We start from the raw sequence: 72,089 nt of genomic DNA on the forward strand, positions 1-72,089 counted from the left end.
TAAAACTTCATTTATGTACACTGACATTTGAATTTTGTATAATTTTCACATTACAAAATATTCTTTTTTTGATCTTTTCAACCATTTAAAAAGGTAAAACCTATTCTTAGTTGGCAGGCCATATAAAACCAGATGGTGGGCCAGATTTGGCCTGTGGGCTGTTGTTTGCCAACCCCTCATGATAATATAACAGGCAAATTGAGGACTTTTGAAATATGAATGAGCTTGTAATATGTTAATTTTAGTAAATTAAAATCAGCAAATGTATTATTTGAACACATTTCATTTTCTTAAAACTTTCTCTTGCAATAGTGTTTGCATTCTTCATTAACTTGATAATGATATCTACTACTTATGGCTTATTTACAGTAAGCTTAATAATAAACTTACAATAAGTTTAATACAAGAAGCATTATGTTCCAGTTATAATCATCAATGTTTTACAGATTCTTACGATTATTTTCTGAGCAATATTTGCATTTTATATGTGAAAAAATAAAGTGATCAAATAAATAATTAATATTTCCAGTATTTCATATCTAGACTGTCAAAAGCCTGTTCTGTTAACCATTCTACTACACAGATGCAGATATCATTTTTTCCTTTAAAAACAAACAGGAAAACTTTGTTCATATTCACATTAGCTGAAATTCTGAGTTGATAATGAGACCTAATGTTGTATTTAATTGTCAATATTTTTGTTTTCAGGAAATGTTTTTCTAGTATTTATATGCCAATATAAAAATCATGAAAAGAAAAACTACACACTTAAAATAGAAGTAAAGGCTGGGCGCGGTGGCTCACGCCTGTAATCCCAGTATTTCAGGAGGCCAAGGCGAGTGGATCATGAGGTCAGGAGATCGAGACTATCCTGGCTAACACGGTGAAACCCCATCTCTACTAAAATACAAAAAAAAAAAAGTAAATTCTGAGGCATTTTAAGGCCATAATGAAGTACAAAATCATTTTATGAATATTTCCAGGGTCAACCTTTTTTAACAATCACATCTCTATTTAATTCAATCATAATATTTTGAAGAATCTTAGTAAATTTAACAAAAAATTAATAGTTGATTTATCTACTCGTTCAATTAGCAAATTTATTAAACATTTGCATATGCCAACCAGTATACTCTGCTTGGAAATATAACGTTGAGAAAGAGAGATCCTTTCTGTCTTCAACCTAGTGGAGCACAAAAGATACTTATTAAAATAGCCACATTTTGTGCATACTGTAAAGAAAAGATAAAGGATGTCGTGGGTCTGTTACATAAAGCATCTGTTGTAGGATGAGGTTCAGGAAAGACTTTTGAGCTGAGATCTAGCAAGGCAAACATACTAGCACATGGGGCAGAGGCCAGAGCTCGGTGCAGCACTAAGGCTGGAGACCACATAGTACTATTTTTAAGCCCCTAATGCCAGATTGCCTGAAAGGAGAGAGCGAGATGGATAGTGGCCCAACCTCAGGCCATGGTGATAGGCAAGGTGAGATCAAGCAAATGTAAAGGGCTAGTGGAAGATTTAACCTTTCTCCTAGAAGTCATGGAAGAGTTTTAAGCAGAAAAATTAGATTATCTGATTTTCCTTTTAATCATATGGATCCTAGGATATAATGGAAACAGAAATGATCTGGGGAGCTCAGGAAAAAGGCCATTGTAATGATCCATGTGAGTGCTGTTAGACAGTGTTTTAAACTAGGTTGTGTTGAGGAGACAAAAAATAGTAGACAGATTCATGAAATATGTTGAAAGCAAATACATTTGGACAGTTGATTTCTTTACATTCTTTGGATCTCAGTTTAAATAATATGTAAAAAGGCCATTTCTGACTATTCTATCCTATTCATGTTCTCTAAGACATTCTTCTTTTATATTACATGTCATAAAAATTTGATTATTTCTTTATTAGCTCATTCACTTCTGAAAGCCCTATTAGAGATGAGACTATGTCATTTTTGCTCACTACTGTTTCTATCACAGTACTGTGCTTGATATGGAGCAGCACTCTATATATATTTGTGAGACAGTGAAAAAATAAACTGAGTTTTATGAGCAACTACATTGAAACATATGGCCTTAAACTGTGTTTGGAGAAATAAAAAGCAGGGGCACTATTTGGATAGTGGTTTGATGACATGTATCCATTACTCTTTGCCATGAAATACAAGTAAAATCATCATAAATGTATATTTTTATATTTTTAAAATTAAACAAATAAATAAACTGTGTTTATCCATACTGTGTTTTACTAATCGGTTATGAAGTACTTTAGTATTTATACTAAATATAATGAAATACTTATGAAATATTTATGTAATAAAATGAAATACTTAGATAATAAAATGAAATACTTAAATACTTATATAATATGAAATACTTATGTGACAAAATGAAATATTTAAATATAAAATGAAATGCTAAAGAATTTCACTAAAGTATTTCATTTTATACTTAAGTATTTCATTTTATTACGGATTAGTATAACATGGTATGGATAAACATAGGTTATTTAACCATTTATCAATTGAAAGACATCTGCGTTATTTTAAGTTTTTGGCTATTACTAAAAAAAGCTTATATAAATATTCACATACAAGTTATTATATGAACATAAGTCTTCGTTTCTCTGAAATAAATATTTCTAGGAGTTTCTGAAATTGCTGAGTGACATGTTAGTTACATGTTAGTTTGTTTTTTAAAAATTGCCAAAGTCTTCTTCAGAGAGCCTTTACCATTTACATTCCAATCAAAAATAAATGAATGACCTAGTTTCTCTCTATTCTCACCCAACATTTTCTTTTGTCACTTTGTTTTTAAACAATTTTTTAGACATTCTAATAGGTGTGTAGTTATATCTCATTGTGGCTTCAATTTACAATTATCTAATAAGTAATGTAGTTGAAAATCTTTTCGTGTGCTTATGTACTTATTCACTATACCTTCTACAGTGAAATATCTGTTCATGTCTTTTGCCTGTATTCTAAAAGGTTTATTTTGTTTTTTTGTTTGTTTTTTTACCGTTGAGTTTTGAGACTTCTTTATATATTTTGATCTAAGACTTTTTTCAGATACACCATATGCGAATATTTTCTTCCAGTCAGTGTTTGTCTTTTTTTCGCATAACAAATTTATAAATTTAAAAGTCTGATATGAGTTCCGTGTGTCCCCACCCAAATCTCATCTTGAATTCCCACGTGTTATGAGAGGGACCCGGTAGGAGGTAATTGAATCAAGGGGGCAAGTCTTTCCTGTCCTGTTCTCATGATAGTCAATGAATCTGATGAGGTCTAATGGTTATAAAAAGGGGAGTTTCCATCCACAAGGGCTCCTCTCTTTGCCTGCCGCCATCCACATAAGATGAGACTTGCTCCTCGTCTTCCGCCATGATTGTGAGGCTTCCCTAGCCACATGGAACTATAAGTCCTATGAAGTATCTTTCCTTTGTAAATCACCCAGTCTCACAAATGTCTTTACCAGCAGCATGAAAACGGACTAACACAAAGTCAAATTTATTATTTTTTTCTTTTTATCAATCATGCTTTTCATGTGAGCTCTAAGAACTGTGATCCAAAAGATTTATCCTATTTTTTTCTAAAAGTTTTAGTTTATCTTTTGCATATAATCCATAATCCATTTTGAGTTAACTGTTAAATAAAGTGAGGTTTAAGTTTATTTTCTATTTAATTTTTTGGCTCTATGAATGTCTAATTGCTCCAGCATCATTTGCAGAAAGGCTATTGTTTTTTCTTTATATTGCTTTTAGACATTTATCAAAAAATCAGTTGGACATGTGTGTGTGGACCTATTTATGGGTTCTCTATTTTGTTCTACTGATCTACATGCCTATGCCTTCACCAGTACTACATAGTCTTGATTACTGTAGCTTTATAATAAGTTTTAAAAGAGAGTAGGCTAATTCCTCCCACATTTTTCTTCTTTTTCAAAATTGTTTTTGATATTCTAATTACTTTGCCTTTCTGTATACATTCTAGAATAACCCTATATATGCAAAAGCTTGTTGAGATTTCATAAGAATCGCATTAATCTTGTGTATTGATTTGGAAAGATTTGACATCTATGTTCTAATCCATGAAGATAGTATGTATCTCTATTTATTTACATCTTCTTTGATTTTTTACCAGTACTTCATAATTTTCAGCATTAAAGTCCTACATACTTTTTAGATTTAAAATATCTTTTGAGTTTATTTCCTCAATTGCAAATGGTTTTGTATTTTTACTTATAGTGTTATTAAATTCATTTTCCAGTATGCAGAAATAAAATTGATTTTTGTATGTTTACTTTGTATTCTGTGGCATTTCTAAACTCATTTAATAGTTCTAAATGTTTTTTGCAAATTTATTGGGATTATCTATGCAGACAACCATGCCATCTATACACAAGGGCACTTTTATTTCTTCCTATATAATTAATAAGCCTTGTATTAACCGCATTGTCTTAACTGCATTGGATAGCATTTTTGGTGCTAGTAATATATTGTGTAAGAGTGGTTGGTGTTGATATTTTTGCCTTGTTTCCAACAATAGAAAAATGCATTTAGTGTCTCTTCATTCAGTACAATGTTAGCTGTAGGGTTTTTTGTTTTTTGTTTTTTTTGTAGATGTTCTTTATCAGGTTAATTTCCCTTTATTCCTATTTTTAAGAACATTTTTATCTTTAATGTGTATACAATTTTGTCAAATGATTTTCTGCACCACTTTTTTTTTCTTAAACTGTTAGTATGGTAGATTACGTTGACTGATTCTGGATATTAAATCATCCTTGCGACCCTGGAATAAACTCCATTTGGTCATCATGTATAATTTCTTTTTTATATTGCTTAATTATATTTGCTAATATTCTGTTAAGGATTTTGCAACTATATGAGGAATATTCATCTGTAGTTTTATTTTCTTGTACTGTGTTTGCAAAACTTCCTCTTCTCTTCTATTTTATAAAATAAATTGTTTAGAATCAGTGTAAATTATTATTTAAACGTTTGGTAGAATTCTCCATTGGAACCATGTGGTCCTGGAGATTTAATTTTTGGGGAGTTTTAAAATTATGAATTTAATTTGCTTAATGGTTATAGAGCTATTCAAAATTATCAATTTCATATAGTATTAGTTGTGTAAGTTTGTAGTTTTCAAGATATCGGTCCCTTTCATCTAAGTTATCAAATTTGGATGTATAGATTTGTTGGTAGCACTCCCTTAGCTGTTTGTTGTTTGCAGGATTTGTAATGATATCTTGTTTCATTCCTGATATTGGTAATTTGTATCTTCTCTACTTTTTCTTTGTCAGGCTTGCTAAAAGATTGATAATTCTATTTATTTTGTCAATGAACCAACTTGGTTTTCATCAAATTTCTCTGTTGTTTTGGTGTGTCAATTTCACTGCATTCTGCTCTTACCTTTACTATTTGTTCCTTCTGTTTATTTTGCATTTATTTTGCTCTCCCTTTTACAAGTTTTGAAAGAAGAACTTAAGGAAGCTTATATTATTATTATTTATTATTATTATTATACTTTAAGTTTTAGGGTACATGTGCACAACGTGCAGGTTAGTTACATATGTATACATGTGCCATGTTGGTGTGCTGCACCCACTAACTCATCATTTAACATTAGGTATATCTCCTAATGCTATCCCTCCCCCCTCCCCCCACCCCACAACAGGCCCCAGTCTGTGATGTTCCCCTTCTTGTGTCCATGTGTTCTCAATGTTCAATTCCCACCTATGAGTGAGAACATGTGGTGTTTGGTTTTTTGTCCTTGGGATAGTTTGCTGAGAATGATGGTTTCCAGCGTCATCCATGTCCCTAAAAAGGACATGAACTCATCCTTTTTTATGGCTGTATAGTATTCCATGGTGTATATGTGCCACATTTTCTTAATCCAGTCTACCATTGTTGGACATTTAGCTTGGTTCCAAGTCTTTGCTATTGTGAATAGTGCCGTAATAAACATAAGTGTACATGTGTCTTTATAGCAGCATGATTTATAATCCTTTGGGTATATACCCAGTAATGGGATGGCTGGGTCAAATGGTATTTCTAGTTCTAGATCCCTGAGGAATCGACACACTGACTTCCACAATGGTTGAACTAGTTTACAACAGGTGCTGGAGAGGATGTGGAGAAATAGGAAGCTTATATTATTAATCTGAAAAATGTTTCTGTTTTCTAATATAAGTAACGTTACATATTTTCCTCTCAGTGCTGCGTAAGATGTGTTTTAGATTTTTTTAAATGAGGCAATTATTAACTCAGCATCTTTTATTCTAATGCTTCCTGTTGGCAGTCACCACCTATCCTGCAATTCTGTCCAGATTTCTTTGCACTGAAGTTGTTAGTTTGTAGCCCTTGTCTTGGTCCTCTTCCACTATTTTCAGCGCTTCCAGAACAAGGACCCAGCATGCCATACTCTTGGATCCTTGGTTGAAGTGTCTGGGCCTGAAGCCATTTCTCAAGATGCCCCATAGATTTTGGTCATGGAGCCAACCCCAGCTCCACCTGGGAGGTACAGATATTGTGCTATGGAAGCTATGTCTACACATATTGGTATGTGTAGAATCAGCTGTCATTATAGGGAGCAAGGTCTTTACGCTTGGCCAGCTTGAATATATCTTGGGACTTTCAACTTCCAGACTTTTGGGGAAGGCTGCCAGAGGTCTGAAGAACTCCTGCCAGTTCACATCTTTTACAGTAACTCCAGGTATGGTGTGGCCTCCACACTACCAACCAAAGGAAAAACTGTGTTTCAGAAATTTTGATATGTTGCTTTTTTTAAATTCAGTTAAATATATTTTTTATTTCCCTGATACATTCTCCTTTATCCATGGATTATTTAGAAGCATGCTGCCTAATTTCCAAGTGTTTGAAATAGTCCACTTATCTTTTAGTTATTAATTTCTATTTAATTCCATTGTAGTCAGAAAACACACTCTGTGTGATTTCTATTTGTTTAACTTTTTTGAAGTTTATTTTGTGGTCCAAGATATGATCCATCTTGTTATATGTTCTGCAGGCACTTAAAGGAATGTATATTCTGCTATTGTTGAATAGAGTAGTCTATACATGTCCGTTAGATTCTATTGTTGAGGATATTGCATTATTCTCTGTTCTTTCCAATTTTCTACCTGCCAGATCTAGCAATTATTGCCAACATGGTATTCAGTTTCCCAAGTATAATTCTGGGTTCTTAATTTCTCCTTTCAGTGCTATCCATTTTTGTTTAACATATTTTGTATTTCTGTAGTTTGGTGTATGCATGTTTAGCATTGTCATGTCTTCTTGTTGGATTTACCCTTTTATTATTATGTAATATATCTCTCTGTTTCTGGATTTGCTGTGCAAATACAAAATATTATGTATTTGCTCTGTAATATACTTTAATATGTAATATAGTCACTTTTTGTTTCTTTTGATTAATGTTTGCATGATCTATCTTTTTCATCCTTTTATTTTTAATCTGCCTTTATCTTTATATTTGAAGTTTTTTGTAGATAGCCTAAAATTAAGTCATTTAAAATAGGAATTTAATAAATTTTTGTATTGTAGAGTTATCTTAAATTTACAGATTTATCATGAAGACAGAAAAGGAGGTTGATCTATAACCCACCCTCGGTTTTCCCTGCTATTAAAGTCTTATATTGGTATTGCACGTTTGTCACAATTAATGAATCATGATTGATACAGTATTATTAACCAAAGTCCATACGTCATTTAGATTTCCTTTATTTTTCGCTAAGGTCTTCTTTTTCTTCTAAGATTGCATCCAGGAAACCGCATTGAATTTAATAGTCATGTCTCCTTAGGCTCCTCTTGTGAGAGTTTCTCAGACTTTCCTTGTTTTTGATGAACTTGACAATTTTAAGGAGTAATGGTCATGTATTTTGTAAACTGTTCCTTAATGGAATGTGACTGTTTTCTTCATGATTAGGTTGAGTAATATGTTTTTGGGAGGACCACTATAGATGTAATGTGTCATTTTCACCAGATCACACTAAGGCTCCATGCTATTGACATGATTTGTGATTGTCGATATTAACTTTGATTACCTGACTGAAACAGTGTTTGTGAAGGTTCCCCATTGTAAATTTAGTATTTCTCTCATTTTCATACTGTACCCTTGGGAAGAAACTCACTATTTGCAATCCACAAATAAAAAGTGGGAAGTTATATTCTACTTGCTGAAGAAGAAAGTATCTACTTTAATTATTTAGAATTTTTTGGATGGGAGATTTGTCTATTCTCTTACATTAATTTACTTATTAAATCATTAAGTTATATCAGTATGGACTCATGATTATTTATTTTGTACTTTGGAGTATGAATCAACACTACTGTATTTTTGTTCAAAATATTCCAGTTTTTGGCCATTTGAAGCTCTTTCAGATGGTACTCATATCCCTTTGATAGTTTCCTGTCGTTATCTGCAGTTTATTTATTTACTTATTCATTCTTTAAAAATGTCCTTTAATTTTTAGGGGGTTGTTTAAAGTAGACATTTTTTATGTGAGCAGTTTTAGGTTCATAGCAAAAATGAGTAGAAGGTATGAAGAATTCTCACATACCTCCTGACTCTATACTTGAATAGCCTCTTACACTATCAACATCCACCACCAGAGTAGTACATTTGTTATAATTGGTAAGCCTACATTGACACATCATTATCACCCAGAGTCTATATAGTTTACATTAGGGTTCACTCCTTTTGTACATTCCATTTCATATTGGCCAAATATATCCACTGTTATGCTATCATACAGAGTGTTTTGTCACTGCCTAACCGTCTGTGTTCTGCCTATTCATCCCTCTCTCTCCTCTGACCCTGGACTATGACTCCAGTTTTGCTTTTTACAGAATGTCATGTAATTGGAATCATGCAGTATGTAGCCTTTTCAAATTGGCTTCTTTCATTAATATGCAGTTAAGTTTCCTCCGTGTTTCTTTGTGGTTTGATAGTTCATTTCTTTTTAGCATTGAATAATATTCCATTTTCTGAATTTGGCAGTTTCTTTATCTATTCACCTACTGAAGGTCATCTTGGTTGCCTCCATGAGCAATTATAAGTAAAGTTGCCATAAACATCTCTGTACACGTTTTTGCACAGTAGTTTCTTTTTAAAAAACACATTTATTTTCTGGCACTATAGGTCATGCATTTTAATCTACTTTGCCAATCCCTGTTTCTCGGTTCATAAATTTAGACCATTTATATTTAATTTCATTATTGATATGTTATACTTAAATATGCCATTTTTTTCTGTTTTTCTCTCTTGTTTGTTTCTATTTTCTTTTTCCTGCCTGTAGGTATGACATTATATATCTATAAGTAATTACAATCTAGTAATATGACATTTTACTATTTCAAGTGAAATATAGAGATCTTATCTCCCTTTATGTTCTGTCACCCTCTCCCATTTATAATCTAATTATATTAAATATTTTCTGTATGTCCATTTATAATTAGATTAAACATTATGATTTTTGCTTCTATTATAAACTATAATTTAGAAAACTCAAGGAGACCAGAATCTACAAAGAACTTAAACAAATTTACAAGGAAAAAACAACCCCATCAAAAAGTGGGCAAAAGATATGAACAGACAATTCTAAAAAGAAGACATTTATGAGGCCAACAAACATATGAAAAAAAGCTCATCATCACTGGTCATTAGAGAAATGCAAATCGAAACCACAATGAGATACCATCTCATGCCAGTTAGAATGGCGATCATTAAAAAGTCAGGAAACAACAGATGCTGGAGAGGATGTGGAGAAATAGGAAGGCTTTTACACTGTTGGTGGGAGTGTAAATTAGTTCAACCATTTTGGAAGACAGTGTGGCGATTCCTCAAGGATCTAGAAGCAGAAATACCATTTGACCCAGCAATCCCATTACTGGGTATATACCCAAAGGATTATAAATCATTCTACTATAAAGACATATGCACACCTATGTTTATTGCAGCACTGTTCACAATAGCAAAAACTTGGAACCAACCCAAATGCCCATCAATGATAGACTCGATAAAGAAAATGTGGCACTTATACACCATGGAATACTATGCCACCATAAAAAAGGATGAGTTCATGTCTTTTGCAGGGACATGGATGAAGCTGGAAGCCATCATTCTCAGGAAACTAACACAAGAACAGAAAACCAAACACCACATGTTCTCACTCATAAGTGGGAGTTGAACAATGAGAACACCTGGACACAGGGTGGGGAACTTCACACACTGGGGCCTGTTGGGGGGTGGGAGGGCTTGGGGAGGGATAGCATTAGGAGAAATACCTAATGTAGATGACAGGTTGATGGGTGCAGCAAACCACCATGGCATGTGTATACCTATGTAACAAACCTGCACGTTCTGCACATGTATCCCAGAACTTAAAGTATAATGAAATAAATAAATAACTGAAAGAAAGCATTCACAATGCAAGAACAGGAGGACATTTTTAACAATATAAATTATAATGAATTTTAAGAAAAAAATCAAAGCACCATCAACAGAAGAATCATCAGAGTAAAATAAGAAAAACATGGAAATTAAAAATCTTCGAATTCAAAAATTTGGAAGTTAAAAGTTGATGAAGTCTCTCAATAAGCAGACAAAATAACAAAGAGATAAAATTTAGAAACATTAAGAAGTTAAATTATTCATCTAGAAGGTCCAACATTCACTTAACTGGAGTCCTAGTAAATGAGAACAAAGGAAACAGGGAAAAGGCGGTTATCAAAGACATAGGTACATTTTTTTTCAAATGGAAAAATATATGTTTTCATTTTTAAAGCACCTGACTACTCAGTAAAATTAATTGATAAAAATTAAATGGGTATCGCTGATAAATTCGAGAATGTCAGGGGAAAAGAGAAAATTTTTTATTCATAGAAACAGAATTAGAATGGGAAAAGATTTCTAAAATATGTTTAGTATGGAATTCAATCTTAATATCTCCAGTGAGATGGCAAGATAATATATGATTTATGATTTCAAATACCCACAGTCAACTTGAATTATAATCCTTGGTTACTGAAATTATGTGCAGGTATAATTAATGGAAATTTTAGTAATTTTTGGAAGTCAGATATCCCAAAGGAACAAAAGTCTGAGGCTCTGAGTTTTCATGCAGCTAGTTTTTTGGGGAGTTCTCTGATGAGCAACACCAATGAAGAGTGAAGAAAGCAGGATTAAACACAGGAGAAACTGAACTGTAATCATGCAGTTCTAACAGAGGTCTCACAACTCTCAGCGGCAACAGTGGTTGGGATGGCTATTCAGAGATTTCTCAATTGTGGCAACAATGTGGGGCTTTTTTTAACTCTCCCTGTCCCCAACAACTAATTATTATATGACAGCTTTCATCAGGGAATGGAGTTTAACTTTTGGGATAGGATGATTTCCTTGGCTGAAAAAATTGCTTGGAGACTGACTCAGCTGGGAGCAATCAGCAACCAACAGTCTCGAACCTGGGGAAATGAGTGCCTTAGTCACAAAGGACATCTGTGTCACAAAACACAGCATCCACTACAGTTCACCCCAGCACTGCTCAGATCTATTTGTTCCATATAATAAGTTCACTCCAATTGGAAAAAGCTTCTCCATGATTCTTGTTAGTCTCTTTTTCTAGAAATTATAAAAGAGAAAAGGTAGTAAAACAAATGGCAGTCCCTACTACAATAGTTGGTCTCAGATTATCATAGGTGCTCATCATCTTCCTCCTCTAGTACCCACTTGAAGTTGCCCACATCCTCAGTTAGTAACTGAACTGGTATTACTGGTTTATCAAGTCAGGTTAACACACTTTTATCTGTGAGGGTTCTGAGCCTCTGGTTACCATGTTCTTCTCACACTGCTGTGGCTGTTATTGTCCATGTATTGTCATGATTGAGTGAGAGAGTAGTAAGAGACACTGCGGTTGTCAACTGTTTTCTACCTTGCCTTCATTGTGTAACCACAGTCCTACCTCTTACCACTCCCAGTATGATAACTCTGCTTTTGACTGCTAGGGTATAATGTGACTTGACCTTATTTATTGGGTCTCATGGGCAGGGTGAGAAATAAAATGCTCAGGAGAAAACATGTTGTCTGGCATTTAAAAGTTAGGAGCCAATATTTTAATTCTCCCCATTAAAATCAATTAATTCAGTGCAGTTACAAACAAGAGCCCTGAAGGCTTTTGCTTTTGTTTTTGATGAAATTTAACAAACTGATCCAGAAATTTATGTATAAGAACAAGGGGAAGGTCAAGTAATTTGTAAGATGAAAATTTTCAAGGTGAATAATACAGGCTGGGTTCTTCCCTCCTAGATATTAAGACTTCCTGTAATCCCAGCACTTTGGGAGGCAGAGGTGGGTGGATCATGAGGTCAGGAGATCGAGACCATCCTGGCTAACATGGTGAAACGCCATCTCTACTAAAAATACGAAAAATCAGCTGGGCATGGTGGCAAGCGCCTGCAGTCCCAGCTCCTCAGGAGGCTGAGGCGGGAGAATGGCATGAACCCGGGAGGCGGAGCTTGCAGTGAGCCGAGATCGCGTCACTGCACGCCAGCCTGGGCGATACAGCGAGACTCCGTCTCAAAAAATATATATTTTTTTTTCTGTATTTTAAAAATTATTTTGTAGTGAAAAAGGGAAAATGTACCTAAGGAAAACAAAAATCAGATGATAAATAAAGATCAGAAGAGGGAAGATCCATCATTGCTGTGATTATATGAAATCTGAAGCTGCATTATTATAAAAATAGATGAATCCAATAAAATACCTTCACAGCATTTTCAGTCATAGCATAATCTGTGGTATTATGTTTAGTTATTAATTCTATATTTTAAAAGATATTCTGAAATTCTGAAGATTATGTAAACTCAAATGACCAGTGAGTGATATGAAAATCACACTTAAAACAGCAATAGCTGAGAAAAATGTGGACATTTAGCTTGGACAAAAAAGGACTTTTCAGGAATGGTTTGAGTCACGTATTTTAAGGGTTGTCATGTGGAAGATGATGTTTATGTTCTTTAAGTCTCTAAAATGTTGAGTTAGAAAAAAGACGGATGGGAATTTGGACATAATAGATTTGAGCTCTATATTAGAAGAGTGGAGAGAAAAGGATCTGGGATTCAGAACTGTACACACAATGAAACAGTCTGCATTACAAAGAGTATTAGCTTTTCATCACTGCAAGTGTTAGTTACAGAAGTTTGCAAAGAGCATTCCTATACGATTGGAGACTGCCACAACCTGAATAGCAACTAAGGTTTTTTTCTAGCTGAGGACTCTATTATTTATATACTAGGACTCAATTATTCATATTAAATTGAAGTAAAAAATAAATACTGTTTTCCAAGTCTCACAGTATCTCTTTGAAAGAGGAAATCTGGGTAATCTACTTGCCTTCAGGGCACCAATTCTTAATAGCATTTCCAAATATTCCAGCAGGGGCAGCAGGCATCTTTAAATGCCAGAGATTCTTGGGACCCCAAGCAACCCTGGACACCCATTGATAAAAGCAAATTCAATACTTGATCAAAGTCTTGGTCCTGGGCTGTTTGGTTTGATATGAGATACATGGCAACCCTAGTAAAACTTCAAAGCTATTAATTTATCACAAACCTATAAATCAAAAATTTATATAGAGAGATTGTAATGAAGGCCATTTTTCTAATTCTGCCAATTACCTGAAACAAAGAGCCCATTTCTCTGGGAATCTCAGGTACAGTTTGATGCTGCCGTCAGTCACCAATGATCTGTTTGTTTGCAGGTGGTGACTGCTGCCTTCACATTTTCCTGTGAGGGGTTAGGAAAAGATTTCCAAAATGCTCTTTGCTTCACCACCATTTTAAAAACAATTACAGTGAGGGCGCCTGGGATGGAGTTTCCAGGACACCATTTCACGGATCGTTGCTCCAGTCCACTTATTCGTACAAGAGCAGTATTCTTGTTTTCCATCTCTCCTCACTGTGGGATTCCAGCTTTTGTGCCAAATATGAACCATTCTTGCTCTGAGCACCAGAAATACCCAGGATGTTCCAATTTACTGTGGTTGCTGGCCTCTGCAAGATAGTAAACCACACTTGAATTGTTAAGATCATTATACTGAATATCTTCTTCCTTTTTTAGTCCCATTAAAAAAAAAATGAGCGAGGGAGAAAGAAACACAGAAGGCAAAGAATTGTAGAATGCTTTTCAAAGCCAATAACTTTTCACCATGCTTCTGTATTTCTGTTAGCATGGAACCAAGTTTCTTTCACAATTACTTTGTTATTGTCCTGTCTAATATGGTAGCCACTAACTAACAGGTATGGTTATTGAGTACATGCAATGTTGCTATTGTGATTGAAGAACTGAATTTTTAATTAAATGAGATGTGCTAAAAGTGTAAAATACAGTGAATCTCAAAAACTAAGAAAAAATGTAATACTTCTCAAATATTTAAATATATAAATATATTAAAAGTATATTCAGATAAATTTTGATAAACAAAATATATTATTAAAATAATCTCATCTTTTTCTTTTTACTTTTTAGTGTGGCTAGTAGAAAATTTAAAATTACTTATGTGTCTCATTTTGATTGGACAGTGCTGCCTATAAATTGAGTCTCTCTCTCTTGCTTTCTGTCTCTTTCCCTGGATTTGTGATAGTCCTGTAACTAATTCTCTTAGTGGTTAAGATGGTGGGAGATCGGCAATAGGACCAAGTGCATAGTATGCAGGCCTTAGTGCAGAATGAAAATGTGGAGCCCTTGATAAAAATTTAGAATTTTAATAAGGCTATAGAGGAACATTAAAACAAGTGTGGGGCTGTTATATATGTGAAGCCCTATGAGATTGCACAGATCTAACACCCATAAAGTTGGAGCTGATTGGTAACTGCCAATTTGAGAACTACTGAGCCAGAACATGAGAGTCACTAAGGGCTATTACTCCAGGGACCTTCTAAAAAGAAAATGAAAAGTTTGAAATATTTGTTACTTTACCTGTCATTTCCCAGTTCTCAATTTAGACCACAAAACTCAGATTCATCTCAAGTCAGCAAGTAAAACAGCAATAATAGATGGCTAGAAATAAAGCTTCAAAAATTACTCTGAAACTCTTGATAATATTTATGCTTTAAAATTGCAATTTTAAGTTCTCTTGCAGATATTTTATTATATAGAGCATCAGAGACTTGGTTGTCAGCTTATATTAAGTGCTTTTGAATGGCAGAATTCAAACAAGAAAATAACTTTAAAAAGCCTGTCTATACGAGGTAGTTAAGAAGAAGATAATAATTATCTGTAATGCTGAGGAAGTATTTGTTTAACACAAATGATAAAAGGGCTTGGGTCCTGAAATCTGTAGACCAGCTAAGTTTACCTTATATTTGTGAAAATGCCTTGGTGGTTGTGTTTTAAATCAAAGAGACAACTGTTGCACAGTGTTGGTGACAAGGGATGTTGTCTGAGCTTTACTACAGCAACATAACATCCAGGGCTTCCTTCAGTTTGAACTTTTACTGACTCTGTGAACTTAAAAGAAGTCATATTGTGCCCCTCTCTTAAGATTAATTTATTCAGTGATAAGGTGAGTGATGGTAAGCCAGGTACCTATCCGATCACAGTAAATACTAAGTTCCAGTACAAACTGAGCAACAGATCATATTTCAGAGTGCTGGAGCTGGAACACAGGAATATTGCTATAGAGAGGGAAAATTCCCAAATGTAAATCTTTGTGTGATGTGACTAAAAATATGGAGAGAATATGTATTAAATATATGAATAAATTAATAAAATGAAATTGATTAAAGAAGAATAAAGGCAGTTATTTTTTCCAGAAACCCTACATCTGGTGTGATTAGACCGTAGTGAGTTCTTCAGAGCTCAAAGCTTCCACCTATGAATATTTTCTTCAATAAACATTTTTTCCTTTGCCTCACTGGTTGCCAATAGAAACATCGGCCTGGAGGACTCAGTTTAGCCAAGTCTCTCTCGTTTTTTTTTTTTCTTTACAAGTCTTGAAAGAATATTTTGGCCTTCTTTCCTCTGATTAGTTTCCAAAATAGCAGTGGGAATTTAAATTATAATCAACTTTTATCCAGTTCCTGCTAAATTCATCAAGAAAAGACTTAGAATATGAATCAGGTACAATTGTTGGGTTTCCTTGAACTTCACTAACCATCCATTCATTCCTCAAGGAAGACAAAAGCTCATTTCTCTAAAAAATGAGTGTTGAATTGAATTCTATTTTTTTGTCCAGAATTTTTTTTCCTTTATCAGTCTCACTTGTCTGGACTGTGCTTAACTAAATAAAACAATACATCTTTACACCAAATTCCACAATGTGGTTTGCTAAAGTATGTCTTTTCCTCCTCCACCACCCTGCCTCTTACTTAAACTTCATTTACTTTGACCCCAAAGTGTCTAGAATCAATATATATGTACACAGTTAGCTGGTTTTGGGGATGATTCTCTATCTTGCCATTTTTACATGAGAGCAAGTTAGCTTAAAAACGTGGAGGCAAACCAACAGATGATATCAACAATTTCCTCCTGCTGCTACAAATAGGATGTTAAGCTATTTTTAAAATAGATTTATTTTTAAAATTTTGTTTTCAAAATAGATTTATTTTAAAAATTTTATTTTCATAATAGTTGAACATCATCCTATTTAGTAGTTTAAAATCTTAAAATGTTTTGTTTTTTTTTCTATTTTCCTACAATGAATAAAAATTACACATAAAGTTTAGCTAGAGAAATAACTCATCCAATGACTACAAGAGGCCCACGTTGCCTTTATTCTGAAGCTACTGATACTGGGAATTTGTAGAGTTTTGCCTAGAACATTCTGACTTCCCAAGCCACATCACAGAGATATCAGGCAACGGAGAGCAGTGCCATCTGTCAGTCCCTGGAGCCATCATCAAATAGGAGCTATGCAAGCCCAAGAGTTTTTGGCTGGAATAGGGGAAGTTCACAGAAACAGATTTTTCTTCATTTTTGTTCTCATGTTTTCGAACTCAGGAATCTTCAAAGGAAATGGAAGAAAGCATGAAACCGTGCACAATGAAATGATGAAAAATTCTGGCCAGCACACAGAAATCAAGTTATCACATGGATGGGAAAGTTTTCTAATATGAGCACTATCTTCTGTTTTGTTTCTTTCCCCAACATTTCCTGCTGCCTTCAGTTGACAACCCTATTTACATCGCTTCTGAGAAGCTCAAGCTCTAAAAGACTGTGTTATGGAGACTTAGAGATTATGGTAAGGTTCTGGTGCCTTTACAAGGCCCTTTAGAGAATCATGGGCAAAAGCAGTAACAGAATAAGAATTAAAGCACCACTTTATTAATATCTGTATTAGAACTCAAAACCACTTACATAGGCCTGCTTGGTATAAGTTGGTTTATAGCAAAGACTTTGAGTTTGAGAACAAATTGTGATTTCATTCCCTTCCTTTCCTACCAACATACTTTCTATTCCTCAAATCTAAATCCTGAGAAGAGGGGTCAGGTTTTAGAGAAAGTTATGACACAAATTATGAATAATATCAGTAAAGTAGATTTGGGAAAAAGAACACATAAGCTTGACCCGGTAGATCTGTTTATTCTATTGACTTAGAAAATGGAAATCTCATGAGACAGGATGGATGGGACCTAGATTTAGATTCTTCCAGAAACTTTACCATGCCCACATGATTGGTAGCCAAACTCAATAGGAACCATAACAATAGCAACCCACCTTTCCAGGGTGGGTGGGAAAACTAGATAAATAGGTGAGCATATGAGTAACTAGCTGGCAAGGGGCAAGAACATTCATTATTTAACATATGCCACTCTATACTTTAAAGATTGGCAAGATGTGGTGGTAGAATGGCTAATCTCCAAAAACTAACCAGCAAGATGCCAAATGCACCCTGACAGATATATTCTGACAAATAAGATATCTCAATATGAAGTATTTGTGGTTTCAGCTTTCTTTTGAAGAGAGATCTGCAAAGGAATCACTATGCTCCAAAAGCATTAATTACCTATGAGAAAAACTGATTGCAAAAATGGTTAAATACTCCTCCTACATATAGGAGGAGTACTAGATACTAGATACTGCATAGGAGTACTAGATACTAGATACTAGACAGGAGTACTAGATACTCCTCCTAGATACAGGAGGAGTAGAGAATTTAATCATTTGGGCTAGCCATGTGTCATACATTGGCCAATAGGAAGAAGAAGAAGACACGGCGTGTCAGTTTCAGCTTGCCCTCAATAGGCCTTTTACGTCCCCATTCATTCTATTAGAACTCTGCCACCCTCACGAAAACAAACCCATGCTAGCCTGGTGGAGTATGAGGAACTATGAAAAGAGCTGAGTCATTCCAAGTAAAGCCTTATATATTATGCCAGCCAGTCCATAGCTGGCCCAGAGTAGACCAGTGATAAACGAGCAAGCCCAGCTGAAATCAGCAAAGCCAAGCCCTGGATGATGTAGATGATCCATAGACTTTACAACAAAAATAAATGTTTATTGTTCTATGTCATGGGTATGTGGTTATTATTTAGGCATCATTATTATGGCAAAAGATGACTGAGATAACCAGCCAGAACATTGTTATCACCTAGACAGAGTAAACTAGGATTATATTTAAGATATGTTAAGCCAAGAGCATAGCCCAGACCTTTGGAAAATGATCAAATCTAGAAATTTTATAGATCAGACTACATATATATTGCCATTTCACACATCTTTGACTTTAGCAATGTATATCTCTAGAGACGGGCAGGGATGCTATCCTTCTGTTTATAATATCCTTCTCATTTTTCTTTACATGCATAACTCATTCTTTAAGATTCAGGGCAAGATGTTAGCTCCTCCAGGAAATGGATGCTGAACTTACACTGAGTTTCCTGGGCATATCTTTATTTTAGCTCTCAAAAGTGTACCGTAAGTAGAATCAATGTATTCACTTCTTTATCTCCTCTTCTTCTTCAGCCCACTTCAATCTGGCTTCAATCAACAGTCTTTGGAATTAGCTCTCAAAAGAAACTGTAATTATGAACAGCACCCATTCAAGGAACATTTATAAGTCCTTATCTCACTTGACTGCCTTGCACACTTAGAAACAACTGAACAATCTTCTTGAAGCATTTTTTTTGTGTGTGGTAGTCATATACAATTATAACTTGGCTTTACTTCTGTGAATTTTTAAAATCTCTGTCTTTCCCTATGTCCTACTAAAGTGTAAAGTCAATGAGGGCAGAGATCTTGTCTTCTTTTTTTTATGAGGGCATACTCAGGGCCTAATACAGTGAGTGCCTGGCACAGAGTAGGCGCTCAATAAATACCTCTGCATGAGTGAATGCAAGTATCACTTACCTTATTACATAAAAATCATTTTCCTACATTGATCTTACCCCCACATGGTAAGCTTCCAGATGGCAAGGAAAAGGAATTATTTTGTATTTAGAGTGCCTAGCCCAGGGATTCAATTTTTGTAAGAATAAAAGCTAAAACATATCATTTTCCATAAATGTTTGCGTCATTTTAAGACCCTTACATGTGTGATTTAATCTTTCAATGATCTGTGAGATTTAGAATTTCCCCCTATTTTACAGATAAGGAAAATGAGGCACTAGAAACTTCACAAGTATTTGTTAAACTGAACCATATGCTCTAACGGCAGACATACAGAAAAATGAAGAGGAATAGCTACTAATACTGGGCTGGAAATACCTCAAAGAGGTGGCAAACCCCAACTCTGTCCATGTCTAGGGATACAGTGTGCTAAGTGTGTATTCCCTCCATTTAACTAGTACAGGTCTGTAGGAAACTGTTCTGTGTTCCTGGGCCCTCTACCTGTCTCACAAGAATGTCTATCTACCCTCTACCTGGTCTCACGAGAATGTCTATCTACCCTTTGCTTCCTCATCATAGTTGTCTACGTGGAAATACCCCCTTTGTTCAGCCAGCCCACTGTTCTGATTTATTTCTTCTGCTCCATTACTTTAAGGTCTGCTCATCGCATTAACCTAAACCCCTGATGCAAGTCCTGACACACAAAAATATTCATTCGTTAATGAACACATCACCTCTTAATTTCCTAGACAAAGACTTTCTTGACTATCAAAAAAAAGTAACTTGTCCTTCATATGTTTCATGCTATATTTTGCTCTTTGCTACATGTAAAAGTAAAAATAACAATCTAAACTACAGCATGAATGTGCAATTACATGCTGTTTTTCACAGTTTTAATGTTTGTAGTCATGGAATTTGATTTTTGGCCTTAAAACTTCAGAGAACAGAGGTTAAATATAGTTAACCAACTTAAAACCATAGCCTGTGCTTCAAAATGGGCAAAATAAGAAGTGTATTGGTCACTTATTTGACCTGGATGATGATGATGAAAAAATAATAGCTTAGTAAATTGTCCTGCTTGGGAATTACCACAAGATAGAAGAGGGAGACTATCAAATGTGAATCCAGAAATTATAGAGTTGGAAATACACCAAGACATTTTGAAAATAATCCTTACTTTTACAGAATGTGCTGTTTGTAGAAAGTTCCTTGATCAGTATGATTTTTTGCTCTATTCTCTGTCTATCAATTCAATATGGGAGTCCATTTAAATTTCCCTTCATCACGTTAAGATCATAGAGGAAATTGCGTACCTCAGGAACCAATTAAAGCTTAACTCACCTCCTTCTGACCGTCCCTCAGCAGCTGTTCCCAGAGAAAGTTGGAGAGAGCTCAAAGAAAAGCTGCCTTGGAACAGACTCACCTGGAACTCATAGACTCCATCCGAGTCTGCGCTGCCAGGGGCCTTGGCGTCTGTCTCTGAGTTGTGATTTCATTTAGCCTGAGTGTGGTGTTCTGTACTGGGTGCTAAGGGGAATTTAGGGCATAGATTAGACATAGTATTTACCCTCAGGAATCTCACAATTTAATGGAGGAAATAAGATAAACACACAGTGAATTAAGAGAAAGTAGATACATATGTACACATAAAAATATTGATTTAAGTTTGGGAAAGAAGAGGACATAGAGGCAAAGGGTTTAGATGCTAATTAGAAAAGTCTTGCTGATCAGCCTTCACGTGAGTCTAAGTGGAAGGAAATTTCTCTGTGTGCTGAAAGAAAAGGGACAGCTGTTCCAGAGAGGGATTTCTTTCTTTTCCCCCACCCCCACAGGGCCTGGATCAGGAGAAGCAACTCTGTACTCACGGACTATAAATCACATCCACATGACTGACCACTTGGGTCAACGGATGATGCCAAGGAGATACTTTCCCTTGGCCTTCTAGTAATCTTGGATTAGCCTGGTTAGCATGTATTATTTTCTCTGTTCCTAGCTCTTCACCTGTCAAGTGAGTTAATGTAAAATAGTTTATCTCTTTCATTAAAAACATGATGCTGGTCTGTTTGACAAAAATGCTTATATTACCCATTTTTGAGGAGGAATATGTAATTTATATAGGATGAATCTAATATAATATTTGCTCTCCTAAGGCCTGTATTTTTCCCGAGCTGATGGCCAGGACCATGCTTGACTTTTGGCTTAGGATGGCACGCATAGGAAGTGGGCACTTAGGCTTTGCAGGAACGCTGCTACCCTGGGGAATTCCAGACAACATCACCCAAAGAGGTCTGCACAGTTCTGTGTCACATTGCTGCATTCTTATACTCCTCACATTCTGTTGGAATAACATTATCCCATTGAACAAACAAAACAAAACAAAATAATTTTTTAAATTTCCAACATTTATGGAGTTAAAATGCTCTCTCTCTCTCCTTTTTTCAATTTAATCAGAGGCTGTTTTTTCTTCCCCCCTTGGTGGGGGGAGCTGGGGGAAAAGAGACAGATGGTATCGTTTGCAAAAGGAAAGCTGAGAAATTACTCATATATCTTTCAGCTTTGTGGCAAATGTGATGCCAAGATTCTTGCTTGGAGTGTATACTGCAATACAGGCACAGAGGCGTACCAGAAAGGGTGAGGCCAGCACATGGAGGGCAGTGCAATAAATTGCTGTGGGCTGATCCAACACCAGAACATGTGAGCTATTAAACTTTGGCAGCTATTTTATTTTTCCCTTATGGAGTTTCAGACCTGTCTTGTACACTGAGATAGGTTTCATCTGGTTAAAACTTGTGTCATATTTAAACTTCCTTCAGATCCATGGAGTTGGAGGGGAAAAAAAATAAAAATAAACCTAGCATATCCCATAACACACTGAAATGATGTTGGGGGTGGGAGAGGGGCAGTAATTGTGCCCAGATAATGTTGTCATACTTTGTAAAGCCTTTAATGCTGGAATTTATTTATTAATGATGCATGGGTTATTACCCACCATCTGTCTTGTGTTAGCAGTGGGCTGTTTCAGATTATGGTAATGTGTTTCTGATTTGAGTTGTGTTGAAAGCCAGAACAAGGCATCTCATGTGCAGTCCTCTTTGAGGCCTGCTGTTTTCAATTCCTCTTCACATAAAGGGCTTTTATTTGATTTGTTATGGGGATTTTTTCTTCTGTTGCCAAAACAGCTGCAAGCCTGGAAGGGAATAAGACACAGAGCCACATCAAACTTGTTAGCTTGTAAAAAAAAACAGAATGTTCCAGGAACCAGAAAAAAATAGAAGGATGTGGGAGAGTGTATGGAAAGGAGAGAAGGAGAGAGGGAGAAAGAAACTTTAGTAGCCTATTTGGCTTTCATATTTTAAAATGTATACAGATATATTTTGTTACTTAAGTATCATGGGTTAAATTGCATTGTATTTAATTTATTATGCCCATTCACACCAAACAGAATAGCTTTCTTTTCAATTGTTTTAGTAGTCTGTTTGCTAGCACAAAAGCAATAAATAAAAGTCCCCAATGAGCTAGCTGCCCTTCCTTAGGCATCAAAGCAAACACCCAGTTGTTTAAGCTTGATTTTTTAAAATGTACTGAACACATTCATATTTGTGCACAAATAAAAAAAGGAATAAGTAACAGACATCCTGATCAGAGTTCTTTGTCTCTGTTTCTCCCTCTCGCATGGCTATGGGTCAGCAAACTTCTAGATCACTGCTACCCAGGAGCAACGTTTATGGAAATGCCCTATGTCTTCTTTCTTCAATATGATAGCCACAAGCTAATTAAGGCTACTGAGCACTTGACATGTGGCCAGAGTAACTACCTACATTTTTAATTCTATATAATTTTAATTAATTTTAATTAAATACTTACATGTGGCTAATTGTCATTGTCCTAGAGAGTGTAGTTCTAGAATTAACTAAATAAGAGGCTATTTCTTCCCTCTGATATAAAGTAAAAGTCATCGCATATTAGTTATGGCTACAGCTTACTTTTAACCTAAAGAATTTGTTTGAAAGCTTTTTCCCTGATGTATTATTCAAAGTTGCTAGTGCCAAGGCTGTCTCTCCGAAGGCCACTGGCAAGTTCTTTCTTGAACCAAGTGCATAAGTACTCTATTGAAATATGGATTTAGGCGAAAACTTAATGTTTCTCGTGACAAATAAACAGCCATAAAGAACTGTAACCAGAGCTTTCAAATAATATCAAATCTTCTAATGCTAAGTATATTCAAGAACTTATTTTAAATTTATTGGCTACAATTCTCTCTATTCATATTGAACAATGACTAATTGTTTTTGGAACATATGGCGTGTTCACAGATATGCTCAAAACCATTTGAAACTGACTTTGTGCACACTGTCCAGATTTTTGTTCATCAATTTTTTAGAAATTATATTTATTAAAACGTATAAGCATAATTTGGAGTATCTTTTGTTGTAGATCTTCTTTTTTACAACTTTCCTGCTGGTGGAGAAGAGGCTGTAGAGAGATAAGCAGATAAAGAGATATAGCAATCATAAGATATGTGTTTACCATTATCCAGTGCCTTTGCCTCCTAGACACACTAGACTGCATTTCCCAACCACCCTTGAAGGGACCATGCAACTGAGTTCTAGCCAATGGAATATGAGTGGAAATAATGTATTCCATGTCAAGACCTGACATTAATGTACTTTCTGCATAACCCTCCTCTTCTTTTATCCGATGCAGAAAATCCAGCAAATAACCCAAATTTCTAGAAGATAGCCATTAGAGGAAGTGAACCTAGATCCCTGAGTAACAGAGTGAAGCAGAGTCATCTTTCCCAATGATACAAAATTAGACTGTGATAGAAAGAAAGAAATGCATCTTTGTTTTGTTTAAAGTCATTGTGATTTGGAGCTTTTTTTTTTTTTTTGTAATTTTACCCCTGGCTGATGGAAAATGACATCTTGGAAGAGTAGTCGCAACAGGGAGAACCTCCTGCAGTGTGATTTCTACTAACGCTCTGTCCCTTGGCTTTGTTATTTAAAACCCTACTTCTAAGGGTATACCTAGAATTGTTCGTATTCAAGGAGCTGAACTTACATTATCCAAGTAAGAAAGATACTACATGTAAAAAATGCAAGGTCAATTTATTTAATATGTTTATTTAAAATATAGAATTGACACATAGATCAAATTTTAACTAAAACATTCTTTTCATGTAGCAAAGTCAAAGTTGCAAGCCAAATATATGGCTAAGTCAGATGGGCCCTCTCATAGCATCTTCTGCATTGCCATAAAAATGACCGTGGCTTTGTTCATAAGGCTTTGGAGAATTTTTCCTGGTTCCTGGTACCATCCTTCTTCTGGATACTTTTACTCTTGGCAGTTCTGCCCCTATAACCTCTCTCCTGCCTGGGCTTACTTTCTCAGACCATCCAACTCAGATTGATGACTCAACTGGGTGGCCTGCTTGGCTTGTTATTTTGAATTCTCCATAATGTCCTGTCCTACTTCTGTATATTGAGGCTGTGGGCTTTTCCTGCCTTGTCCTCCACTGTTCTGAACTCCTAATACATTACAGTCTCAGATCAAAGCCTGTATTTGTGATTCCTTCTCATCTGGACAAGGGTTCAACCTAAATAATAATCAGAAGGTGACTGAGCAGGTATAATGAACTGGCTATTTGTGTCCTTCCAAAATGTATATATTGAGGCAATAATATCCAATGCCATGGGACTTGCAGATGGAGATTTTGAGAGATCATTACAACTACATGAGGTCTGAGCAAAGGGAGGGAGAACATCAGGGTAAAGAGCTAATAATGCATGTGGGGCTTAATACCTAGGCGATGGGTTGATAGGTGCAGCAAACCACCATGACATACGTTTACCATGTAATAAACTTATAATTCCTGCACACGTATCTCAGAACTTAAATCAAATTAAAAAAAAAAAGCTACATGAGGTCCTAAGGTGGTGGGGCCCTCATGATGGGATTAGTGCCCTTATGAGAAGAGTTACCAGAAAGCTTGTTCTCACGCTCTCTCCATGCCACACTCCCAAAGAGATTACGTGAGGACACAGTGAGATGGCAGTCACCTACAAGCCAAGATAACAGGCCTCAGAATAAAACCTATCTTGCCAGCACCTTGATCTTGGTCTTTCAGCCTCCAGAACTGTGACAAATTTTTATGGTTTAAGCTACCCAGTCTATGGTATTTTGTTATTGCAAAATGTAAGCTGAGAAATTACATATATATCTTTCATCTTTGTTGCAAATTTGATGCCAAGCAGACTAATGCAGTAGGTGATTAAAGCAAGGAATGATTGTTGGATCTTGCTGGTGAATATTAATAAATTAAATATGTACCACAAGCCAACTAGGATGGAGAGGTTCTGTTAGTCATCACTGACTTCTCATTTTACAATATTGTGGACACATTTAATTTGGTTTCAGGATGTCCCCTTTTTTCTGGAAATAATATTAACCACTCCTTTTGTATTAATATTGTTTAAATTTTTACAATCTAAAAATTTAACTTTAAATTTTAGCTTGTAGAATACAGTCTATCCTATCCCGATATCAGTGAAAGAGGACCTAGATTAGGGTTAAATATATTTCAGTTGTTTTGTTTCCAAGATATTGTGGGTAGACCTTATCATCATATCCATGTATTGACTAGGAGAGGCTGTAAAATATATCTTAACTTCAAAGTTTCATTGTAAGTCATAAAATAGATCCCAAGGTTATTTGAGTTCTCAAAGCCAACTGTTACAGTCAAAATATAAGGTGATATATCGGTTTATACTGAATCAGTAAGTCACGGATACCCAAGGATAATTCTCCAGATACAGTATAAGAAATATTACATTATATTAACCAATGAAATGATTGGGAAAAATTTAGAGGGGAGCAATTTGTTATACTAATATGCAATGGTACCAAAATATGTTATGATCACGAAAGAGCAGTTTGTTGGAATAAAAGCTAAATTTAAAGATCAAACATTTAAAGTCTAGAAAGACCAACTAGTTAAAATTTTTAAACCTTATTTCTGTGTATCAAATGATAATACTCACTGAACAGATGGAGGCAGGAAACTTTAGATCTGTGCTCACATCTATAGAAAACCAATATAAAGCAGGAGACTCGAGTCAAGTGATTGCTTAAAGGATATTGGCATATAAGTAGCACAAAAACATACATTATGCTTCCAATTTAGTGACATTTTTACATTTACAGAATAAATTACTGAAAAGCACCTTATATTACTTTGATAATCAAATTATTATAGAATACATATTTAGACATTTGTTATCATTTTAAAACTCCCTTTTTTAATATTATCAAAATGCTAAAAAGCTTGCAAAATCCCACAATTAACTAAATATAGAAAGGAGACAGAAATACACTTCATGAATTTTAAGTTAAAAAATGTCAAAATATAAACTCCAAAGTAAATGTTCCCATAAGGACAGTTTTATCTGCATCAGAATCATTTGTTTCACTTATTTAAATGATGAATATAGAGTTGAAGAAAAGAACTCAGGCCAATTAATGTTGCACAGCCTCAATATGTACAGAAATTGGGTAAAATCTGTGGCGTTTTCAGGTTGTGGTTAGCCATGCTGAACTCTGGACTGTATGCCCTTTCTTTACCCTTGCCTCTCTGTTTCATAGGCATGTTAGTTACTGCAGGCTGCGTATCCTGGGCCCTACTAATCCTGGATTCCACCTGGGTTCAACCAATGGGTGACCCCCAGGGAAGCCTGGAGAACGTATGCGGGAAATGAGACATTCTGTCTCTCCCTCAAGGCTGCCTCTGGCAGCTGTGTGTTCTCCATATTTCATCACCCACATGGCAAAACCTGCCACAATTCCATATTATTCCTGGAATCCTTGGACCCAAGGCAGCCCCTATTTAGCTTATCTCTTCTCTTTGCCCTTCCAATGAGGAGTGGTATCAGCTTCCTATTTGTTTAATCTCTGGGTTTTCTTGCCATCTCCTATATAACTCCAAGTTCTGTCACCATTTACCTGAATTAAATTCCTCTTGCTTTAAATTATTACAAGGTGTGATTAGACTCTGATTGATGGGTTAACTATGTTTTCTCTAAGATGTAGAAGCTTTCTACTGCTTGTTGGCTACTCTACAGAGACAGGTAGAATCAGGTCCATACAGTGGATGTGAAAGGAGCACAGTAAAACAAAAACTATTTCTTCAGGATTAAAGAGCTCAAACAGTCAATTCAATAAGTTAAACATCTACATTACATGTAGATGATATTTAATATTCCTTAATATAATACAATTCACTGGAAAATGGATAGATCCATTCTTAATTTGGTCCAAGGGCGCTAAAAATTCCAAAAACTTAAAAGGATTGTTATAATATCTATACACCTAAAGCTACCCTGTGTTGACAAGACAGTTTAGGCCATTGCTTGGCACAAATTTTGAAGGTTAGACATCTCTATAAAATAGCCTTTCCTTTCTAACCACCAGAGAATAAAAGTGAAGATAAGTGAGTCACTTTATTCCTAAATATATTGCTACCAAAACAAGCTAAGTCATAGAAAATAAAATACAATTAAATAATAGGCTGATATATTGTCTTGGATGTGATGTAGTGGATGAGAGCTTTTTTAAAATACCATAACAACTTTATCCTCATGTAAAATCCCACGGAATGATATTGTGGCATCATCAGAAGAAAAGCTGGCCAAACATGAATGAGCCTCTATCTATAATCCTCTACTATGAAGGCTTTGATAAAGCCCAAGTATATATGTTTCATATGATAACCTCTAATATTGTTAGCAACAGCATCTTCTTTGATAATTATGTCCAACCTCCAACATGCCACCTGTTTGCTTATCACCTCCAATACTGTTAATATAAATATATGTATACAAATATATAATTATTATTTACATATATTTCTAAGTAATATAAATTATTTTGCCAAACAAATAGCCTAATCATTCCCATGATTAATACCATTACCTGTCTTAAAGTCTGCAATAACTGTTGCTAATAAAATGAAACATAAAACGTCATCAGTGAAGAAGCACCAGAAACTCTCATTCACTGCTGGTGGTGATGTAAAATGGTATAGCCACTTAGGAAGACAATTTGACAACTGTTTAAAAACCTAAAACATATTCTTAACTATATGATCCGGAAATCGGGCTCCTTTCCATTTGCCAAAATGAGTTCAAAACTATGTCTGCACAAAAAACTGCACATGGATGTTCATAGCAGCTTTATTCATAATTGCTAAAACTTGAAAGCCACCAAGTGGCCCATCAGTAGATGGATAGACAAGTAAACTGTGGTACATCCAGACAACAGGATATTATTCGACACTAAAAAGAAATGAGCTACCAAGCTACAAAAAGACATGGAGGAAGCTTAAATGCATACTACCAAATGAAAAAAAAAAAGTCACTCTGAAAAGGCTACATACTGTATGATTTCAATTACATAACTTTCTGGAAAAGGCAAAACTATGGAAATAGTCAATCAGAGGTTGCCAAGGGCTTGGGGGCAGGGTGGAATGAATAAGTGGAGCATAGGAGATTTTAGGGCAGCAAAACTGTTCTATATAATACTGTGTGGGTACATGTCATTATACATTTGCCAAAAACTTCAGAATATACAACACCAACAGTGAATGCTAATGTAACCTATGGGCTGGGAGTGATAATGATGTGTCAGCATCCATTCAACAATTATAATAAATGTACCAGTCAGGCCAGATCTGAGTTGACTACCTTATTTAGTTACCTAAAGCCTACCAGTCTCTCTCACACTACATTCCCTGTTATCAACACTGGGCCATGCAGGCAGGAATAAAAAAATTCTTACTACTGATTTGCCCAATTTATAAAGTAAGCCCTTAGAACTACCTAGTTAATATTCATGGGTTTGATAACTTGCAAGCAGTCCAACCCAGAAGGCCTATACCTGTAGTGATTTAGAATGACTGAAGTCAAGATTTGCATTAGACAGCAGAGCTGCTGGGCTGTGGTAAGACAGAACTCCCCTAATAATCAAGCACAGCCTACAGTCCCAAACCTCCAGCTCCAAGCAGTTTTTACCTTCTGTTCTTTATCACCTAAGCTCTCTACTGCTATTCACAGATTTGGTTATTTGAAATTGAACACAGCCTTGGCTAAAATCAAAATGGTGTCTGCCACACAGTAGATGCTGAATAAATCTTTTTTGGATTGATAGTTTCCATCTCCATCTATCATTTTCCTTATCTCACAACTTTTCTTTTTTGTTGTTGTTGCTTTTTGTTTTTTGAGATGGAGTCTTACTCTCTTGCCCAGGCTGGAGTACAGTGGCGTGATCTCAGCTCACTGCAACATCTGCTTCCCAGGTTTAAGTGATTCTCCTGCTTCAGCCTCCCAAGTGGCTGAGATTACAGGTGCTTGCCACCATGTCTGGCTAATTTTTATATTTTTAGTAGAGGCAGGATTTCACCATGTTGGCCAGGCTGGTCTCGAACTCCTGACCTCAGGTGATCCACCTGCCTTGGCCTCCCAAAGTGCTGGGATTGCAGGCATGAGCCACCACACCCGAGCCTCTCACAACTTTTCTACGCTTCTCTTATATTTTTCTCTTGTACAATTTTCACTCTGATGTGTCACACAGCATAATTATTTATGTTAGTATATCCTAACAAATCAATACCCTCTCTCAATAAATACATAGACCAAGTGGTCTTCTTAAATTTTCTTTGAAATTTCACAATAAATTAAATATACACCACAAAGTAATAAAATCAATGGGATTTTAAAGAAAAAATTTTAATTTGAAAGACAAAACTTTTATTTTTCCGCTTTGTTCACATAGTGTGAGTATCAATTTTAATTGTCCAAAGATTTTCTCCTCTAGGTTGTATAAAACATAGAACAAACTGGCACGTAAACCAAATATGCTTTGGTTTTATTTTAGAGTCAGAAATAGAGTAAAACCAAATACTGCACATATTATGTTATATTATAGATCACAGACTATATTAACATGTTGAAAACTTTTTTAATTTTACATGACTCCCTACCCCCTAAATTCTGCTATGCCCATCAGGGCCATGCCCTCTTTTCAACACATTGAGAAGCAAGGTCTTGTGCAGACTACTTGACAATCTTGTGTCTGTCCAAAGGTGCTGTCTTAATTCAATTATCAATAGTCTATATATGTCATTTCTGATAACTGTCCAAATTCCTATAACAACATGTAGATAAAGGTTCAGTAATAAGAAACAGAAGAAATGTCTTTTCTGGTTTGGTAAAAAAGAAGAATATGCAACCTCTGGCTTGTATTTGTATTGTTTTGTTTTCCAGAATTTTTTACTTAGTCGTTTTTAAAAGCTGAGGTTTTAAGACACATTTTGGCTTTAATTGTCTTTAAAACTAATACCAAGATTCTGGAAGAATGCCCTTTCTAAAGTTTTTGCTCAATTGTAAACAGAGCCTTTAAGTCTGGTACAATCAGAATTGAGTCTATCATGCAGTTTATTTTTTGTGTGTCATGTTAATCAAACATAAATTCTAAGATTATGAATTCTAAATGAATGCTTCAGCTTGGAAGAGATTCAAAAAATGATCTAGTATAAACTGACATGGGAAAAGAGGGATATAAAATGCAGATAAACTGGGAACTTTTTTTGTAAGTTAGCTTCAACATGGAAGAGTTGAGAAAAAATCTGGTTAACACAGTGCTGGCTTGATAGCGGTACTAAGTGAAGAAAAGGATAATGAAGAGAAAGTAGATGAAGAGAGTTAGCAGAAATGGTGGTTCATCTCATGGACCAAACCCTAATAGGGATACAGAAGCCAGACCCTCTTGAGGAGTGAGTTAAATATCCATCAGAAACGTGGTAGGTTATCAGAGAATGCAGAAGCCATTTCCAATCACAAATATGTATGTCAGTATGTCAGGAATCAGTACAAGAAAAGAGGAAACTCATAACACAAGAGAAAGAGCTTCTGGGAGCAATGGCAAGCTCTTCACTGCAGCTAAGCATGTGAATAACCTTGTGCATTTTTGCCAACAAGAGAATTTCTATCTTAGAACCCACCCCCACTCTCTTAATTTTATTTCTTCTTCCGATTTAAAACAATATTCTATTCATAAGTATATTCTAAGAACGTTCTTTTTTAATTCATTTGTCACATTTTATTGAGCATCTGTTATTTGCCCAGCACCATTCTGGGAGTCAGGGTTATATTAGTGAACCACTCAGAAAAAAATCTTGCTAACATAGCATACTTCATTTTGAGAGACAGTGAATAAACATATATTTCTTTATAAATGTATATAATATATATTTGTGTGTATGTAGGTATATGTGCGTATATATGTAAATGTGTGTGTGTGTGTGTGTGTGTGTGTGTATCAGATTCAAATAAAGGCCAAGGAGGATAATACAGCATGGTAAAGTGGGTCAAAAGTATTGGAGTGGGAGAACTGCTATTTAAAGAGAGAAATCATGGATGACCTCACTGAAAGTTCTATGTAAGCTGAAACCTAAAGGAAGAGAGGGAGCAAGTCATGAGCGCATTGGAAGAAAAGCATTAGAGCATTCCAAGCAGAGTGAACAGAAAAAGCAAAAGTGTCAGGAGCCTTTGTGGAGCCTCAAGGAAGTAAGGATGACAAGAAAAGGATCCCCGAAGGAGAGAGAAATACAAAATTAGGTCGGAGAGGTAGTACATGTTGTGTCTGTGTGAGGGCTTGGAGGCTTTGTTTTTTGCTCTGAAGCTACTGGAGAGATTTAGCGAGAAGACATATGCTCAGTGGGAGATTTCTAGGCTATCGCTCTGGCTGCAACATTGAAGATCAACTGAAAGGCACCAAGGGCAGAAGGAGGCAGAGAATGAGGAGGCTATTGAAATGAACCAAGTAAGAGATGACTGTAGCTTAAACCAAGGTGCTGGAGGGAGCAATGGGGATAAATGGCTGGACACCAGACACATTTAAGGTAAAGTCATCAAAATTTGCTGATGGGTTTGGATATAAGGAGAGAGAGAGAGAGAAAGAGAGAGAGAGAGAGAGAGAAAGAAGAGAAGAGTAAGAACGATGCCAATGTTTCTGGCCTAAGGATATAGAACAGGGCCTGTGATGGTTATTACTAAGTGTCAACTTGATTGGATTGAAGGATGCAAAGTATTGTTCTTGGGTGTGTCTGTGAGGTTGTTGCCAAAGGAGATTAACATTTGAGTCAGTGGACTTGGGAGAGGCAGACCCACCCGCAATCTGAGTGGGCACCATCTAATCAGCTGCCAGCATGGCTAGGATAAAAGCAGGCAGAGGAACATGGAAGGACTAGACTGGCTGAGTCTTCTGGCCTCCATCTTTCTCCTGTGCTGGATGCTTCCTAACCTCAAACATCAGACTCCAAGTTCTTCAGCTTTTGGACTCTTGCACCTACACCAGTGGTTTGCCAGGGGCTCTTGGGCCTTCAGCCACAGACTGAAGGCTGCACTGTCGGCTTCTCTGCTTTTGAGGTTTTGGGACTCAGGCTGGCTTCCCTGCTCCTCAGCTTGCAGATGGCCTATTGTGGGACTTCACCTTGTAATTGTGTGAGTCGATACTCCTTAATAAACTCCTTTTCACATATACATCTATCCTATTAGTCCTGTCCCTTTAGATAACCCTGACTAATACAGAGTCCATGTACTAACATTGGGAGTTCTAGAGGAGAAGCAGGTTTGAGGGTGGAAATGGTCTCTGATTCAAAAATGTTAACTTTGAAATGTCTATTTTAACTCCAAAAGAAAATCTAGGGTAGGCCAGGTACCGTAACTCATGCCTGCAATCTCACCACTTTAGAAGGCTGAGCTAGAAGGATCACTTGAGGCCAGGAATTTGAGACCAGCCAGGGCAACACAGCAGGATACATTTGCTACAAAAAAAAAAAAAAATAGCCAGGTATGGTGGCATGCACTCATAGTCCCAGCTACTTGGGAGGCTGAGGCAGGAAGATTGCTTGAGCCCAAGAGTTTCAGGCTGCAGTGAGAAATGGTCACACATCCCTAAAAACTAAAATAAGGTCGGGCACGGTGGCTCACGCCTGTAATCCCAGCACTTTGAGAGGCCGAGGTGGGCGGATCACAAGGTCAGGAGATCGAAACCATCCTGGCCTACACGGTGAAACCCCACCTCTACAAAAAATACAAAAAATTAGCCAGGCATGGTGACACGTGCCTGTAGTCCCAGCTACTCGGGAGGCCGAGGCAGGAGAATAGCTTGAACCCAGGAGGCGGAGGTTGCAGTGAGCTGAGATCACGCCACTGCACTCTAGTCTGAGCGACAGAGTGAAACTCCATCTCAAAAAATAATAAATAAATAAAATTTGGTGTAGACAAGCATGTATGCAATTTTCAAGAGAGGTCTGAACTAGGAATATATATTTGGAAAAATCTAAGACTGTAAATATTATTTAAAATGAGGTTGGATAACATTTCCAAGGAAAATTGTAAACATAAAGGAGAAAAGAAGTCTAAGGACTGCCTTTAGTTTTATCTAAATTCATTGGTCAGAGAGATGAAAGAAGAGCAAAAAGGCTTAAGAAGGACTGGGTTGGGACATATAGTATGTGTCCTTCCTATTGTGAAGTCCCACTGTAGGTCATCTGCAAGCTGATGAGCAGGGAAGCCAGCCTGAGGAGGCAGAAGAAGCCAACAAGAAGGTTGGTGTCCCAGAAACCAAGTGAAACAAGTGTGTAAGAAAGAGAGCTATCACCTATGTCAGTTGCTGTTGATTGGTCTAGAAAGGTCACTGGATTTGGCAACATGGATTTTTTTTTTCCAGACATGGGGTTTTGCTCTGTCATGCAGGCTGGAGTGCAGTGGCACAGTTATACCTCATGGCAGCCTTCAAATACTGGGCTTAAGGGACACCTCTCCCTCCCCACAACTCAAATCAGCCTGCCCAGTAGCTGGGACTACAGGCAGGTACCACCACATCTAGCTACTTTTTAGATTTTTTTTAACGATAGGGTCTTGCTTTGTTGCCCAGGCTGGTCTCAAATTCCTGGACTCAAAGGCTTCTCCCAAGTAGTTGGGATTACAGGCATCAGCCACCATGCCCACCTCATTAAGGATATAAGCAAAAGATATTTTGGTTACATGGAAAGAATTGAAGCCTAATTTGAAAAAGTTTGCTAGATTTTATTTCATATATGCATAGCTGTGACTGTACACTCATGTGTGTGTAAGATATACATAGAGTCACATCAAGTTGTCAGGAAGTTAATACTATCATTTGGCTAAACATTGAATAAATACTATGCTTTTTGTTGTGAAGAAAAAATTCCCAAAAGGCAATACTTGGAAATGTTTTTGATATTATTGTTCTAATATTTATGCAAAAATATGAGTGACATTAAGATTTTAAAAAATAACTCCATATATTTCCAGACAGTGTCATTCTAAATTAAAAGAAAATTAAATTGACCTACGCATTTATTTTAATAAAAACTAATATTTGGAAGAGGGTGAGTACTAAAGTTGACCAACTATACTCTGTGGTATCAAGTACCATTATAGTTTGTTTAAAATGATAATTTGATTTTTATAATATATCCATTGTCTTATTATTAGCTAATTTGTTTTTATCCTCTTGCTAAAGAGTGAGGCAGAAGGAGTTTTTAATATTTCAGTTTCAAGTAAACTTCAAATGTTAATATGGCTAATATTCTATAGTATGACATAAACTCCAGTAGGTTTTTATTACAACATAACTGTCCAATACAACATTATATAAATATATGAATCAGAGATCAAGCAATGGCTCTTGAAACAACTATCTCATACCAGCAAGAAAGTCCTGATATTAACACACTATGATTCATACATGAACTCTGATTACCACACGACTCAACATCTCCAACATCTTTAATGAGGTCCCAAATTTTAACTATGTTGGGTATTTTTCATCTCCTACTCTAGAAATAGAGATTAAGGTTGAAGATATATAAATAAGATATCAAATTTTTGAAAGATGACAGGATTAATATTAATTTAAAGGGAATGTTGGCATGTATTTAAATACTGGACATCATGTGTATAGAAAATGTCCATTTTCATCTGGTAAATCACAGCTTTCGGTGTCTGCGTCTCCTTCCTGTCTCCTTCCAGTTAAAAGGTGTTCTACATAGCTTTCAGGTGCTCTTTTTGTAATCAGAGTTTGTAGAACCATCTTTACAAAAATAAAACACACACTCTGATGCTGCTGAATAAGAACAGAGATAGGTAAATCACAGAATCACATGGATTCATCCCAAGTGGCATGGAATTTTAGAGAAAAAAAGTACTCAAGGAACAAGGGGGAACTGCTCTGGCTGAAAAGTGAAAAGGTCACTCAAGTTTGTATTTCACATCTCTAGTCTTTCAAGTAGATCAAAGGTGCTTGTCTTTGTGTGACTGATTCATGGGGTTGCCAGATGACCACATATGGCAGGGCAGCCTTCGTTTTAAGAGCCTGCCCTACCTGCTGTTCTCCTTAGGGGTCCTGACTTTCTATTGACCTTGCCTGTCTTATTCTGGCTGCTCCATGCAACATGGGGAGAAAAGGAAAACTTTGATTTTAGTTTCTTAGGGGATGTTGCACATTTTAGATAACTAAATTGTAAGATTTTCAATTTTCTTTTGCTCCATTCACCAGCGATTACCCAGAGTTTTCAAGAAGAAAATGTTTCCAAGATAACCATTTGTAGGGTCTCAAAAAATTCTACATTTGAACCTTGGCCTGATGCCCAGAAAAACATTCCTATGTCTTAGCACACGAAAATCTCAATCTTACTTTCTAGAAGAGCAAACTAGACTAAAAAGCTTTGTTTGAAATTTGGAGATAATTGGGGGAAGAAAAAGAAAACTCTGAAGAGAAGAAGAGTTGAAGGAAGTTAGGAAACATGGACTACTATGATGGCATTTATTGCAGAGTGTTAGAGTCGCAAAGTGTTTTTTACTTATCTCATCTTATAAAATTAGTTCACATTGGTAGTCCCCAAACCAACTATATTACTAATAATAAATATTAGGAAACTGTTTATGATATTACCTTATTAATTTACATTTTTTACAAAACTATATCATTCAATCCTTGCTGTTTTTTTATTAAGTGAATTGTTTTTCATGCATATAAAAGTATTTAAAAGATTATGTAATCATGCACTTGAAAAATCCAAGAAATTAATAAGTGAATTACTCTTCAAAAATTCATACTTTTGTAATATCGTTGACTTACTGATGTTATGTTTATTCACAAATATTCTTAAATGTTAAAATGTTTAATGTCAACATTTTTAATTGTAATATTTTTGTAATATCTTGAGACTCAAGCATTCTGTCTTAGCTCTTCTCTTAAAGGCATCTCAACATGCTAAATGCCCAATTTCTACACAATATTACAGACAATAGCTGAAATAAGTAACTCCCTAAGCACTTTTTGCTTATGATAAACCTTCTTTTAGTTTGACTTAGCTTTCTAAGCATTTCCCAACTTTTATCTTTTTTTGTTCTATGTTGCTATTACATAAGAAAGTCTAATGATTGTTCTCTAAGTCATTTAGAATGGTAGAAACCACTGGACCCATCTCATGCAGCTGATCTTTCACTATTCCCAATATGACCAACCTACTTAAAACTTGACTTACCCATCTAGACTCACAACACAGACTGTGAGGAAGATGTGCATGGAGGACATGGTGGAAGGCTTCTGTAGATAACACGCCACATACAAAATCGACCCAGTCTCATGAAAATAGGGTGTTATTAAACATGCATTAAAATGTGTGCCTTATCTCAAGAATATCCTAAGAGTTTCTTGGCTTCTCACCATTAGAAACACTCGTGATATATAGACACTGAAAAATAAGGGCAGATTTAAAACAGAGATGAAGGTGATTACAAAGAAAGTCATAGAAATAGAGTACAAAGAAGGCCAAATTACTAAATGAAATATGAGTATGCTAACATATAACAGAAGGAACTAAACACTGTGTCCCAGAAAAATCTGGTACAGAATAGTCAACACTGAGTTCTGCCTTGTCAAAGTTACCTTACTTCAAGGGTAGTAACTCTTCTGGACATTTAAGAAAAAATAGTTTCTAAATTGGAGAGGGACAGAATTTAGAAAATCTGGGTGGTCTCAAACTTTTCCATGACATTATTCAAGGATAGAATATTGCTTTAAAAATGGCTATAACGTTATGCAGAAAAAAAATAGTATGACCCAATAGTCTTAAACTGAACTAAATTCTTCTTCAAGTACAAAGGCAAGAGACATATCATGATTCGGGGAATATAATACTTATGAATTTTTCATGAAAAACATTCTGATTTACAGAATCTAGACAATTAAGAAATGAATCAAAATATAGAGTTCAGAAATAAAGCACCAATAGGAAATAGCTAAGGCTACATACCAGCTATAAATACAAAAGAAAATACAATGTTGTAAGACCTAAAATGTCAGGAAACATGACATGTCTAGCTGCAATTAGGAGGTTATGAGTGTGCTGAGGATACTGGGGGAATGTTAACTGCACTAGCTTTCTGATTTTTATTAAGAAATAAAGGTTTGGTGTAAAGACATGCATTAAAATCAGTCCCTGGAAGCAGGATCTAAAAGTTGTTTTCTAGAGCTTATGGTACAAAGTACTAAGAAAAAAAAAGATATCATTTAGCAGGTTATAAGGCAAACCTAACTGAATTCCAAAAAGTTTCAGTGTTGTTAACTCTCTTATTATAGCCCAATAAAACTAGAATTTTCTTTTCAAAAAATAGACACAAAAGAGAAAGAAACTAAACAACTCTGACATTCCACAATTTTGTTATATCACTTTTGAGTCAAAAAGGACAACCTAAAACTTAAAGTTACAGAGTACTTATAAATTAGAAACAATGAAGTTGTGTCAGAACTATGAGATATGGTTAAAGCAGTTCCTAGTGTAAAGCATAGTATAGATACACAAAAAAGAATCAAAGTAAATGAATACAAATAAATAAGAGCAATGCAACCAAAAACAACTTCAAAAGGGAAATTACAGAATTTCATAAAGCTAAAAAACAACTTAATGCAATGAGAGAGAAAAGTAGGACTAATAAATAAATGTAAGAAGTTAGAGACAAAAAGAAATGCATAAATAATTTGTGGATGTATAAGTATAAAAAGAAAGCACAAATGCCCAAATGTAAAGTGTCAATGGAGAAATAATATAAGTAAATGAAAATCAGAGTAATAAAAAATCTTACTCAAGTTTATAAAAATTATGATAAACCTAAATAAGTACGTTTTCTAGGAAACAAAGTTACTGAAAAGGGCACCAGAGCAGATAGAAAAATCTAACCAGGATAACTACCATGGAAGAGTTTAAAATAATATTAAGAAGCTATATCTACAACAACACCATGAAGCCTACATGAGCAACTCTTTTACAATGTGAAGGAAAAGATTATTCTAGCAATGTTTTAACAATCTACCGATATATAAAGTGGAAAGTTTACAAACTCTGTATACAAAACACATGATAGTGATAAAAAAGTTAAAGTCAATCTATTTTTATTGACATGAAATCCTAAAATAACTATAAAATGCAACTATTCTTTTTTTAAATTATGCTTTAAGTTTTAGGGTACATGTGCACAACGTGCAGGTTAGTTACATATGTATACAAGTGCCATGTTGGTGTGCTGCACCCAGTAACTCGTCATTTAATATTAGGTATATCTACAAATGCTATCCCTCCCCCCTCCCCCCACCCCACAACAGGCCCCAGTCTGTGATGTTCCCCTTCCTGTGTCCATGTGTTCTTATTGTTCAATTCCCACCTGTGAATGAGAACATGCGGTGTTTGGTTTTTTGTCCTTGCGATAGTTTACTGAGAATGATGGTTTCCAGCTTCATCCATGTCCCTACAAAGGACATGAACTCATCAGTTTTTATGGCTGCATAGTATTCCATGGTGTATATGTGCCACATTTTCTTAATCCAGTCTATCATTGTTGGACATTTGGGTTGGCTCCAAGTCTTTGCTATTGTGAATAGTGCCGCAATAAACATACGTGTGCATGTGTCTTTATAGCAGCATGATTTATAGTCCTTTGGGTATATATCCAGTAATGGGATGGCTGGGTGAAATGGTATTTCTAGTTCTAGATCCCTGAGGAATTGCCACACTGACTTCCACAATGGTTGAACTAGTTTACAGTCCCACCAACAGTGTCAAAGTGTTCCTATTTCTCCACATCCTCTCCAGCACCTGTTGTTTCCTGACTTTTTAATGATTACCATTCTAACTGGTGTGAGATGGTATCTCATTGTGGTTTTGATTTGCATTTCTCTGATGGCCAGTGATGAAGAGCATTTTTTCATATGTCTTTTGGCTGCATAAATGTCTTCTTTTGAGAAGTGTCTGTTCATAGCCTTCGCCCACTTTTTGATGGGGTTGTTTTTTCTTGTAAATTTGTTTGAGTTCATTGTAGATTCTGGATATTAGCCCTTTGTCAGTTCAGTAGGTCGTGAAAATTTTCTCCCATTCTGTAGGTTGCCTGTTCACCTGATGGTAGTTTCTTTTGCTGTGCAGAAGCTCTTTAGTTTAATGAGATCCCATTTGTCAATTTTGTCTTTTGTTGCCATTGCTTTTGGTGTTTTAGACATGAAGTCCTTGCCCATGCCTATGTCCTGAATGGTATTGCCTAGGTTTTCTTCTAGGGTTTTTATGGTTTTAGGTCCAACATTTAAGTCTTTAATCCATCTTGAATTAATTTTTGTGTAAGGTGTGCAGTTTCAGCTTTCTCCATATGGCTAGCCAGTTTTCCCAGCACCATTTATTAAATAAGGAATCCTTTCCCCATTTCTTGTTTTTGTCAGGTTAGTCTGAGATCAAACTGCAAGGCAGCAGCGAGGCTGGGGGAAGGGCGCCTGCCATTGCTGAGGCTTGAGCAGGTAAACAAAGCAGCCAGGAAGCTCAAGCTAGATGGAGCCCACTGCAGCTCAGGGAGGCCTGCCTGGCTCTGTAGACTCCACCTCTGGGGGCAGGGCATTGCCAAACAAAAGGCAGCAGAATCCTCTGCAGACTTAAATGTCCCTGTCTGACAGCTTTGAAGAGAGTAGTTGTTCTCCCAGCACGCAGCTGGAGATCTGAGAATGGACAGACTGACTCCTCAAGTGGGTCCCTGACCCCCCAAATAGCCTAACTGGGAGGCACCCCCCAGTTGGGGCAGACTGACACCTCACAGGGCCGGGTACTCCTCTGAGACAAAACTTCCAGAGGAATGATCAGGCAGCAGCATTTGCTGTTCACCAATATCCGCTGTTCTGCAGTCTCTGCTGCTGATACCCAGGCAAACAGGGTCTGGAGTGGACCTCCAGCAAACTCCAACAGACCTGCAGCTGAGGGTCCTGACTGTTAGAAGGAAAATTAACAAAGAGAAAGGACATCCACAACAAAAACCCATCTGTACGTCACCATCATCAAAGACCAAAGGTAGATAAAACCACAAAGATGGGGAAACAGCAGAGCAGAAAAACTGGAAACTCTAAAAATCAGAGTGCCTCTCCTCCTCCAAAGGAACGCAGCTCCTCACCAGCAATGGAACAAAGCTGGACGGAGAATGACTTTGACGAGTTGAGAGAAGAAGCCTTCAGAGGATCAAACTACTCCAAGCTAAAGGAGGAAGTTCGAACCCATGGCAAAGATGTTAAAAACCTTGAAAAAAAATTAGACAAATGGCTAACTAGAATAACCAATGCAGAGAAGTCCTTAAAAGACCTGATGGAGCTGAAAACCAAGGCACAAGAACTACATGGCAAATGCACATGCCTCAGTAGTGGATTCGATCAACTGGAAGAAAGGATATCAGTGATGGAAGATCAAATGAATGAAATGAAGCAAGAAGAGAAGTTTAGAGAAAAAAGAATAAAAACAAACGGACAAAGCCTTCAAGAAATATGGGACTATGTGAAAAGACCAAATCTACGTCTGATCGGTGTACCTGAAAGTGACGGGAAGAATGGAACCAAGTTGGAAAACACTCTGCAGGATATTATCCAGGAGAACTTCCCCAATCTAGCAAGGCAGGCCAACATTCATATTCAGGAAATACAGAGAACACCACAAAGATACTCCTCAAGAAGAGCAACTCCAAGACACATAATTGTCAGATTCACCAAAGTTGAAATGAAGGAAAAAATGTTAAGGGCAGCCAGAGAGAAAGGTCAGGTTACCCACAAAGGGAAGCCCATCAGACGAACAGCTGATCTCTCAGCAGAAACTCTACAAGCCAGAAGAGAGCGGGGGCCAATATTCAACATTCTTAAAAGAATTTTCAACCCAGAGATTCATATCCAGCCAAACTAAGCTTCATAAGTGAAGGAGAAATAAAATACTTTACAGATAAACTAATGCTGAGAGATTTTTTCACTACCAGGCCTGCCTTACAAGAGCTCCTGAAGGAAGCACTAAACATGGAAAGGAACAACCAGTACCAGCCACTGCAAAAACATGCCAAATTGTAAAGACCATCGAGGCTAGGAAGAAACTGCATCAACTAACGAGCAAAATAACCAGCTAACATCATAATGACAGGATCAAATTCACACATAACAATATTAACCTTAAATGTAAATGGGCTAAATGCTCCAATTAAAAAACACACACTAGCAAATTGGATAAAGACTCAAGATCCATCAGTGTGCTGTATTCAGGAACCCCATCTCATGTGCAGAGATACACATAGGCTCAAAATAAAGGGATGGAGGAAGATCTACCAAGCAAATGGAAAACAAAAAAAGGCAGGGGTTGCAATCCTAGTCTCTGATAAAACAGACTTTAAACCAACAAAGATCAAAAGAGACAAAGAAGGCCATTACATAATGGTAAAGGGATCAATTCAACAAGAAGAGCTAACTGTCCTAAATATATATGCACCCAATACAGGAGCACCCAGATTCGTAAAGCAAGTCCTTAGAGACCTACAAAGAGACTTAGACTCCCACACAATAATAATAGGAGATTTTAACAGCCCACTGTCAACATTCGACAGATCAATGAGACAGAAACTTAACCAGGATATCCAGGAATTGAACTCAGCTCTGCACCAAGCGGACCTAATAGACATCTACAGAACTCTCCATCCCAAATCAACAGAATATACATTTTTTTCAGCACCACACCACACCTATTCCAAAACTGACCACATACTTGGAAGTAAAGCACTCCTCAGCAAATGTAAAAGAACAGAAATTATAAACAAACTGTGTCTCAGACCACAGTGCAATCAAACTAGAACTCAGGATTCAGAAACTCACTCAAAACCGCTCAACTACATGGAAACTGAACAACCTGCTCCTGAATGACTACTGGGTACATAACAAAATGAAGGCAGAAATAAAGATGTTCTTTGAAACCAACGAGAACAAAGACACAACATACCAGAATCTCTGGGACACATTCAAAGCAGTGTGTAGAGGGAAATTTATAGCACTAAATGCCCACAAGAGAAAGCAGGAAAGATCTAAAATAGAATGGCTATTACTAAAAACTAAAAAACAAACAAACAGATGCTGGCAAGATTGTGGAGAAAAAGAAACACTTATATACTATTGGTGGAGGTGTAAATTAGTGCAACCATTGTGGAAGACAGTGTGGAGATTCCTCAAAGACCTAAAGACAGAAATACCATTCAACCCAGCAATACCATTACTAGTTATATACCCAAAGGAATATAAATCATTCTATTTTAAAGATACATGCACACATAATGTTCATTGCAACACTATTCACAATAGCAAAGACATGGAATCAACCTAAATGTCCATCAATGAGAGAATGGATTTTAAAAATGTATTACTTATACACCATGGAATACTATGCAGCCATATAAAAGAACAATATCACGACCTTTGCAAAGACATGGGTGGAGCTGGAGGCCATTATCCTTAGTAAACTAATGCAGGAACAGAAAACCAAATATTACATGTTCTCACTAATAAGTGAAAGCTAAACAAAGGGTACACAGGGACATAAAGATGGAGATAATTGACACTGAGGACTCTAAAAGGGGAGAGCGTGGGAGGGAGTGAGGGTTGAAAAATTACCTATTGGGTATATTGTTCAATATTTGGGTGATGGCTATGCTAGAAGCCCAATCTCTACCATGACACAACATACACATGTAACAAACAAGCATATGTACTCCTGAATCTAAAATAAATAACATATTTAGAGAATTTAATAAAGTACAACATTTAAATAAGAAATACCACAAAACATTGTTGAAAGAAATTAAAGACCTAAATATGAAAATATACTTTATGTTAAAGGATCAGCTGATAGTTAAGATAACAATACCTCCAAATTACTCCACATTTTTAGAGCAATCTCTATCAAAGCCTCAGCTAGTTTCTTTATAGAAATTGAAAAGGTGATTTTTTTTTTTTTTTTGAGACAGGTTCTCTTTTCATCTCCCAAGCTGGAGTGCAGTGCCATGAACATGGCTCACTGCAGCCCCAACCTCCTGGGCTCAAGTAATCCTTACGCCTCAGCACCACAAGAAGTTGAGATTACAGCTGTGCACCACCACGCCCAGCTAATTTTTGTTTTTGTTTTTGTTTTTTTGATAGAGATGAGGTTTCACCATGTCGTTCATGCTGGTCTCAAGTTCCTGAGCTCGAGATATCCACCTGCCTTGGCTTCCCAAAGTACTTGGGATTACAAAGCATGAGCCACCATATCTAACCCCTACAGAAATTTAACCCAGAATAGCCAAGCAATCTTGAAAAAGAACAAATATTAAAGACTTATACTTCACAGTTTCAAAATTTGCTGCAAAGCTACAGCAATCAAAACAGTGTGGAACTGGCCTAAGGATGGACATATAGACTAATGGAGTAGAATTGAGACTCCTAAAACAACCCTGTACATCAGTGGTCAACAGATTATCAACAAGTGTGCCAAGATCATTCATTGAAGAAAGAATAGTCTTCTCAACAAATAGTGCTGGGAAAACTGAATTTTTGCAGGCAAAAAGAAAAGGAAAGAAATGAAATGAAGTTGGATAGTTGAATCCCTACCTCACAACATATACAAAACTTCAACCAAAATGTTTAAACGTTTAACCATCAAGTTATTTAAACTAAATATTTACATATAAGGCTAAAACTACAACTATCTTAGAAAAATACATAGAAGGATGTTTCAATGACCTAGGCTGATAATGGTTTCTCAGATATGACACTAAAAGCACATGTAACAAAGGAAAAAACATACCTAAGTTGGACTTTGCCAAAATAAACTCTTTTGTACTTCAAAGAATACCATCAAGAAAGTAAAATGTCATTATTTTGTTCCTGTTTATGGCTGAGTAGTATTCCATGGTGTGTATATATATATATATGTGTGTGTGTGTGTGTGTGTGTATGTGTATATATATATATATATATATACGCATATATGTGTGTATATATATATATACATATATATATTTTAAATTCACTCTTTAGTTGATGGGCATTTGGGCTGGTTCCATATTTTTGCAATTGCAATTGTGCTGCTATAAACATACGTGTGCAGCATGTGCAACTATCTTTTTTGTATAATGACTTCTTTTCAGCAACCTGGATAGAATCATATACTATTATTCCATGTGAAGTAACTCAGGAATGGAAAACCAAACATTGTATGTTCCCACTCATAACTGGAAGCTAAGTTATGAGAATGCAAAGACTTAAGAATGATATGATGGACTTTGGGGACTCAGGGGAAAGGGTAGGTGGGGTGTGATAGATAAAAGACTACACATTGGGTAAAGTGTACACTGCTTGAGTGATGGGTGCACTAAAATCTCAGAAATCACCACTAAAGAATTTATTCATGTAACCAAACACCACCTGTTCCCCCAAAAACCTATTGAAATGAAATAAAAAATAATAAATAATAAAGTAAAATATAGAGCTGGCATTCAGTATAATTTATTATAATAGCTGATAAACTTCATTTTATACTTTCAAAAGAAGAATGTAAAATGACAATCCATAGAATGAGAGAAAATACATGTAAATTATATATTTGATAAGTGACTTGAATTTGTAAAGAATTATTTGATCTCAGTAATAAAGATCCAATTTATAATGGAAAAAGGATCTGAATAGAGATTTCTCTATTGAAGATATACAAATGGCCAATAATTTCATGAAAAATGCTCAATATCATTAGCCATTAGAGAAATTAAAGACAAAACCACAATAAGATACTTTTTGACACCCGCCAGGATGATTATAATTTAAAAAAAAAAACAGATAATAACCACTGTTGATGAAGATTTCAAGAAATTGGAATGCTCATGCACTGCTGGTGTGAATATAAGATAATGAGTCTGAAAATTCTGGAGGTTCCTCAAAAGTTTAAATATAGGGTTATATGATCTAGCAATTCCACTCCCAGGTATATACCCAACAAAAACCTCAATGTATGTCCACACAAAATCTTGTACAGGCATGTTCATAGATGCTTTATTCATGAATGGATGAAGTGAAACAATCCAAATGACCATCAACTGATGAATGGATAAATAAAATGAGACATATCCATACAATAAAATATGATTCAGTAATGAAAATCAAGTACTAATACATGCTAAAACGTGGATGAACCTTGAGAACAGTATTTTAACTGAAAGAGGGCAGCAAGAAAGATCATATATTGTATGAGTTCCATTATATAAAATGTCCAAAGTAGAAACATCTATAGGAAGAGAAAGTGAATTAGTGGTTGCCTAGGGCTAGGGTTACTGTGGGAAATGCTACTGTGGGGTGGGTGGGGGGGTTTCTTTTAGGAATGAGGAAAATATTTTAGGATTTACTATGGTGATGGTCACACAATTCTGGGAATATAGTAAAAAACATTGAGTTGTACACCTCAAATTTTTGAGTACATGAATTATATGTTAATGAAATATCTACAGACAAAAAGTTGCATAGATTTGAACAATTTTTTGGCATTAGCCACTCCAAAGTGCTTGTTTGCTTTTATGCACAAAAAATTTTGGAAGGATGCACTCTCCCAATTTCTCCACAAAAATAACACAGGAGTTCATGTCTAAGGTGAAGAGGAATGAGGGAACTGGTTTTTTTCACTGTTTGATTTTTAAAATTTCTTTTAGCAATCACTTTAAAATATGAAACAACTTTTATAAAAGGAAAGATACATAGAGAAAAATCTATTAACATTGGCAAGACCTGATGTTGATAGCTACATGGGGCCATGGCATACATAGGTGCAGACCACCAACTCAATATCAGGATCCCATAAAACATGGGATCATGTTTTATGGGAACCTGATATTGTTTTCTCATTATAATCAGCCAGGTTACTTCCACAACTACTATGAAGGTGTTCGTTTCCACTCTTGTATAAGCTGCATTGATTGGAAATCAGGAAAAATAAATTCTAGGCCTTGTAGAAAATAATATATAGTGTGATTGCTAATGTCTACTGGATTCCTTGACTCTCATTGTTCCTATGTTCAATTCATTTTGCCTACCATTTTCAACCAAAACATGTTTCCACTTTCATGATCAAAGCCCAAGTCAATCTTAAGCATTACTTTCATCTAGAGAAGACAGCATGGGAAGAACTTAAGAATTTCCCTTGACCATCTATGTGACCTTGAGCATGTAACTTAACCACACTTAAGTGTATACAGCTTATTTCTATAAAAAAATAACAGACGGCCAGGCATGGTGGCTCACGCCTGTAATCCCAGCACTTTGGGAGGCCAAGGTGAGCGGATCACGAGGTCAGGAGATCAAGACCACGGTGAAACCCCGTCTCTACTAAAAATACAAAAAATTTAGCAGGGCGTGGGGGCGGGCGCCTGTAGTCCCAGCTACTCTGAGGCAGGAGAGTGGCGTGAACCTGGGAGGCGGAGCTTGCAGTGAGCCGCGATCGCGCCATTGCACTCCAGCCTGGGCGACAGAACGAGATTCTGTCTCTAAATAAATAAATAAATAAACAAACAAACATACATAACATACAGGATATCCTCCGAAGTTTCATTCAGAACTAACATTTCTCTGTCTTTGAAGCCACATATCTTGTTTAAAGAACATCCTTATTCTGCTTGTGCTACAAATCCTCCCACTATGTTGCGCACGTTTTAAATATCCAGAGTAAATGCCTCTACCCCCTCAAACCAGTCCTTCAGCTCTCCCTACGCTGTTTCTTCCCCCTTTTTGAAAATTTAGATTTCTTGCAATACAGTTTACATGCAGTGGAATTCAGTCTTTCTAGATCTACAGCTTGATGTGTTCTTAGTAAATGTGTGCAGTCATGAAACCATCGCCACAATTGAGCTACTGAATATGTGTATCCTCACTAAAAGTTCCCTTGTTCCCTTTTGGGTCAATATGCTCCCCACAATTCCCAGTTCCCGGCAACCACTGATCCGATTTCTGTTCTTATAATTTTGCCATATCCAGTATGTCATATAAATGAAATTGCACAATATATAACTTTTTTCGTCTAGTGTAACTTTTTTGTCCAGTGTAATGCTGTTGAGTTTCATCCTTGTTGCACATTTCAGTAATTTATTCCTTTTTATTACTGAATGGTAGTTAATGGGCATCTGCGTGTTCCCAGTTTTTGAGTATTATAAATAAAAGCCACTATAAACATTTGTGTATTTGTGTATGTTTTGTGGACATATGTTTTTCTTTATTTTAGGTAAACATCTAGAAGTGTGACGACTGAATAGTTTATTAAATGTATGTTGAAATTTATACAAAATTGGCAAATGTTTTCCAAAATGCCTCTACCATTTTTTTTTGCATACTCACCAGAAATATTTAAGGATTCTAATAATTCCATGTTTATATTAATATGTGGCTTGCCTTTTTTTCCTATCAGAGTACATGTGTAGTGGTATTTCACCATGGTTTCAATTTGGATTTCCCTAATGACTAAAGATGTTAAGCATATTTTATATACTTATTTGCCATTAATATCTCTTCCGTGGTGGAACATTTGCGTAAATATTTTTCCCGTATTATTTTATGGAGCCTCTTATGGAGTTATGAAGTCATCACATATTGTGTGGAAATCCTTTATCATATATTTCTGTTAACAAATATTTTCTCATACTCTGTGAACTGTTCCCTCCACTCCTTAAAGGTAGTTGTTATGAATTTGACTAATTCCAGTTTCTCAATATTTTCTTTTGCGTTTATGCTTTAGGTATTCTGTTTAAAAAATATTTGGCTTGAAGTTTGTTTTAGTTTTTACAATTAGGTCTATGATACATTTTGATTTGATTTTTGTAATTGGCGAGGTGTAAGTTAAGGCTCATTTTTTGCTTTGGATGTTTCATTTTAAAGCAGCACCTAATTTAAGCAGCTATCCTTTCTATATTTAATTACCTGGGCAGCTTTATAAAAAATGGACTCACCATACATGTGTAGCTTTCCTTCTGGACTGTTTTCTCTATTCCATTAATATAAATATTTGCCTTATCCAAATGCCACATTGTCTTGGTTAGTATAGTTTTCTTTGAAGTCTTGAAATTAGGTAGTACAAATTGTCCAAAATTGTTGTTTTACTAGATATTTTGTTTCTTCATGTAAATTTAGAAAAAGTTTGCTAATTTCCACTAAAATGCATGCTGGACTGATTGGGATTACACTGAATCTGTAGATCAACTAGGGGAACACTGGTATTTTAACAATATTGAGTCTTCCAATTGATTATGCTGGTATATTGCCGAATTAAAATTTCCACATCAATGTTTTATAGTTTTGCACATATATTTTGTTACATTCATACATATTTCATGCTTTGATGCTATTGCACACATGTCAATTAAATGTCATTTTAAATAAAAATAATAAAAATTAATGTCAATTTCCAAATTTTCAATTATAGTGTTAGAAATGCACTTGGATATTGTATATTGATCTCATACCCTGTAATATTGCCAAACATTCTTTATTTAAAAAATTTATTATTATTATACTTTAAGTTTTAGGGTACATGTGCACAACGTGCAGGTTTGTTCCATATGTATACATGTGCCATGTTGGTGTGCTGCACCCATTAACTTGTCATTTAGCATTAGGTATATCTCCTAATGCTATCCCTCCCCCCTCCCCCCACCCCACAACAGTCCCCGGAGTGTGATGTTCCCCTTCCTGTGTCCATGTGTTCTCATTGTTCAATTCCCACCTATGAGTGAGAACATGTGTTGTTTGGTTTTTTGTCCTTGCAACAGTTTGCTGAGAATGATGGTTTCCAGCTTCATCCATGTCCCTACAAAGGACATGAACTCATCCTTTTTTATGGCTGCATAGTATACCATGGTGTATATGTGCCACATTTTCTTAATCCGGTCTATCATTGTTGGACATTTGGGTTGGTTCCAAGTCCTTTTATTGTGAATAGTGCCACAATACACATACGTGTGCATGTGTCTTTATAGCAGCGTGATTTATAATCCTTTGGGTATATACCCAGTAATGGGATGGCTGGGTCAAATGGCATTTCTAGTTCTAGATCCCTGAGGAATCGCCACACTGACTTCCACAATGGTTGAACTAGTTTACAGTCCCACCAACAGTGTCAAAGTGTTCCTATTTCTCCACATCCTCTCCAGCACCTGTTGTTTCCTGACTTTTTAATAACATTCTTATTAGTTTTTGTGATTGTAATTAATTGTAGATTTGGGAGTATTTTGTCTGTAGACAATTATATTATCTGTGAAAAGTTTTTCTTCTTCCTCTCCAATATTGATGCTGTTTGTTTCTTTTTCTTATCTAACTGCAAATGTTAAGACCCCCAGTACAAAGTAGGCCCACAGACTGGAGACCCAAGGCAGAGTTGACGTTGCTGCTCAACTCTGAAAACAGTCTGCTGGCAGAAATGCCTTCTTTTAAGACCTTCTACTGATTGGATGAAGCCCACCCACATTAGGGAAGGCAACCTGTTTTACTCAAAATCTATTGATTTACTTGTTAAACTCATCTTAAAAAATATCTTCAGAGAAATAAACAGTGGTTCTGAGTACCATGACCTTGCATATTTGACTCATAAAATTAACCTTCTCACTGCATCTACTGGGATGATTATGTGTAGCCTTATTTCTGGTTTTAGCCTCTATATGATGAACCATATTCATTGATTTGCAAATGTTTAATCAAGATGACATTCATGGTATAAATCATACTTGCTCATGATATAGTATCTTTCTTTCACATTGCTGGATTTGATGTGCTAATATTTTCAAAGACTTTGTATCTGTGTTTTTATTAGATTCCTACTGCTGCTGTAGGAAATTACCACAAACTTAATGTCTTAAGACAACATAAATTGATTATCTAGACATCAGATGTCCAAAATAGATTGTCCTGGGCTAAAATAAAGGTATCAACAGAGTTGTATCCCTTCTAGAGGGACTAGGGGAGAGTTTGTTTCCATGCTTTCTTCAGCTCTATATTTTTGACTGGATACTTGATCATATTAGTTGTATTTTTCTATATTTTTGACTGGATACTTGATCATATTAGTTGTAGTTATTACTTAAGTTACTTTCTGATTATTCTAACATGTGAGTCTTCACCAATTCTCCTTCTGTTGACTGCTTTATCATTTAAAATAGATTTATTTCTTGCTACTTTTTGTGTTTTATATTTAAAAAAGAAATATGTACGTTGCAATGTGAGGGAAAAATACAATGAAATAAATAATTTTTATACCTAGAAATAGACATACCTCTTCTGCTAGGCTGTTAATGTGAAGGCGTTATGTCAATTTAGTTTGTAGTTGAGTTAGATGAGCCAGGCATGGGTTTTGTGTCACTACTATTAACTTTGGTGCACATAAGCTTCAAATTCCTTCAGGGGTTGCCTCACATTATAGTGCTTAATGAGTGGGGCCTGGCAAGCTATAGGGTTTTTCATTGTCTTCCAACTCCATCCTCATGTTTAGATGTTTTTACACAATTGTGCAATAGAGGAGTCAGCAAACTTTTTCTGTAAGATACTAAATAATCTGGCTTTTTAGGTTGCATATGGTCTCCGACCCATATTTTTCCTTAGTTTTATTCTACAATCTTTTAAGACTGTAAACACCATTTCTTAGTTCACAAGCATTACAGAAACAGACTGCTGAGTGGAATTGGCCCACAGACTGTTGTTTGCCAACTGCTTCTCTTACTCTATCTCCCTGGGTAGACTATTTCAATGCCAAGCTCATGGTGGAGCTAGGTGAAGATCCTCTGTTTCCTTGTTCTAGTTTTAATATTAGGAAGGTTCTTGAATCTGGGCATTTGGGGGTGGGGCTTTCTCATTTTTCTTGCCCCTTTGTCCTCAAAGCAACCAAATTCTGTCTTATATCTCTTGAGGTTCTAGAGCAGGAGAGAATTGTCATTTCTTCCCTTAGCATCAGAGAGAATCTGCTTTGTATTGTTGCAGTATCATTGGCCCAAGAGGTTTTCTTGTTTCTCTCCTGGAAGCAGAATGCTTTCACTGGAAGCAATAGATCTTCTCTTGATTTCTGATGGCATGAAGTAGAGCTTGCTATCCCTCTTCAAGAGGCAGAGGGGTTTTATATCTATCCCTCCACAATAACCCTGGGGACAATACAGTTTCCCGCCCCTTTCCCAGAGGTGTAAGTCTTTCACTTACAAGATGACAATCGTGTGACAATAACTCTACCTCAACGCAACACTGGCTTTCTGTATGCCTGAGCCACTGAGGGGTTTGCAGCAGCCTCCAGCTCTGCCTCTAATATTTCTTGACAGCACTCGGCAGGGTTCATGAAGCAGAGCCTTGGAGTGAATGTGTCTTTGGGCCTTCCAGGTATTCTAAACTGATGCACTAGCTTACACTTTAGCCTTTAAAAATTCATCAATATTTTAGCTAATTTCCTCTCACCTGCGTCTAAGGCAACCACCTTCCCCTCTTCAGTTCTTCCAAGGGAGAAACAGGTCATGTTTCCCATCTCTCCTCAGGAGATCTTTGCCCTCTTTGGAATTCAGTTTCCTTCTTTGTGTTACAATCTCAAGTCTTGGATGGGTTCGAAGCTAGTTATAATTTCTTAAATTTTCTGGCACTCTCTCATGTTTAGGGTAGGAAGGACTGATTCCTGAGGCTTTCTACATCCTAAGCAGAAGCACTCATAGTACTTTCCTCTTTGGGGAGAAATGACTCAATAAATATTTAGTGATAGATGCATTATTTGAGAACTCACAGACTTTAAGCCTTGTTCCTTTACAATAGTGTATTTCATATTATTTATTGTTTTCCTGCATATGGATCTTACACACAGTGAATATGGCCTTTTAAAATATCTGACATCCCACACACCCAGGGACAATGACAATTAAGCAAAATTCAGTAGTAGAAAAATGTCAATTCTATTTGTTTTCTGAATAAACAGTTTCTGGAGGAAAGAAGATGACCTGGTAAATTTGTTTAATGGAAATAGATTTTTTTTTTTTACTTTTACATGTGTGGATTAGAATAAGGATATTGTTGAATACTCCAGTATATTACTTAGCCATTATTATTTTTTATTATTACTCATTCTTTTTACAAACATTTTGTTTTTATATATGCACTGCCAGATACTCTGAAGCAGGGGTTGTTTTTTTGGTCCATGGGCCAAATCTGGTTCACAACTTGGTTTTGTACATCTTCCAAGCTGAGAATGTTTTTCACATTTCTTAATTGTTATTAAAAAAAGTGGAGTTTTGGGACAGAGGCCACCTGTGGCCCAAAAAAACAAAAATATTTACTATTACATCCTTTATAGAAAATGTTCCCTACTCCCTATGTCTGGAGGATACGAAGATGGGTAACACATTGTCCCTGTCCTCGAGGCCCTTTCACTCTGGTCAAACAAATCAGCCATACATATGTATGTGAATTAGAAAATCACATACCCTATGAAAAATACCAAATAGCATTAAATGAAGAAATAGTGACAGTAATGAATACTTTCAGCTAAGGCATTCTGGAAACCACTTTGCTGGAGATGGCATTTTAATGGGACAGTAAAATATGGGTGGAATTAATATATGCAGGGAACTAAATAAATCAAAGAAGCAATGGATACCTAGATTACAAAACAAGAAAACTGGCTTTACAGCATATGGACTGAAAAATCATGTGATTCATTTATTTTTTTCATCCTCAGTCATTAGCCCTGCTTCAATAAGATTCAGTTTCAATTAAGATTTATTTTAAATATTTTTTAGAATTGGTATATAATCTCTCAGAAATTTATAGTTTTGCTGAGGAGACTGATAAAAATAGCTGCAATTTAATCTTTAGGTATACTCCATAAATTGTAATAATGACATGAAACCAAATAGTCATTCTTAAATTAGTGCCTGCATATCCCCTAGTGTTGCACACTTAGGCACCCAACCCGTAGGATAAGCATGGCGTATGTACCCATGAAATTAGTTTTACTGCAAAACTGGGGCAGAGTCTTTTTTGGTGTTGTTGTGTTGTTGATGTCTTTGAGAGGTTTGTCGCATACATACACAAGAATCAACAGAATGTATATTCCATGTCAGCTAATCTTTTGCTTTTTCATGAAAGTCCAAAGAACACAAGCTTTTTGCGTGCTGAATAAGAAATCTAGTATTTTTGTGATAATTGAAAACCTAGCATGCCGTTTACATCATCAACAGGGAACACTGCTGTGACAAGACCAGAATGGTCACTAGTCACTGGTCCTCAAGGCTAATTCTTGTCTGTCCAAATAAGTTAAAACACGCAAATTTGAAAATAATTCTCACTGGCAACCCATTTGGGCTTTCCTTTTATTTTATAGATTGGTGTGTTAACTGACTGTTTGGCATTTTTGTTTTGAATATATACACTCATATACAATCATTGTTTCTTCCTGACACAACCACATTCAGTGAAATGTTTTATGTACTGAGGATGGATTTCATGATCTTAAAAGTTTCTCCCATGCACTTTCCATTTTATATTCATCTCTGTTCCTAGATTGCATAAAACTCTCACCCTCTATCTTCAGGGGCCTTATAAATTTTCTGAGCTGCTAAAAATGGAGGCTGCTGAAAATGTGTCTACCAGGGAAAATTGATCAGATGTCTGCAAAGTATCAGAGCAGATACATTCTCTGCTGGATGGTGCATTAGTATATTATGCCTGCTGCTAAGAATAAAAAGGGCATACCCCACAGGGCTGGTGCTTTCTCAAAGGGCCTTGGATGATCCACAGGAATTGGTGGACCGTCTCGGCAGCTTCGTGAAAATGAACATTGGCGAGTCTCCTAGTGCTGCCCCTGAACCTGTTCACATAGTTCTCTGTGGGCTGAATCTTTCCCATGTTTGACTTCTCATTTTTCTCTCTAGCTCAATCACCCCCAGGCCTATGAACTTCAGAGAAAGAGGGAATTCTTACATCTGTCTCTTCCTAATTCCATTGACATGGATTGAACGCTTCCTTCTCTCAAGTCTCCCCTTCTGATTTTCAAAATCCTGTTCTGGATGTCAAAAAACCCTGAACACCTAGAGCTCTTTTAAATGCCCATAAAAACATCTCAAGGCAATAGGGATATCTCTCACTAATTAGCCAAGGCCACATTCAAGTTGGAAATAAAATGCACAAAGGTAAATATTTCAATCTATGATTCAAATAACTTTATATGAACACAACGAAATTTAGCTGTAATTTCCACCACAGTAACTGCCACAATATTACAAAATAGCCAAAAATGTTACTTTTTATTATAGTATCATTATTTTTGTTTGAAATTACATTTTGTAATGGATGTATAAAATATTGGATTAAACCAGAAAGACTTAATCAGAAGCTTTGAAACCTGTGACTGTGAATTTATACAAAACTAGAAAAATAAAATTAGAAAAATCTGAAGGTATTGAGAGTGATCTCAGAAATTGTGTTCCAGAGACTCACAGTATATATGATGTTTAGTACATTTAAAATGCTACTGTATAAATAGTAAGCATCAGCAAAATGAAATATATTTTGATGTCCATATAAAATATGGGTTTTTACGATGGAGGGATAACAAACCTAACACTTGTGAAACCTTTTGCTAAAAAACATTGGGACAAAATAGTCTGATACTATCACTTTTGCAGATGCATTTAAAACACAATTAGCAAATTTTGAAGAATAATTATTAGAGATTTTTTTCAAATTAAAAAAAGTAGAACACTGTGCTAGAGAGAATTCAATAAAAATATAAACAGGGAAATGAAATATCTTTCAAAGTTAACTTCAAGGGCATTTTCAAAATACTGTAAAAGACGAAGCTAATGTAACAGGAGACTATTTGATGGCACTCATGCTATAGGCATGGCTAAATCTATTTTGGGTCAAAAAGAGGCAGCCAAGCTGAAAAAAGGTGCCCATATCAAACTTTGGGAGTGGCAACCCGCATCAAGGACATTGCTCATTCTGAATGACCCAGCACCTCCGCATCATTTACCAAGAATACTCACCTCAAACAATATGCCTTCTGATTTCCTCAGTGTGTTCAATGGGGTGGCAAAAATGGAAACTTTTATTTAACAAGAACTCTGGTGATTTGAATAACTTTTTTAAAAAACAATAGGAAGTGACTTTGAAAACTTACTTCACAGATGAACTCTAGCTTAATCTGGAAAATTGCAATCCACGTGTGCAGCAGGGTGCCTCAGCATTGTAACTCTGGCTTCAATGATTGTTTTCCTCACAGAAAAGGGGAATTAAGACATCCAACAAAAGGTCAGGCTTTGAATAAGATGAATTAATTCCTTTTTTTGTCCTGAATGATAAAGAATGTTTAACAAAATTGGCTTATCCAGCATATACTTTTTCAAGGCTAAATAATGTCAATCAATAATGGCAAGAACTCTCAAGGTTGTTATTGTCTATGACAAGATCATTGCAATTAAAACGAATGCTGAGAGATGAAATAGGAGAATTGCTTGTGGGAATGATGAGGTATTTGAGCATTTTAGTTCAATTAAAACTAATGATGTTTACAATATCTTTGTTAAAGATAAGAATAACATCATCATTTATCTTTCTTCACTGAAAAGAGTTCTTTGATGAGTGTATGCCAGTGATAGTAAAATGGAATGCCTGCCTGTGGAGCAGAGAATTTTCAGCCCCATCATATTACTCAAATATACAAACAATTTATAAAATTTCTAACAAATAACAGTGTGAATATACATTGTCTTGAACTGTCTCTTTGGCAACATTCTTGGCATTTTTATTCAGTGATTATTATAATACAACCTATCCATCAGTAAAAGAAAAGAGCTATGGTCTGGCTTTGCATACATACCCATACTTATATTCCTGAAGGTAACACCAAGATGGATATCCTGGTCATGGGACCATCCTCATTTCAGTCCATTTAATTTTTAAAATTCATCAACTCAGTGCAATATCTTATCCAACAACCAATAAATACGGAAAACAGTTTATCTAAGTGTAAGCAATGGCATTTAAAGCCATAAATAATTTACATTAAAGCAAGCACAAATATATTATTGAAGAGAATGCAAAATTTGAAAGAATCACTAAGATAAAATATGGGAGCTATTATCCTTGAAGTGTCAACCAAAACACCCAGGACGTATTTCCCTCTTATTTTAGGGCTACTAGGAAGAAAAGCCTGTGAAGTTTGGCATTATTTAACCAACTGTGATGCTCGTGTTTTCCATGTATTTCTAGTAAGCTAGCCACAGAAGTGACCAACATATTCTCAGTCACTTTCCGCTGTGAAAAGTGGTTTTCAAATGAGATGTTGATGTTCAGAAAAATCAATATCAGTTTTCTTTAATCAAATGAAAGATTTAATCATTTTAATCAACAAGGTTTTCTCCACAAGATGAGACACATCATTTTTTGTTCATAAGCGAATTGAAGAGATCATCATTTTTAAATAAAATGAAATATAACTAATAACATAAACTTCTTTCAGTGTATTCATGTCTCTGGTTTAACTATTTATTAAACATATATTTAGAAAGAAAAGATAACCTTTAAGGAATCTCACTAAGCATTGGGAAAAACTCAGTCTCTTGGTCTAAGATAGCAAAGTTATTTTCTTCAGTGAATTCTCCTTTTTAAAATTATTTTTATACTTTAAGTTCTGGGATACACGTGCAGAACGCGCAAGTTTGTTGCATAGGTATACACTTGCCATGGTGGTTTGCTGCACCCATCAACCCGTCATCTACATTAGGCATTTCTCCTAATGTTATCCCTCCCCTAGCCCCCAACCCTGATAGGCCCTGGTGTGTGATATACCCCTCCCTATGCCCATGTGTTCCCATTGTTCAACTCCTACTTATGAGTGAGAACACGCGGTGTTTAGTTTTCTGTTCCTATGTTAGTTTGCTGAGAATGATGGTTTCCAGCTTCATCCGTGTCCCTGCAAAGGACATGAACTCACCTTTTTTGATGGCTGCATAGTATTCCATGGTATATATGTGCCATATTTTCTCTATCCAGTCTATCATTGATGGGCATTTGGGTTGGCTCCAAGTCTTTGCTATTGTGAATAGTGCTGTAATAAACGCACGTGTGCATGAAAAAGTTGGAAGTTAAAAGTTAGTGAATAAAAGAACAACATTGTGGATGTAGCCCAGTTTCGCTTAAAGCCTAAACCCCAGATACAGTTTGGAGAGGAAATTATAGTTTGATAACTGCTAAATGTAAACTACCAAACCATATGCTTAAAAATCTAATTACTTTGTTTACCAGATTTCAAATTACTTAACCTGTCTGTGTGTCTACCTCCTCATGTATCACATGAGCATAATGTAATCACTGCCATATGGCTGATTTTGTGTGATTATTTTAGATCATGTATGCAAAGCGCTTAGTCCCGTGACTAACACAGATTAAGTATTCCATAAAAGGTAGCACTTTTTAAAACGCCGTTTGGGAAGAACCCCGGGATATGATAATGCCGATGTGAGGTTTCAACACAGTAAATGTATTGTTCCTCTCCTCTACGCCAGGAAGACCGTTCACAGACAGGTGTGCCCATAGATGTCAAGCCTGGAGAAGAGGTAATAGCACAGTACTGAGGGGCCTACAGTTATCAATACAGACAGGAGTAAGTTCATCCCAGAGTCTCAAAGGCTCCAAACTGAAGTGAGCTTGAGAAATTGGAGATTTAGAAGGAAGTCTGAGATTAGTACAATGGAAATGGGCTTCAAGGCACCTATCAAACCACAAAGAACCTGAGAAAGAAGAAATAACTGAAATATGAAGGCTGAATAAACATTCAAATTAGAAATTATTAGGAAAAGGTACCTACACAGATGACAGTCTGCAAAATTCGGAATCAGCAGAAGCAAGGGCAGTCCTGCTTCTGGCTTTTCACATCTTTTCTACCATGTGACACATGGGCAATTTGGGTCTATTTAAAGGGTCAACAATACAGCAGGCTACTTGGGGTGTGTCCTGGGGGAACTCGAGAAATCCAGAGAAAGAGAAAAATAAGTGATTAGGATAATATAAAATATGTCCTATGAGGACCAATTAGAAGTATAATGGCTGTTATGTCTCGATAAAAGGGGAATAATGATTACTTCAAGCACTTCAATGAATGTACAGTACTAGAGATTTGGCAAACAGCTGATTTTAATGTTCATAGAAGACTCAAAAGACAGATGCATTTAAATAAACTTAGATATATTTCTGTTTATAAAAAAAGAAAACCTTGTGACAAAGCTTTGTAAAAATCTACAAAGATATATTATGGGAACCTTGACTCTGCTATCAAGACAGTGGTCAATCATCTTCCTGAGATGGTGTATTATCAATAGTTTGCTAGGGCTTTCATAAGAAAATACCATTGGCTGGGTGGCTAAAACAAAAGTAGTGTGTATTTCCTCACAGTCCTGGAGGCTAGAAGTCTAAGATCAAGTTGTCAGCAGGTTGGGTTTCTCCTGAGAACTCTCCCTGGTGCACAGATGTTCCTCTTCTAGCTGTGTGCCTGCATGCTCTTTTCTCTGTGCGTACATCCCTGGTCTTGCTTTCTGCATCCAAATTTCTTCTCATGAGGACATCAGTCAAATTGGATGAAGGCCCGCCTTAATGGCTTCATTTTAATTTAACCAAACTCTTTAAAGACCATCTCTAAATAAGGTCCCATTCTGAGTTACAGGAGGGTTAAGGCTTCAACATATAAATATTGGGAGGACACAGTTTAGCCTGTAACAGATGGCTTAACCAGTGATGGTAACCATGAGTCACCAAAGACCTCTTGCATTATCCCTGCCCTGTCCTACCCTCAACACACGGGCACACAGCCCGTGTTTTCAAAATTTTAACCTACCAAACCATATGCTTAAAAATCTAATTACATTGTTTCCCAGATTTCAAATTAGGACAGCTATAACTACATATGAGAGTTGCTTAACATCATGGGGAAAAAAGTGTTTTTATGGTGAATAGATGTGTATTTGATCCCACACGAAGAAACTTGACATTTCAATTCTGAAAGCAAATGCATAATTTTGGTTAGATTTCAAAATACTGAAAATTTCTTATAGATTTCCATTTCCACTTTGGAGAGGCTGAGGTGGAAACCACTGCATTAGTTGTTAACCTTTCTAAAAGTGAGTCTCTGGTGAGGTTATTTTCTGCTATCTTCCAACTTTGTGGTTTTATGATAACACTTAGAGTTGGCCTTTGAAAAATAGCTGCCCCCCTTAGTAGAAGGCTCACAAATGATGTGGCAGACATATATGGCCACCCAGGGGCTAGTCTCCTACTTTTCATAAAAACACTCTACCCTTTGGTGGAGAATATTTCCCCCAGCATGCATAGTTCAGTGAATTATGGGGAAAAAAAAAAACACATTCGGGTCTCCCTTCTGAAGAGGCAGACACTTCAACTATGCTGAGCTAAGTGAACAGTCTCTTTCTGGAATCTGCATCTTAACCAAAGTAAAAAAAAAAAAATACCACATTGGAACTCATTCACCCAAAGAATTACTGCCTGCTATCAAAAACACCATCTGTTTGGGTGCCTATCATTCTTAAGCTTGGCTTTTTCATCCTTTCATTCAGATCTGGGAGCACTCTCATGAGTGGGGACTCTCATGAAGTCCCCTTTTCTTCAGTTATCTCAAGTTAGCTTCTGTTACCTGAATGAGAAAAAAAAAATCCTAACAATACCAACTACACCAATTTGTAAGTCTTCAGACAATTAACATCTGTGTATGGCTCTCCTACTGCTTCTTTCAATAATCCCTATCATCCGTATGCCAACTGAGAGTGAAAATACTCTTTGCCAAGCAAAAGAATTTTCCCGAATGAGGCATTAGGAGAAATGAGGGGGATTTAACTATGCAGGGATACTCTTCCTGCAACCAAGAATCAGCTGAACATTTACAATTGCAATCCTCAGATGTGATTACATAGCCAACTAATTTATGAGAAAAACCTACTTTACTCATATTTGTATGTAAATATACCTTTTATGTATTTGGAGCCATTTGGTCCTTCATAGCATGTTCTGGGTCAACAGTTCTCAAAGTATGGTTCCAGGACCAGCAGCATCAGCATCACTTCGGAACTTGTTAAAAGAGCAAATGCTTGGGTACCACTCCCAGACCTACTCTATCAGAAACTCTGTGGGCTGGGCCAGCAATCTGTGTTTTAACAAGCCCTCTAGATGCTTCTGATGCTTACTGAAATTTAAGTATCTTTGGGTTAAAGTCTTGGACTGGAATGAGATCCCTCACCTCAGTAGCTTATGACTTTTCTCATGGCCAGAGAATGTAAGAAATTCTTAAAGGCATACCTTTAGTGGTCTTGTCCTAGTTGGGCCAAAGCCCTCCTCCTCACTCTACTCCTAGCACTTCTTCATCAGTTGCCTCAAGAAAGAGAGGAATGGTCATTAATGAAAGGCAGAAGGTCTGAAAATAGAGCAGTGCTGTCATTTATGCAAAGCCTGCAACCTCATTTCCAACTATTTGATTGTTTTATTTACCCAGAGGCACTACTTCTCACACATTTGGCTCCTCTCTTTAGAAGGACCCCCAACTAATCATTTTCATGTGCTTCAATGCACTTCTCTCCCAAGTATTCTTTTTAAATTGAGTGAAAATTAAAACTAATGCATACAGTTCCATAATAACATTTCTTTTAATGAGACCCATCTTCTAATGGAAAGGACTGCCCTACTAAATTAAAAGTAGGGAAATATATAAAACACATAATCCAGCACATGAAACCAAAAACCTAATTTATTCATTCATTTCACTAGACAATGTGATGAAGCATAACAGGAACATGAGAAAATGAAGTTGTGTTCCCTGTCTCCTCCTGCCATTTCCCCTTTTCTACTTAGAAAAGGTCAGCGTGAGAAAAACTTGACCTTAAAATCTACTTCCCAGTAAAATGAAACCAGTGAAAGCAACTATTTTCCATGTCCTACTAATCTGAAAATCTAATTAAATTTTTTTAAAACCTCTTCATTATATAAAATCTCTTTTTATTTCAAATGTCTTTAACATTAAAAAAAATTATTTTTAGCAAGCCCAGGATGAATTCCAAGTAACTTCAAAATTGCTATCGCAATAGTACTTTGGTTATAGGTTTTAAAAAAAAGGTACATAATCTGCAGTGTTTTATGAGGTTATTAATTTGAATTATGAAATTCTAATTGCCTAGGAGTTTGTCCATAAACCACCACTCTCCTCTAGCAGGATGGAAAAGAACACAAAGTATTCCCACCAGGAAGCTTGGAAGCTTGTCAGAACCTACAAATGTTTCTCAGACTTCATGGTTTCTTTTAGAGCTTTGAATATTTTGCAAAACCTCTGATCAAAAGGTAACCATGACCTCAGAGGAAGGGGGGTATGTGTGCGTGTGTGTGTCTGCACGCACGTGCATGTGTGTATTTAGCTTTCTCTTGGCATAGCTATGCATGCTGAAATGCTGGCATTGCAAGAGGCCAGACTATGTTAACTCCTCCAATGACTGAGGCGTACTTATTTTATAAAGATCACTAACTAAATGGAGACTATTTGGTATGTGTTTGTGTGTGTGTGTTTATTTGTGTGTGTGAGTGTATATGTGTATTAGAAGCTTTAACTTTTTATGTGTGTAATTAAATACCCTCATTTTTTCCAGTCACATTATCAAATATTCCTGTATTTATTTCAGACCTTGGCAATTAATACATTAAGATCACAAATCTTGTTTTAAGATAGAAAACTTTTCTATGAAGGATATCAGCTCAATTACTTATTTTGTTTAGCTTTTTTTCATTTTTTAAAAAACAACATCTGTTTTCTTAAGTTTTCATGATCCAGATAAAAAGCTCTTCATTCCACGCATCTCATCATCACGCAATTGACCTACCCGTACCCAGAATCAGAAGATTAATGTTGAACTTATTCCCATAAAACAGCATGAGGTCCAACTACAAGCCACACAAAATAAATGTTAGTTGAGTAACATTATCAAAGTAGTAGTGACAGTTTTAAAATGCCTGTACAAAGAAAACTTGTCCACAGCTAAAGTTAAAAAAAAAAACCTTCAAGAAACAAAACAAACAAATGGAAAAAAAGAAAAAAGAAAAAAATAAGAAAACCACTTGAAATGAAAGAATGTTATAAACTTCTTATGTAAACAACCTTATTTTCTGTAGTTTGTAACCAGAATCTAGTTCCTGGTGGAATCTTGAAGTACATTGTAAATACTAATTAACAAATCCATACTACACTCCCTGAGTGGTTAAAGAGAAAAGTGTGTAGGGATCCAGGCAGTTCATGAAATTTAAAGATGAGTACTTGGACTGTAGGATCAGTCATAGCAATGATGTGTTGTAAAGAAAAGTATCTTTATTCAGACCTTTGCACAAGTCAGTGGCTGTACTGGACGAATCACCAGCTTCTAGACGTTGAGACCAATCATTCAGCCGCAGTGTTTCTTAATTGACTTTATTTGGTTTTGGTGTTGAAGTAGTTTTCCTCCAATGAGTAGGTGGCTCAGCGAGAATCTCAAAAGAAAACAGCTTCTAAAAGGGCTTTTGGTACTTAGAGGTTTTGGAAAAATGACGAGAAGAAGCATTTTCCTGGAGTAAATATTATTCCTTGGAACAAATCAAGGTATTGAGTCTAACAACAACAAAAAAGTTAACAAAAATTCTGTACAGCAGCAACTGGGATAACTTCTGAGAAATTACTTTCTAGTGACATTAAAACAGTAAATATTCAATCTGATTTATAGCTGTTTTTTTTTGACTGAAAATGTGCAATGTATGTGGCTTGAATACATGTTCTTGTCTCAAATATTCTACCACACACATTTCCACCAACTGTGAAGGCAAACACATTTTGACTAATGTTATTGCTTATGAAAATTTTCCTTATAACTTGAAATCCTAACTCTGTGTTTTCTTTTGAACATTCACATTTATAAATGGGCAATTGTTAAACCACTAGCTATTTCTCTTAGAGTTACCATAATAAGGTGATAGAGTAAGTGATCCAACCTTTCAGATACTATGAATTTTCTATTTTCTACTTGGGAATACCACGTAGTAAGAAAAGAATCCTTAAGAATGAGAAAATTTTAAGAATGATTCTTAGATGCCAAGGTCTCTCCTTACCATTTCTCCAATAAGGGTGTTTCAAGTTGTCTGAAGTTGTCTTTCATATAAAAAAAGCAACTTAGGGGCCGGGCGCGGTGGCTCACGCCTGTAATCCCAGCACTTTGGGAGGCCGAGGCGGGCGGATCACGAGGTCAGGAGATCGAGACCATCCTGGCCAACATGGTGAAACCCCGTCTCTACTAAAAATACAAAAAAATAGCCAGGCGTAGTGGTGGGCGCCTGCAGTCCCAGCTGATCAGGAGGCTGCTCAGGAGGCTGAGGCAGGAGAATGGTGTGAACCCGGGAGTCAGAGTTGGCAGTGAGCCGAGATCGCACCACTGCACTCTAGCCTGGGTGACAGAGTGAGACTCCCTCTCAAAAAAAAAAAAAAAAAAAAAAAAAAAAGCAACTTAGGTAAAACTTGTCTGATCTTGTATTTTTAAAACCATTGGCAAAATGCATGCTCATTCAGCTGGGCTCGGCGATTCACCCAAATGGAATAAAAATACACCAGCCTATTCTCCTAGTGTTATAGATGTAATTTGGCTAGAACACATCCTTAGAAGTAAGACATCATTCTCAAAAATCATTTTTATATGGTATTTAGGAACACTTTCTATGGGACGTAAGGTGTTTTATGAATAAGTCCCACGCCAGATGCGGAAGATGAATCCCAGAGGAGGTGAGCAAATCTCTGTCTCTGATTCAGGATCAGAGTCCATGTCAAACTGTTCTCTATCCAAGCAGAGCCTCAAAGGGCTTTTCAAATCCCAGTGGCACCTATTAGCTGCCAGGAGTCTGTAAGGTGTGTGAATGTAAGTATCTGGCCAACACTGGTACCTCCTATAGCCTGATGCTGCTAGGTTCCCTGATGGGGGCCTGGGATCAGGTTTGAGTGCCCTATAACAATAGCATTTAATGAGCCATTCACCCAAATAATACCAACTGTTATAAGGGAAAGAAGCATGGGAGGGATAGGCTGTGTGAGACAACCTCGAGTTTCAATTCTGACTGTGCTATGTATTGATTGTATGACCCTAGGGTACTGCTAAATTTTTCTAAGTATCGCACATTTTGAGTAAAATGATTGTGCTGGTCAGTCTGCTATGTCTCTCAGATCCTAATTCACTTCACTACATTCTGCTTTGTGTGACTGAAGCTGGGACTCTACCAACTACGTTTCTTTGGTGCTAGCTGGCTTCTTGTTAAGTTATTCAGAAGAAGGGAATGGGGAGACCTTCCTTCTCTTTTTCTTTCAGTTCTCAGTGACTCATCTGCCATGAGTCTTCCCCAGCAGGGGAACTGTTGGCCCCAGTTTTTTGTTGTTGTTGTTTGTTTGTTTTCGAGACATAGTCTCCCTCTGTTGCCCAGGCTGGAGTGCAGTTGAGACATCTTGGCTCACTTCTACCTCTGCCTCCCGGGTTCTGGTTCAAGCAGTTCTCCTGCCTCAGCCTCCCACGTAGCTGGGATTACAGGCAATGCACCACCACGCCCACCTAATTTTTGTATTTTTAGTAGAGACAAGGTTGCACCATGTTGGCCAGGCTGGTCTTGAACTCCTGACCTTGTGATCCACCCGCCTCAGCCTCTCAAAGTAGTGAGACCCTGCACCCAGCAGCCCCAGTTTTTACTGTCCTATTGGCATTCACAAAATGAGATTCACAGTCCCGTAGAGGTATCAGCAGCAGACAGGCAATGACTCCTCCTCAGAAGCCTAAGTTCCAACTTCTTGGCACCCATTCATTGACCTTCTACATTCTGATATTTTTAATTACTTTCCTTTGTTGCTCCCGTATTAGCGGTCATAGTGACTTTCTTGTTACTTCCATCTTCCTTTTTCCTCATTCAGCAACCAACACCTGTGTACCAACAACCTATACTAAATTCTCTCCATTGGATTACCCAGTGTGGTTTCCATTTCCCTGACTGGTTCCTGACAGATACAATGTAAGATAGAACTACTTACTTAATCTTTTATGTGGATTAAATGAGATACTATATGTCAAATGCCTGTTACAAGGCTTGACATATAAAATAAATTATATATCTCATCCTGTTGTAGCATTATCTCATATTATTCAAAAGTTACCATCATGCCCATATCATTATTCATGCCATATCCATTTTTATTTTACACTTAAACCTATCAAAACTCCTCTCTCCATTTGTAAAAGCTAATCTCATTGGCACAATTCCCCTCTGCCAATATAATAAGTTTCTGCAAGTTGTGGCCTTAGATATAAAGTATTTGAATTGACAGAAGAACCCTGGCTTTCTAACTCTCAGCTAGTTTCAATAAGGTATGGAATCATAGAAGAAATTTTTAACCACAAGCTCCCTGATGCACTTTTTAAAGATTATTATTATTTTAGTGTTTGTGAAATTGCACTGCCTGAGTTATCTTTGCATATTGGAATAAAAAGCCTTGTTGCTTAGTCTCAGTAGCCACATGACAGGACCATGATGTGTCATCAAAAGATCATCCAATTCTTCTCCTTAATCATCTACTTTCAATAAGAATTAGTAAGCAATTTTTATCCATAGTGAGCCCTTACTCTCTTTAATATCAAAGTGAATATCGTTTATTTTCTCATCCCCTTCTAATATTATCTGATATTATTCAAAATTATAATCATGCCCATATCATTATTCATGCAATATGCATTTTTATTTCACACCTAAATCTACCAAAACTCAGTTGAGAAAACTTTCTCCAAGTTTACGAGAATATCTCTCATGAATTCCTATTCATGTGAGATACCTATTATAGCTTCTTACAATATAGTAATTAATTTTTCTCAAACTAGAAATTTTGTCAGCTCATATAAGTTAAAATATCCCAAATGTATTGCACAGAAGATGGTTTTTATCATGACTCGTGACTGCCTAGAGAGCCTGACACAAATATTTGCTGTCTGATTTGCCAACCTTTAATATTTTTATAATGGGCTACATCATCTGAGACTTCCATTTTTTTCTGAAGGCAAGACCAAAATATCAAAATAAGTACATTCGTAGTATATTTCTTGAAATTTATCAATGTAGATGGTTATAATAAAAGTTTTAAGATCTTTTCTAATTACAGACTCAGTAGAGAGAACTAACCTTTGAAATAATGCTAGGGACAATACACCGTACTTTTTCTTTCTTCACCCTATAGCCAACTGCCCCTCCATAGATGTATTAAGACATGTGTAAAGAAGTAAGCACAATCCTAATGAAACAACTAGATTTTTAAGTAGAAAAATAGAAATGCTTGATCTTGCATTGTTTTATTCATGAAATCAATAGTATGTGCTAGTTGAAAAATTCCCCATACTCTGGCACAGAAATTAAATTTGTGAAATGAGGAGTCAATCTCTTTGCTTTTCAATTCTCAGTCATTATGATGATAAACTCAGTGGATGACCTAAGTTATTGCCTTAGAACAACTAGTGAATCCAGAAATGGCTACTCACTTTGAAATATATGCAAATAACAATAACTACAGAGTAGGAATCACCTGATCCTGAAATGAGCAAACTCTGCATGAACAAAAAAATCTTAATCATCTCATGACTAATCCCTTGAGTTAATCAATTATTTAACAACATTATCTTTCCTATGCCAATGACCCCCTCTCTGTGTCTGAACAACTTGAAGGCATAAGAAGGATGAAGAAATCAATGAAAACATAAAGTATAAAGTCTAGATTCAGTTTGACTTTTAGGACACCTGGAAAGTCATGAATGTGATAAAGATTTATAACTTCCTCATTGTCTACCCCTATAGTATGCATGCATCATCCTTTACTCCTAATCCATAGGTGGGTAATAAAATTAGAGAGTTACGATGATAGGGACTTAAAAGCCAAGTGTTTCTTACAAGGCAGGGGATAAAATGAGATTGAAACTATGATAATGCTCTCTATTCACTTGAAAAGATACATTTTTCATCTTCTCACAATGTGCCTATAACTAGAGTACTATGCTTAGAATAAAATTTCCTAGCAATTCTTTACTTCTTTTCCCCAAAATAAGAAAACAATGCTTTCAAAGAAAAATCCTATCCTCTCATAATAATCTTGAGTCCAGTAAATAAAAACTTGTATGTGCAAACAAACCAATGAACCAGAAAAGGGTACTTGTATTTTCATTCTCAAAAATATCTTCAAGTGTGCTTCCGAAATCAACAAAATTTGAAGGGACAGGTGAAGAACAAGCTTTGTTGGCTGAGACTTAAAAAAGTATGCACTAATGGTTTATAGTAAAAAAAAGTATCGATCAACTTTGACTTATTTGAAAACTGGAAAACATAAGTTTGTAAAATTGTATGTGAAGATTTGGTAACATGACTGTCTTGTGAGCAGTAAATCACATTTGTCGGAAAGAAATGAGTTGAAATTTCAAAATATTTGCATGCTGTTAGAAATTCTTAACTTTCTAAATTTAAGTTAGTTTTAAAACTTGGCTTGTGTGAGTCTCCTAATTCTTTGAAAACTAAATAAGAATGTAAAGCAAGTAAATTTCAGAGGTTTCTTTTCCCTTGGAACAAATTAATGGTTGTATAAATTGCTTTCAACTGATTTTACCACTCCTAATACTTAAACTAAATACTAATCGTTCTGATATATTCTTGTTCATGCGTATTAGTTTTTTATTGCTGATGTAACACATCACCACAAACCTAGTAGATGCAAATAATGTAAATTTTTAATCTTCTGGTTCTGGAGGTCATAAGTCTAAATGGTTCTATGAGACTAAAATCAAAGTGTCAGCAGGGCTGGGCTTCCTCTGGAAGCTCTGGAGAATTATCTGTTTTGATGCCTTTTCCAGCTTGTAGGAACTGATTACCTTCCTTACCTCATGGCCCCCACTTCCTACAGCTTCAAATGAGACAACACCAGGTTGAGTCCTGCTTAGATCACATCAATTTAAACCTCCTCCTAGTCATATTTCCTTCTGACTCTTTTATGCATCCTTCCTTCTCTTCAAAGGACCTTTGTGATTATAATGGGCCCTTCTGAAGAATCCAGGGTAGTCTCATCTCAAGGTGCTTAAGATAATCACATCTACACGATCTCCTTTTCCATGTCAGGTAACGTATTCCTAGGTTTCAGGGGCTATACTTTGCTGTCCACTTTTGGAGAAATCCTTGGAAGATACTCATTTAATTTAGCATATGATGTAGAGGCACACAATACTCCTCATAATCAAAAGACTTTAGCATGTAATTATATCCCAAACATTTTTAAAACTACGTTTATGGTGTTTTACTTGGTAAAAGAGATTTTTGCATATGTGATTGAGTTGGGAAGATCGCCTAGGTGGGTAATTGCAAGAATATTTGTGAGAGAAAGAGGTAGGTATGAAATAGAGTCAGAGAAGCAGAAGTCAGAGTGATGTGATTTCCGGCTTGGAAGCTGGAAGGAGGCTGTGAGCCATGGAATATGGGCAGGCTTTAGCAGATGGAAAGGCATGGAACTTGACTCTCCCCTAGAGATAATTATTTAACTCTGCTACTGAGTCTAAAAAAGCTCTTAGCTCCATGTCTTATCTATCATCCCTGTGAGTATCAGGAGAATAGATCCTCCATACTCTCATACACAGGTTTTGTTTTCTCTTTCCCGTTAAGCAGCTTTCCTGTTGCTTACTTAAGTGGTTTTTTTCCAGATAAAGGAGGAATTATTATGTGTTATTTTGTAGATACATACCCTAAATATACATATGTGTGTACAAATACTGTGTAATTACATACATTCTGATGATTTCTAATTTCTTGATTGTATCACACACTGTGGTTTGGTGTCAAGCATCCAATCATTTGACTCGTCTTTCATAACGTTCTTCTCAGTGTATACATTCACCAGCTTGTCATACTTCTTGAATTAAATTTCTGTTTCCTTCAGTAGTCAACATGTTTCTAATTTATCTTAAGAATCCCTTCAAGCCATTCTAGCCTCAAATGAAAAAGTATGATCATTACCTCATTTTCTTCTGCAAACAGATATGCAGCAGGATTTTTTATTCCATATTTCTAGAATTCTCCCAGAGTTGCAGTTCATGATCATGTAAGTTGTACTTTGCACAGCTCCAGGGGCACTGTTTACCTCAGAGTCATTGGCATATTACCAATTGGCATATTACCAACTGCTGCAATTTGAAGATGGTAACTAAGTACCTTAAGAATGGTCAACTATTCCTACATTGCACAACGGTGGTATTCTGGCCAGTGAGTGCTACTTAAAATTTGATATCAAAAACTTATAATTTGATAAGAATGACCAAATTTTTGCCCTCGGGTCTGATGGAATAACAAGGACCAAGCTTACTTTTCTGAAGTAAATAACTAGACAACTGGACTAAATATATTTATCAATTAGTTTCAGGCATTGAACAACAGAACAAAACAGTGAAAGAAAACAAACAAGGCCAGTTTTATGGTCACTACAGTTTTCTGCATAGTTACAATTTCTAAACCACAGGCACAGAAAGGAGCCCAAATAGAATTTCAAAGACTTTCTGAATTGAGGAGATAGAAACCAGAGACTGGAGAGACAGAGGTTGCATGGCAGAGCTCCAGAAAGGAGGAAGGTATGAAGAGAAAAAGCTCCTGAAATATGCTTGGGGTACCCTTTGCATTTTTGCAGAGAACTAATCAGTGCATGCATAGAGTTCAAGTCCATGAGACTGGCAGAGGATAACTAGGAATATGCAACCTCAACAATACCCAGAGTTCAGACAAAGAGGAAAGATACATGCAATCTGGCTACTGAGAGTCCCTGGTGATAGCTCATGGGGCCATGCCTTAATAGTCAAGCTAAAGTACACCAGGAATGAAGGCCGTCGTATGCCAACCATAATAAAGCACAAAAAGAGGCCTTAAAAGATCAAACTGATCTACAAGTAACTCAAACTGCTTGCCAGAGGAAAGTGCAGCACTTTTTAAAGGAAAACAGCAACAATGCAACCACTCACATTTCCAGCATTAAAAAAAAAAAATTACTAGACCTGCCAAGATGCACGAAGATGTGAAGCATAATCAGGAGTAAATTAGACAATAGAAACCAAATGAGAAATATGAAGGATCTTGAAACTAGAAGATAAAAATGTTATTAGAGTTCATAAAACTATGTTAAACTATTTTAAAAGTGAATATCATAAACTACTTAGTGTTAAAAGCAAGAGCAAAGTGCAAAAGAATATCCATAGTATACTATGCTTCATGTAGAAAACGATAGCATTTAAGGAAATATGCATGTATGATCTTCTGTGCAAAATAAATACAGGGAAACAAAATCCAGAAACAAGAGATTGTTTACCTACAGAGGGTAGGTGTGAATGGGATGGAAAGAATGGGATAACAGAAACCTTATACCACAAAAGAGGGAAGAATGACACTTTGCTGAGCATTTTTGAGCTCTAATTCTTAGAGCTATAATAATATTTCACATGCCTTCAAACAAATAAATAATTAAAATTTACCAGGATGTGGGGGAATGGAATACAAACAGTAACAAATGAACTCAATTCTTTTACAAATGATAATTACAACCACACAAATAGAATTGGGGCAGAAAAGAGCTAAACAAAGTAACTTAAAACAAAAAAAGCAACAGTTTTTGACTGTATCCTTAAGGCTAAAGACAAAAAGAACTATGCACAAATATTTTACTATAGTTTATAAATGTGTTTTCACAAGGGTATGAGTTTGCAAATATGAAATTATGTGTATGCTAGGATTGAACAAAATGTAAATATACTGTGGATAATGAGAGCCAGGTTTTCTACCATCAGATCATGGAGTTACAAATAAGGGAAAGAGAAAGGCTATAATGCATCCTGTAGTGTTGGACTGGAATCAAAAGTATTATATGAAATCATTGTTTTTAGTATATGGGCAGATGGAAAATTGTAGAAATAAATATAGATGTGTATAAATGTGTGAGTATACATACATACATTTTCTAGCTCTTCTAACAAAAGGGCCTAGAGACACTACCACCCCAGTAACAATGAGAACACCATTCTCCAATTAAAGGAACCAAGGCTCCTTGGAGACATGTCTGACATCAGGGTTGGGCAGGGAAAATACAAGATTAGTTTGAAATATTTTGTCATGCCATAAAGTAAGGAACTGCTCACAAAACAATGGGAAAATGTGAAAAGGAAACAGAACCCAA

This window comes from Pan paniscus, chromosome 11 (genome assembly GCF_029289425.2).
Source record: "Pan paniscus chromosome 11, NHGRI_mPanPan1-v2.0_pri, whole genome shotgun sequence".
Taxonomy (NCBI): domain Eukaryota; kingdom Metazoa; phylum Chordata; class Mammalia; order Primates; family Hominidae; genus Pan; species Pan paniscus.